At 49.7% G+C, this 70,827-nt stretch overlaps 1 protein-coding gene across 1 annotated transcript; it reads left to right on the forward strand.

Annotated features, from left to right (window-relative positions):
* The first annotated feature begins 23,570 nt into the window (after positions 1–23,570).
* On the forward strand, positions 23,571–48,508 carry ADAMTS15 (ADAM metallopeptidase with thrombospondin type 1 motif 15). The gene is made up of 8 exons (XM_019955058.2): positions 23,571–24,957; positions 36,987–37,119; positions 37,325–37,492; positions 37,690–37,973; positions 41,253–41,430; positions 42,907–43,088; positions 43,195–43,370; positions 45,167–48,508. The coding sequence occupies exons 1-8, from the start codon at positions 24,001–24,003 to the stop codon at positions 45,906–45,908; spliced, it is 2,820 nt and encodes a 939-aa protein (XP_019810617.2). The 5' UTR covers positions 23,571–24,000; the 3' UTR covers positions 45,909–48,508.
* The last annotated feature ends 22,319 nt before the right edge of the window (positions 48,509–70,827 follow it).

The following is a 70,827-nucleotide window of genomic DNA, read 5'->3' on the forward strand; positions in this document are numbered from 1 at the left end:
TGCAATGGGTACAACGTTCGCCCCAAACCTACAGCATTTAGCAAGCCCAGGAGTCCAGCATAATCAAATGAAAATGTTGTATTTAGGACCAAGCCAAACCTGGACCACATGGGGTCGCTGTCTTACATGAAAGGATTTCTATGGAGGGCCTGGAGCAAGAGGATATAATTAAGCACGAGCTAGTTATCTGAATTACCTATAAAATGGGGAAAGTCATTTGACTCTTTTAACTGTGCAAGAAAAACAGCACGCAGTAAATATATAGGATGCACTTGCTATTGAAAAGTGGTTGCAAACAATTCTGTCACAACTAAATTGCTGCCAAGTACTGGGGAAGGTAAAAGTAACCTTTCTGCCAAATTATATGCTATTCACCATATATTAAAGCAAGAGAGTTTAACTGAATGCCTCATATACAGATTCTTGGTTGGTAGCCAGTGGATTGGCCACTTGGCTTCCCCTGTGGATAAAGAATAACTGGCAAATTCTCTCCAGAGAACTATGTGGAAAGGAATTATGGTCTGACATTTGGGAATTGTTTGAGCTACTAATCTTTTAGTAGATTCTCTCAGTCTTCCAAATTCTATGAACAATGCTCTATCTCAATTACAGATGAACAAACCTAAATCCAAGCAGTAGAAGCTGATCCAGACTCCAGTAACTTAAAAGGTTTGACTTGTGGGCACACCAAAACTGTGGCCAGCTGGGAGCAAGAGCAACATACAGGTGGGCTCAGCATCGAGGTGTTTCCTTGCCTATGGGTCTCACTGAATCTGTTATTTTACAATGTCCGGTTTGTCAACATATTAAGCACAGAAGCTTGGCATATTAGTTGAAGGACAATTGGCACGTGGCAGGCTGCCTGCGAAGATATGACAAGTTGATTATATCGGTCCATTAATTCAAGATAAAGGATGCCAATATGTGTGTACTGCTATGGACTCCTATTCTGGATATTCAATGGTAATTCATTTTGGGAAAGGCAAGCAGACTAATACTATTAAAACATTGGAAATAATTAATTTATATTGTGTTTTATTTTATATTCAGGGTGATTAGGGGTCACATTTTAAAGGTAGGTTTATACACGCATTTGCCCATTAACATAATACACAATGGATCTTTCATATTATTATTCTCAAGCTGCTGGTTTGATTGAAAGAATGAATGGTTTGCTTAAACAATTAATTAAACTTGAAGAGGACTCTTATGAAAACTGGAGGACTAACTTGAATACTGCCTTCAACATTTTATATAATAGACCTACAGGAGAATCAGAAACTCATTTGATGAGAATGACTATTCCCAACTGACAGATTCATAAAATAGACTTCTATCCTGAGACAACTGAGTATTGTGAAATTAGCCTGGGGCACTCTCTCTTTTCTGGGCTACTCCTGAGGTCGCAGGACTGGATTTGTATCTGTATCTGAACACAGACCTATTAAAAGATTGATGTGTGCTGTTTCAATTGGTATCAGAATTAAAATGCCTCCCAGACACTTTGGATTAATCAAAGAACGCTCCAGTTCGGTTTTCAAAGGGATCTGTGTCCACGGCAGAGTTATAGACCCAGACTACCACGGAGAAATTTGAGTAATTTAACAGAATGAAGGAAAAGATGATCTATTTATTACTAAACATGATCTAATTGCCCAATTTCTGGTTCTTCCATGTGTAACTGGCAAAGTAGAAAAAGGAGAACTTCCAACCTATCTAGCAGTTAGAGGTGATGTAGGGTTTGGATCTGCAAATGCAATACATGCAGTTGGAGCTAAAGTCTGGGTGAAGCAGCTTCACACAGACTTAGTGGTCCTCCTGTACCCACTGGTGTCACTGTGCAGGGGAAGGATAAGACCGTATTAATGATGATTCCTGGACCGGAAGCATGGAAATATGTGCCATCAGCCACTATTACTCTCGTGAATGGACTATTCTTGGAATTCTGACTGTAATGTGGATTGTCATTCATGCCTCAACCTTCAAGGATATGCTAAAATTAAAAGAAAATTATGAAGAAAGCTATTGAGGAATCTCCAGCTGGAGAAACACAATTTGGACATAAACTCAGGATTAAGTTCACCTGCCCAGCAAACAAGGCCTGTTTTTCTTAACCTTGACGCTCTGTGGACAAAATTTATCTGTTTGCTAGATTAGACAGCACTGGTAAACATATAGCTCAAGTTTTAACTATCAATGCTAAATGGATGCCTATAATGCTAAAGCCCCATGACCTCAACTTGATTTATAACAAAGACTTTTGTACAGTTGTTCAATGACTCAGTAATATTCCAGCTTCACAAAACTAAGTCATTAATTGACATATTTGATTGGACTGTTTGTTCTAAGCATCTATTATATTACCTTGCTCAAAAGGATAATCCCAAGGAATTGTCATGTCTACTAATGTGTGTGCATAGCAAAACTTATTTAGAGAACGGATTGCTAACAATCGTTGAGTGCTTATCCTCGATGGCATTACAAAGTGCACTAAGATGTGCTGCCCAGTAGCACTCTGTCATAACGGTGCAGTTAACACGGTACCGTGTGCCAGTGTCATGTCTTACCTAGTGTATTTGGAGAAGAACATTTGTTGCCTCGTTTCACTGGGAGTTATTTGGGCTTTGATAGCCACAGTCATTGACTGATAGATTGTGACAAGGTTTACCAAGGGACTGCTATGTGGACCAATGTCTCGCATTTGGGAATCCTGCTCATTGGAGAACTCCATCAACTCTTTTGAATGGACTATCTTCCCTAAATCCTATACTACATTGTTTTTTGAAAATGACCCCTCAATTTTTATGTATTTTAAACAATAATGTAGAAACGATTTCTTTGTATCAGATATAAACCTGTTTTTCTGATGCCTGACACATGTTGATCCTTTATATTGGAAAGGGACCACCTATTACTTTCTTTCCGTGAGAACTCAGGTGTTGTGAACTCAAATGTTATTCTTTACTCTTTCTGTTCCCAATATTAGTTTTCTCTTAGAAACCTTATGTAATATTTGTAAGGAACCAAAGAGTTACAAAGTTTCATAGATAAACCTAATTGTAACTTGATAGAACATGCTGTTGTTACTACTATTGCTGCCCATAAGTTGATGCATGTAGGAGCTGATATACAAGAGCATACTTCTCATTCGTGGTGGCACTTTTTTGTTACGAAATCCCCTACTGCTCAAAAATTGTTTTCTGCATTGTTTATCCCATTACTTGTTTCTTTGATCACTTTATTTCTATGGACTATCTGGAATCGTCATTTGAGTTAGAGAATTAAGAAGACAGCTCGGGTTATTTTGCCTTATTCCTATGCTCTTCAGCCTAAACAATGCTGAGGCCAACTGTTACGGAAATTAAAATGGAGGGTGTTTTCAGTTTTTAGAAGCAGGAGAGCAGACCTCTCCTTGTTTCTGAGCTGCTTGGACACTAGTGGGATGCTCTGCCCTCCTGCAAGCGCAGCAAGTCAGGCAGCACTTTAGATCGGAAAAGGAGTGGGTCTTTGAATCGCTTAAACCCGTAAGGGCCTGGCCTATCCCCAAGGTCTTAAGAAATCCTCTGACTCACAAGGTGAATCAAACACCATTATAAAAGTTAAAGTAAGACCAGGGCTGTATTTTGGGGGCTGTATTTTGATGTAATCATCAGTTTGTGGTCTGGGATTATAAGCAGGAGCCTCTAAAACTACAATTTGAAGTCTCACCCATGGAGTGAACATAGAGCCTGGGACTCTTTCCCAACTGGGACTGCAGATCACTCATAACCAGGGACTTGCCATCACTGTTCAAGCCTGGATGTAGGTTGTCAGCTCAGTTTGATGATATTTGTGCTGTTACTTTTCTCTATTGTTTCTATTTCTCTTCTTCTGATGACTGTATATTGACATTAAGTCAAATAATCTATAAAAGGCAGAGACATCCCTTTGCTAACAAAGGTCCGAATAGTCAAAGCTATGGTTTCCAGTAGTCATTTGGACCACAAAGAAAGCTGAGCACTGAAGAACTGATGCTTTTGAAGACTCCTGAGAGTTCTTTGAAATGCAGGAAGATTAAGTCAGTCAATCCTAAAGGAAATCAACCCTGAATAGTCATTGGAAGGACTGATGCTGAAGGTGAAACTCCCAATACTTTGGGCCCCTTGATGGGAAGAGCTAACTCATTGGAAGAGACTTTGATGCTGGGAAAGTCTGTAGGCAAGAAGAGAAGGGGGAAACAGAGGATGGGATGGTTAAATAGCATCACTGACTCAATGGACATGAATTTGAGAAAACTCCGAGAGACAGTGGAGGACAAAGGAGCCTGGCTTGCTGCAGTCCATGGGGGTGCAAAGAGTCAGATATGATTGAGTGACCGAACAAAAATAACAATAATCTTCTATCAGTGCAGTTCAGTTCAGTTGCTCAGTCATGTCTGACTCTTTGCAACTCCATGGACTGCAGCACACCAGGCCTCCCTGTCCATCACCAACTCCTGGAGCTTGTTCAAACTCATGTCCATCACGTCGGTGATACCATCCAACAATCTCATCCTCTGTCATCCCCTTCTCCTCCTGCTTTCACTCTTTCCCAGCATCAGGGTCTTCTCAAATGAGTCAGTTCTTCCCATCATGTGGCCAAAGTATTGGAATTTCCACTTTAGCATCAGTCTTTCCAACGAATAGTCAGGACTGATTTCCTTTAGGATTGACTGGTTTGATCTCCTTGCAGTCCAAGGGACTCTCAAGAGTCTTCTCCAACACCACAGTTCAAAAGCATCAATTCTTTGGTACTCAGCTTTCTTTATGGTCCAACTCTCACTTCCATACATGACCACTGGAAAAACCATAGCTCTGACCTTTGCCAGAGCTCCTTTGCCGGCAAGTAATGTCTCTACTTTTTTAATATTCTATGAAGATTTGTCATAACTTTCCTTCCAAGGAGTAAGGGTCTTTTAATTTCATGGCTGCAGTCACCATCCGCAGTGATTTTGGAGCCCCCCAAAATAAAGTCTGTCACTGTTTCCATTGTTTCCCCATCTATTTGCCATGAAGTGATGGAACTGGATGCCATGATCTTCATTTTTTGAATGTTGAGTTTTAAGCAAACTTTTTCACTCTCCTCTTTCACTTTCAATGAGAGGCTCTTTAGTTCCTTTTCACTTTCTGCCATAAGGGTGATGTCATCTGCATGTCTGAGGTTATTGGTTTTTCTCCCTGCAATCTTGATTCCAGCTTGTACTTCATCCAGCCTGGCATTTTGCATGATGTACTCTGCATCTTAGTTAAATAAGCAAGGTGACAATATACAGCCTTGATGTACTCCTTTCCCAATTTTGAACCAGTCTGTTGTTCCATGTCCAATTCTAACTGTTGTTTCTTGACCTGCATACAGATTTCTCAGGAGGTAGGTAAGGTGGTCTGGTATTCACATCTCTTGAAGAATTTTCCAGTGTTTGTTGTGATCCACACAGTCAAAGGCTTTGGCGTAGTCAATAAAGCAGAAGTAGTTATTTTTCTGGAATTCTCTTGTTTTTTTTTTCTGTGACCCAATGGATGCTGGCAATTTGATCTCTGGTTCCTCCTTTTCTAAATCCAGCTTGAACATATGGGAGTTCTTGGTTCATGTACTGTTGAAGCCTAGCACGGAGAATTTTGAGCATTATTTTGCTAGTGTGTGAAATGAGTGCAATTGTGCGGTAGTTTGAACATTCTTTGGCATTGCCCTTCTTTGGGATTGGAATGAAAACTAACTTTTGGCCATTGGTGAGTTTTCCAAATTTCCTGGCATATTGAGTGCATCACTTTCACAGCATCATCTTTTAGGATTTGAAATAGCTCAGCTGGAATTCCATCACCTCCACTAGCTTTGTTCATAGTGATGCTTCCTAAGACCTACTTGACTTTGGACTCCAGGATGTCTGGCTCTAGGTGAGTGATCACACCATCATGGTTTTCTGGGTCATTAAAATCTTTTTTGTATAGTTCATCTGTGTAATGTTGCCACCTCTTTTTATTATCTTCTGCTTCTGTTAGGTCCATACCATTTGTGTCCTTTATTGAGCCCATCTTTGCATGAAATGTTCCCTTGGATCTCTAATTTTCTTGAAGAGATCTCTAGTCTTTCCCATTCTATTGTTTTCCTTTATTTCTTTGCATTGTTCACTTAGGAAGGCTTTCTTATGTCTCCTTGCTATTCTTTGGAACTCTGTATTCAGATGGATATATCTTTCCTTTTCTTGTTTGCCTTTGACTTCTTTTCTCAGCTCTTTGTAAGGCCTCGTCAACCATTTTGTAAGGTTTCCTCAGACAATCAACCTTCTATAAGAAACTGAAATTGTTTTATTTGTATGTAATGAGTGGTTTCTTTTGTTAACAAATCCTTTAAACCTATAATGAAAGTAAAACTTTCAGCAAATCCAAAGGCTGCAGGTGGGAGTCTTAACCAGATCAGGGAAATTCTTAGACATCCTTGCGCCCCCAGGTTTCAATTGGGAAGTCTCTGGAAATTATTGTTTTTAAACAGAATGAGATGTCCCCAAAGACAGTTCTTTGGAGAGAGGTCAGGTTGAGGACGTGGGTCTGAACCCGATGGCTGGCCTCTCTTTGCCCTCTAGGATTCATCCTTCCCACAGCCATATGGGCCTTGCTAGTAACTCCAGCCTGTGCCTGCCCCTGGCACGGTGTCCTCAAGGTGTCAGGCTTCCATCTAGTGCCTTGGATACTGGGACTGAGAAGGGGGTTCCCTGGTTTGTGGTGAAAGCCCCAGGAGAGTGGTAGGTGGACACAGTACAAGAAAATGAATGCAACAAGCAGCCAGTGAAATTCCCAGGTGGGTATCTGCCAGTTGCAGATTTCCTACCTTACCATGTTCTTTCCCCACATATATAATTACAGCAGAGGAGGCATGCTGCGGCCCACGAATTGAGTCCTGCACACTGCCTGTTTTTGTATCGTCTGCAAACTAAAGATGTTTCCTATTCCCATTTTGTAAATGATTAAAAACATGAAAAGGAAAAGTAAAACTTCATAATGCTGGAAGAAGGTATGAAATTCACATATCAGTGTCCATACATAATGTTTTATTGAAAGACGACTGCATTGTGCATGGTCTGCCCATTGGCTGTTCTTATGCTATGAGAGCAGGGTTAAGCACACCTAAAATATATGTGCAATCCGACCTTTTACAGAAATAGTTTCCTGACCTCTGAATTACAGTAAGGCAGCATTAATTTGGAGTGCTTAAATTTGGAATGTGGGATTGTTTAGACTCAGTGTCTGTGATTAATATGGAATAGGAAGTTTTTACATGATTTCTTACTTTGAATATGAAGGGTAACATTAAAAATGAAAATTAAAATATCTGTGTCTGTCTTGAATCCTGTATCTAGCAGTTATTTGTTATTTAATTAGTCCTTAAGTAACTAAAGAATTTTTATGTTTATGGTATTTTCGTTGGCTCCAAAATCACTGTGTATGCTGACTGCAGTCATAAAAGACATTTGCTCCTTGAAAACTATGACAAACGTAGACAGTATAGTAAAAAGCAGAGGCATCACTTTGCTGACAAATTCCATATAATCAAAGCTTCAGTTTTTCTGGTAGTCATGTACAGATGTGAAAACTGGACCATAAAGAAGGCTGAATGCCAAAAAACTGATGCTTTCATATTATGGTGCTGGAGAAGATTTTCAAGAGTCTTGGTCTCTTGAACAGCAAGGAGATCAAACCAGTCAATCCTAAAGGAAATCAACCCTGAATATTCATTGGAGGGACTGTTGCTAAAGCTGAAACTCCAATACTTTGGCCGCCTGATGTGAGGAGCTGACTCATTGGGAAAGACCCTGATGCTGGGAAAGACTGAAGGCAAAAGGAGAAGGGGGAGGCAGAAGAAGAGATGGTTAGAGAGCATCAGCAACTCAATGGACACGAATTTGAGCAAACTCCAGGAGATAGTGGAGGACAGAGGATCCTGGCTTGCTGTGGTCTATGGAGTCACAAAGAATCAGACACAACTTAGCAACTGAACACAGCAATACTACAGATCTGTCGTGCATATTGACGTTTTAGTTAACTCATAACTATTAGTAACTGGTTATTTCTCAGTTTATCACCAGGGTTTTATAGAGTATATATTATACATTTTTAATATGTCCTAAGCTCTAGTATTCTCTAGAATCTGCTTTCAACTGGAAGATCCATTAGTGGCTATCTAATCCGCTTCCACAGAAATGTAGAAGTTTCAGTGTAAAAGCAGAAATGTAGAGTTTTCAGTGACTTATCCAAAGGCACATAATTAGTGGTAACAAATTTTCTTAAAATACTATGGTACCCCTCGCATGACGATTAAGGAAAGAAAAAGCCTGTTTATTGCTTTCAAATTTCATTTGTAATCCATACCTTTTTGTTAAAAGTGAGTGCTTACTCTGGGCCAGGCATTGTTCTAAAGGCTTATTTAGATTTAATTTTCCTTAAGTCTTGGGTAAATATAGCATCCACCTTTTGACTGCTTGCTATGGCTCAGCACTGTGCTGAACAGCCCCCAAACATGATTTCACTTTATCATCATGACAATCCTCTGAAAAGATGTCCCATAGATAAAGAAATAGGTTTAGGGAGGTTAGATAAGTTGCTTACGGTCACTCAGTTAATAAGCGGTGGAAACAGCATTCTTAACTAAAGGTCGCATTCATAAACTACCAATTAAATATAATGTTTTTCTAGTGACATCATCCTACACTGATTTAGTGTTTCTTTGTTTAGAACCAATGATTAAATCATGGTATTACTGAGCTGGAAGGACCTCTAGGTTTTCATTTTTAAAGATTTCAAAGAAGGGAATAAACAGCTTTTCTCAAAAGCCTGTGAAGGCATTTAAATATAAACAGAGTTCTTTTTTCTAAACAAAGTAATATCTTTTTTTTTTTTTTGCTGCAATTCATGCTCATTTTTATAACTTTGGCTGACTGCTGTGGCCCCCACGTTGCCTATAACAGAGGGAGGATTTCCTGGTTCTGTCTCTCACTAGTGAGCTCAGAATCCCAGCTGTCAAGGTTTGGTTTTGATATCACTTGTGTGCTGATGTGCCTTTGTACTCCCTTTGGTGTGCAGAATTTTGTGATCACCACTTGTACACAAGCATTCCTCTGTATTTTTATCTGTTTAATTCTCCCTTAGTCCTAAATATTCCATCTTTTGGAACCTTTGGAACTTCACACAGTATATGGAAAATCATTAATTCATGTTCTTGAGGCTGTTTTAAGTTCAATGTCCCAGTTCCCGTGGATCACTAGCTACTCTGATTATTTTCCCTATCTTCATCTGGCTGTCTGGTGTTTACAGTCTCAGTGGGCACACTCCCAATTCTGTTATTTATATCACTGAGAACCAGCTCTAGCACAAACTTAAGTCTAATATTGACGTAGCCTTTCTTGCTGGCCAGATGTTGATTGATTTTAGTACCCGGAGCTGCAGCAAACAAAATTTTTTGTTCCTACTTTGTATTTTCAATGACTAACTGCCAAGTCTTGGGCTCACTGTTGGGCACCCCCATATAAGGTTGATCCCAACTGGGATATATCTGTGATGAACATCTGTGGTCAGTACTGTAACTGGCCATTCAGTCTCTTGCGCATTTTGAGTCTTAACAGTCCACAAAAAGGAATGGCTGACTTGGGTCATGCTTGCTGTACCATCAAATGGCCAGCAGGTGGCAATGTTCAGCTTGGTATGTATCTGCTTAGTTTTTTTCTCTAACAGAGCAACTTCTTCAAAAGTTAGACATTTCTATCACAGCATGCAAGTCTGAGACAGCAATCTTTCAAAATTATACATATAAATCTGAGTTTTCATTCTGTTTCTTACACCCAGTCCCTGGAGAATGTTGAAGGAGGTGTCCTTTGGTCATTGTGCTTGACATGACCCGTGTTTTCCCCTTTTCCACTGTCCAGTTTTTACTGGGGCTTCCCTGGTGACTCAAAGAATCTGTCTGCAATGCGGGAGACCCAGGTTCGATCCCTGGGGGGTCTCAGGGATCACTACTCCACTCCAGTATTCTTGCCTGGAGAATCCCATGGACAGAGGAGCCTGGTGAGCTACAGTCTATGAGGTCACAAAGAGTCGGACACGACTGAGTAACATTTTTACTTTTCTTTACTGTAATTAGTAAAGAATTAGATGAGTGTCTTCATCAGATGAGTGTCTCTCTACTCAAATTATCTGTCAGTCTTGGAGAGTTGGCCAAGCCGAGGTGTCTTCAGGCCTGGGACCACCTTAATCGTGAGAATGATTTGGCTCCAGTGCATCCTTTAATTTTTAGTGAAAACTGTACATTTCCTTCATATCTTCATGGTTGACTCGAACCACCAGGTGGGAGTCTTGTCACATTTACTTTTTACAGCTGATGATGTGGGATCTGAAATCGCTCTAAAGGATGCTCCTAATTAACCACTTCTAATTATACACTCACAGGCACACACATATGTATAAGTATATACTTTAATGTACCAACTTGCAGAGCTGTATACCATTTCTCCTTGTGTCAGGGGAAGAAAAGAGGGATGCAGGAGATTTCAGGATGGAGGGTGATTTCAGAGCATGTGAAGTGCTTGTTCTAGGTCATGAAGGGACTTCATATAGAAATGATCCACCTTTTATAAATATCTTCCCAGTGAGTTAGGATGGGAAGTGCCAAGAAGAGTGTTTGACTCACGGTAGGCATGCGTAAGTGGTCACCGTTTTCCCTCACAACGGCATCGTAGGCATGCGTAAGTGGCCACCGTTTTCCCTCACAACGGCATCGTAGGCATGCGTAAGTGGCCACCGTTTTCCCTCACAGCGGCATCGTAGGCATGCGTAAGTGGCCACCGTTTTCCCTCAGAGCGGCATCGTAGGCATGCGTAAGTGGCCACCGTTTTCCCTCACAGCGGCATCATAGTCGTCTACCCCGCAGCCGGCACCCTGGTGGACTAGTCATAAAGTCTCTGGAGTTCACCTCGCCTCGTTCCCCTCATCCTCAGTGTCTCTTCTTTAGAGTCATCGGGATGCTTCCCTGACCTGCTGTCATTCACGGAAGGGAATCCAAGTCGTTAACACTTTGGTTTGATAGCAAGTACTCCTGGGAGTGTTTGACTTTTAAGAGTCTTGACTAAGGGAAACAAAAAGAAATAAACAACCAGTGGTGGAATTTCAGACGTGGTTGCCTTAGACTGAGCGAGAAATCTGGGGGCCAAGGACACACGTCAGGGCTCCTAAGTGACAGATGGAGGCACCTGCAAGGGTGTTAAAAGCAGATTTTTAAAACTTTTATATTAGAGCGTAGTTGGTTAACATGATGCTCGTTTCAGGTGTACAGCAAACTGATTCAGTTATACATACACACGTTCCATTCTTTTTCAAGGTAAAAGAGGACTTTTGAATTGGCTGAGAGATGATGCTATGAGAATGTTAGAGCCCCATTTGTTCTACTTTCTGGGTGTCCTCAGATAAGTGGAAGAAACAAGCATTCTCTTGATTCTGGATTAAAGAATCCAGATTCTTCTCTCTTAGACATCTGGGCCTAGTGCAAACTGTCCACCGATCCCATTTCATCAGGCTACAGGACTTATTTCTCTTTTTCAGAATATTCTTCCATGCAGTCCTCTCTGTTCGCCATCTCATCGAGCTCACTGCCTTGGAGAATTTAAAGAGGCATGTAGACATTGGACGAGGATGGCAGGAGGTCTTTCCTCCATCCTCCCACTTGACAGATGGGGAGGTTGAGACCTGCAAGGCCATCCTTCTCCTCAAGTCACACTGCTGGTTGACAGAGAGGCAATTCAGGGTGTGAAGGTGCATTCTCAGCCCAGTGTTCTGTGTCCATCTGAGGCCGTGTGTCCATCAGGTCTTGCAGAGCCAGACCTGAACTTGGACGGTTCCCGTGACTCCAGCCAGGCCCAGCCCCTCTGGAAGATGGATGTGGCCCCAGAGCCCTGGTCCCTGGGCTGCAGCAGGGCCAGCCGGAGTGTTTCAGTGTGCTGCATCCCCCGACGTGCCACCTTCCACGTGGAATCTTCCACGGGTGTTTGCTTTTTCTTCAGTGAAAGAGCCTTCCATTGAGGAAGAATTCCAAGTATTTAGACTTTAGCCATATTTAATGATTTACAAAGGAGGGCTTCACCCTGAGTGATACTAAGAATGTGGAGGTGTCTTCCGAATGCCTCAAAAGGAGATGGGGAAATAGGAAAGGCCTGGGGACTTAGGAAGAAAGTGGGACTTAGAGCAGCTGCATGGCCAGGGAGGAAGGGGAAGAGGACAGGGACAAAGAGCTGGTGCCCTGGCGAGGAAAAACTTTCTGATTAGCTTTGAAGCTTGGAAATGTCAAAGGCTTTTTTCCACATCTAGTGTGTGTGTGTGTGTGTGTGTGTGTGTGTGTGTGTGTGTGCGTGTGCACACCCACTCATACCCATATACCCACTCTCTCTCTCTAGCATATATATACACACACACACACACGCACAAGGACATTAAAGAAGCTTTTGCACTTGAGAAGAAATGGAGTTGGGTGTGCCTTGCAGGTGGGTGTGCCGGAGAGTGGGCAGTGAAGCAGGTGCTGGGCACAGGTGTGAGGCTGTATTTGTGACCTGGGCACTTGACTTTTCTTCCAGCAGGCTGTGCAGACTCACTAAAGACTTGTATGCAGGGAAGCGACATGGCTGCATTTTTCTTTTAGAAGGATGACTTTTTCAGCTGTTACTTGGAACCGGGGTGGCGTTAAGGGAGGGATTGGAGTGACGGGGACCTGTTAGCGCACGCTTTCCAGAGGCGGCATGAGCCTGAGGGAAGGGGCGGTGGAGACGGGCAGGAATGCACTGGGGCCTCTGGGGCCGTGGGGAAAGAGGAGATGGGGCTGAGGTGCCTGCGGAGAGGGGAGGTGGATGGAGGTGCCGTGTACAAGGACGAAGGTGTACATGTACAAGCAGGATGCTTTGGGCACATGCATGGAGGGAGAAGCACGTTTGTGTCCAGGCTTGTGGAGCACCTTCTGGGATGGCTGGTGTGGATGGATGCACACCCTCGCGGCTCAGGCAGGGATGGCACCAGTATGTAGCTGCGGAGCCGGCTGCGGGGACAGTGGCTGAAACGGTGTGCATGCCCTGCTCTACAAGTACATGTGCAGTCCAGGATTCTCTTCGCTTCCTCCTGAGTTTCTACTCATCTTCTCAGCATCTCCCATTCTTTCACTGTCCTCTCTTCTCAACCCCTACCTCCCCCAGAGCACAGGCAAGGCCAGCCTGCCGGTCTGGGGTCTTTCCCCAAAAGCCAGAACCCTCTGTCTTCTTTTATGAAATGCGGTGATTTGCACCCACCTGGGCTCTGTAGTCTGCAGGTGTCTCCTGGTTGGTCCTTTCCTGATTCAGACATCAGGGTGGGATGTCCTGGTGAGGGAAGGGATTCCTGGCTGGCCTGGAGAGAGCAGGAAAGGAAGGCGGATGTCTACTTGGAGTGACTCGATTTCTGGAGTCTCACCAACCCCAGCTGGAAAATACTGGATGCATTGCTGGATTGCTCCTGCCAGGTTGGCTAAGCAGTGACATTGCTGTATCCCATCACCTCTTGGCTCTCAGTGGTGACAAGGGAGGCCATGCAAAGGTGCAGGGAGGAGGCAAGGGCAGGCAGAGTATGCAGGGCTCTGATGAAGGAGAGAACACCTGGCTCCGGAAGAGCTTTGGGGCACTCAGAGTGGGAGCAAGCAGGCTCTGCTCTGGGACCCTCATTCTGGTGGGACGGGGCCTGGACCAGCCAGAGTAACTTTTCTTCTCCTGATGGCCTGGTCAGGGGTTCATTCTATATTCTTCTCTGGTTAAACACCAGGGTTTTCTGCCTTTTAATTTCTTTCTTTCTGCCAAGCTTCACAACACCGTGGATCTTAGTTCCAAGCAACGACTGGAGCCCTGGAAGCACAGAGTCCTAACCACTGGACTGCCAGGAAATTCCCAGTCAGCCCTTCAATTTCTGATGTCCTGTAAGCATGGCTGTGGCTGCGGGGTCACGGAGGCTCAGGTGGGCATTGTTTCTGCTGCTCTGGCTTCTGCTCTGCACTTGGCCATCCACAGACCTGGCCCCTTTCCCCTCACTTCTCCACTTCCAGGGTAAGGCAGAGAGTTCCTGAAGCCTGGGTTGAGGCAGAGGGCATGGACTCGGTTACTCAGCGATCCGGACAGACCAGAGAAGCAGTTCACAAAGCATTTCCATATGAGGTGCCAGAGAAAAAAACTCGAGGCAGGTAGCTTTCCAGTGCTGGGCCTGGAGAGCAGTGAGATGAGTGACAGCAGGGTGGGGACGCGGGTTCAGATGCTGCACAGGCGGTTTATTTCTGGTTCATGAGGACCGTGCCCTCAGAGCGGGTCTGTGGCCCTGCCTGGGAAGGTCTTTGTGCCACCCCTTCACCTTCCTGCCCTCTTTTAAAAATATTTTTGTTAGAGTATAGCTGCTTTACAATGTTGTGTTAGTTTCTGCCCTACAGCAAAATGAATGTCATGTGCTGTGCTGGGCTTCGTCACTCAGTCGTGTCCGACTCCGTGTGACCTCATGGACTGTCGTCCCCCAGGCTCCCCTGTCCATGGGATTCCTCAGGCAAGAGTACTGGAGTGTGTTGCCATGCCCTCCTCCGGGGATCTTCCCCACCCAGGGACTGAACCCAGGTCTCCCACATTGCAGGCAGATGCTGTATCAGCTGAGCTATGAGGGAAGCCCAAATCAGCCATCCTCATACACATATCCCCTCTTTTTTGGATTTCCTCATTGAGTGGAGATCCCTGAGCTAAGCAGTAGGTTCCCACTAGTTATCTATTTTATACTTAGTGTATATATGTGTCAGACCCAATCTCCCAGTTCATCCCACATCGCTCCCGCCTTGATATCCATGCATTTGTTTTCTATGTCTGTGTCTCTACTTCTGCTTTACAAGTAAGATCATCTAGACCATTTTTCTAGATTCCACGTATATGTGTTAATGTACGATATTTGTTTTTCTCTTTCTGATTACTTCACTCTGCCTGACACTCTTCAGGTCCATTCACATCTCTGCAAATGGCACAATTCCATTCTTTTTTCTGGCTAAGTAATATTCCATTGTATATATGTACCATAGCTTCTTTATCCATTTCTCTGTTGATGGACATCTAGGTTGCTTCTATGTCCTGGCTACTGTAAATAGTGCTGCAGTGAGCACTGGGGTGTGTGTGTCTTTCTGAACGATGGTTTTCTCCTGGTATAAGCACCTCCCTTAGTAGCTGCTGTCTGAGAGTCTACTGTCTACTTTGTTTTGGAAAAGGCTTGGATTCTTTTAAGGTGTAAATATACGTGAATGGAAACATTATAATGCGGTTATGAGTTGTTTTGGCCTTAGTGAAAATGAAACCGCTGGCAGCAGCAAACTTTGAGAATGGGGAGAGAGGGTGCAGGAGAAGAACTGGAGAGAGGGTGAGGCGAATGGGGAAGCAGAGGGAAGAGGGAGGGGCCCGGCACCAAGATGAGGTGCTGACGCCCTGGCTTCCACAGGCCGCATGTCCCACCTCGGTTCATCCACAGGAAGGCAGCCAGAGCCTGCAGTTCACCTCAGTTTTTCTTGTAAACTCCTCAAGTGAGAACTATATTGTATTTTCTAACTGCAAGAATTCTAAATGATGCTCTTCACTCGTAGGTTCTGCGTGTCCTTACTAATGACAGTACAAATATTCCTCCTCTTTCATACAGAAGGAATTCTAAGCTGTAGGAGATGGGGCCACTTAGCTGGCACCCTGAACAACCCACCGCCAAGCACGGCTGGGGCTGGGCTCCAGCTTGCAGATCTGCAGTTTGGAGCAGCGAGCTACTCTCAGTCGCATAAGGGCTGCTGTTTTCTGCCCAGGTCCCATGTTTGATATTCAAGTATTTAAAACAGTTATTTATTTGGTTGACCAGGTCTTAGTTGCAGCATGCAGGATCTTCGATCTTCTCTGAGGCATGTGGGATCTTTAGCTGTGGCATGCAAGCTTTTAGTTGTGGCATGTGGGATCTAGTTCCCTGACCAGGGATCAAACCCAGGCTTCTGCACTGGGAGTGCAGAGACTTAGCCACCTGACCACCAGGGAGGTTCCCTGCTGTTCAGCATTTTTAACAACAGGTGTGAGAGGAGGCTTTTCCTTCTGCTTGGGCACAGGCAGGACTCGCTTGGGGGGTCTATAAATCTCCCAAAGTTACAGGCAAAGCTCTGAGTGTGTGTCTGTGTCTGGGTGTTTCCAAGGATCGGGTTTCTCAGTGTTTACAGCATCCTCTGTGGGCCCGAAGTGGCTCAGGATCGCTGCATCAGAGCAAACTTCGATCTAACCAAGTTCCACTGAGCTGAGTTCCCTTAGTGCCGTAGCTTAGAAGGAAGGAAGGAAGGAAGTGAAAATATTTAAATACAACAGAAAAAATGCCCTTTGAATACAAATCAAATAACACACCTCTACTATGTTAGGAAGTTCTCTGTGACTTTCTGTAAAAACTCCAAATACATTAGGGCCATCAGGTTAATTGTTTTTCTTACCCAAAGTGGAGATGTTAATAATTCCTGTCCGACCACTGCCCCCAGGGTTTTGTGAGGATGAAGTCAGATAATATATATGAACTCATTTACAAACCATATGCTGTTTTTGTGTATGTAAAGTATTTTTATTAAGAAGGAGAACGGGTTGATGAAAGAAAACATGGCGCTTGGGAGAAAGGATGAATTTTATTTGGGGCCTCACCTGACATCCTGACATCCTGTGTAAAGGTGGTGCTTCCCACTGCACAGGGGGCCCGAGGCTCCGGCCCAGGCTCGATATTGAAGCTACTATTCTGGATGCTGATGATGGTGGGAAAGAGAACACTGTACACTGAGAGGAGCAGAGCAGAGAGAAGCTTGCTTGGCAGAAAGAACAAGTTGCTTTCTAAATCCACAAGCAGGAGTTGAGGATTTAGCACACGTTTTGTCTCCGTCCTAGGTATTCCTCCTGTACCAGTTCGAACACCAATGAGATCCTAAACAGCTAAGAGTCCCAGTCATTCACACTGATGTGTATATGTGTGTGTGTGTAAATCTATGGAATACGTCACTAAATTGGTGGGCCTGAGATATGAGGGTGGTGGCTGCTATTCAAGATGGTATGAGAGGTATTCAGGGTACAAGAAGGAGGCAGCCTGGAACTGCCCAGTGAGTGTCCCCAGGCCAAGTCAGGACCCTTTATTCTAGCCCCCTAGCATCCAAGAGAACAGATACAGCACTTAAGTACCAAAGGGACATCTGTTAAATACTGAGCCCCAGAGAGAAAACAGAGTGGGTGGCAGAGAGGGAAAAAGTAGAGTTAAATATTTCCTCTGAGCAGAGAAGAATGGACCCAGGCCCAGGGCTATAATTCATGGAGCCTTAGATGAATCTCCAGCTGCTTCAGCTGTCTCCACATCTGGGGGAAGACAGGCCAAGAGCTCCGGCACTGCTGGGAGCCCGTGGCCGATGTCTCCACAGTTTAACACTTCCCGAGCCTTCCAAGAAGTTCCCAAATACCTCAGTGGATGTTGTCTGCTTTGCCTGACTCTGGGGCATGGTGTCCATGAAAGGCAGATTAAACATACTTGGGACTTTCAGGGATCTTTGCCAGAGAATGCTACAGATATACAGCACAACAATGGTACATTCTTAAATGTATTTTCTGATCTAAATGTGAACGTGGTAAGTATTATTTGCTCAGTCATGTCCTAATCTTTGCGATACCATGGACTGTAGCCTGCCAGGCTCCTCTGTCCATGGGATTCTCCAGGCAAGAATACTGGAGTGGGTAGCCATTTCCTTCTCCAGGGACTCTTCCTGACCCAGGAATGGGACCCAGGTCTCCTGCACTGCAGCAGATTCTTTACCATCTGAGCCACAATGAATTAATAATACCTGATCTGAGGAGTTGAGAGACATCCCTGCCCACTGAAATCTTGCCTGGACCATAGAACTTCTTCCTCCTTTCTCCTCCACTCTTTTCTCCTTAATTCTTATTTCCTGTTTGAGAAGATATGCCAGGATGCTTGATTTTTTCAAGAGGCAGAAGTCACCCTTGGTCCTGATGTTGGTGAATAGAACCTGAAAGGGGTGAATTCTGAATCTCCTAAGAGAACCCCTCTCCAGCCTCAGAGCATCACCCTCTGGGGCTGATCTCCTACCTGAAACCTTCTGCACCCAGCTGGCTCAGCCATACCATCCACACCTGCTTGAGGGACTGTCATGGAGACTCATGTTAAAGGAAAGGAAGCCCCGGTTTTGATGAGTTTCCAGTCAAGCGTGCCTGTAGCCCAGTCCCAGGAAAAGGCGTAGCATTTAATTAGCAAAAGGCAAGCAGTTCAGTTCAGTTCAGTTACTCAGTCGTGTCTGACTCTTTGTGACCCCATGGACTGCAGCACGCCAGGCTTCCCTGTCCACCACCAACTCTCTCGGAGTTTGCTTAAACTCATGTCCATTGAGTTGGATGAAAGATAAGCAAGTTCAAATCAAACACTCATTTGCTAGAAATGGAATACACAAATGCTGAAGGAGCTAAGACAAAAGGAGCCATCAAAGCTTTCTGAGTTAAATGAAGTGGTTTCCTACAGGAGGCCAGAGGTAGAGCAGAAGTGAGGTTGAGAGGGCACCCCCACGCTGGGGAGGGGGCAAGCTGAAGCAACAGCTTTGGAGCAGAAGAAGCCAAATCGATTAATTTAGCCAGAGCCAGGTTCTCATGAAAAGGGTAAAGATAATGAGTTATGAGATGAGCAAAGCATCTCTCTAGGCAGCCTTAGACAAGGAATTTTCTCTGGACCTCAGTGGCCTCCACTATGATATGAGGGTCCTGGGCTGGGAGACTAGGGTGCTGGGCTGATGTCCCCTCACAGAGGGGACACAGATAATTATGGGAGGAGTATTTCAGGCAATCCCAATTTCCCAATCCTCCAAGGAGCTAGCCTGACCCCCATTGTATTTTTGTAATTTTTATTTTTCTTACTACTTTTTATTTTGGCTACACTGCACAGCATGTGGGATCTTAATTCCCCAACCAGAGATCAAACCCATGCTCCCTCCATTGGAAGTGCAGAGACTTAACCACTGGACTGCCAGGGAAGTCCCTTACTCCCATTTTAGATCTGGAGCTCCTTGTCTGCTGTGAGAGGCTGAGCTGAGGTTAGATTTGGGCGCATTCATTCATTCACTCTGTATTTGTGTATGTGTGTGTGTTAGTCCCTCAGTCATGTCCGACTCTTTGTGACCTCATGGACTCTAGCCCACCAGGCTCCTCTGTCCACGAAATTCTCCAGGCAAGAATACTGGAGGTGGGCAGCCATTCCCTTCTCCAGGGGATCTTCCTGACTGACCAGGGATCGAACCCAGGTCTCCCTCATTGCAAGCAGATTCTTTACCGTCTGAGCCACTATGGAGAGTTCCTACTGCCAAGCAGTGGACGAGGCCCTGCATGGGTAACAGTGCATGAGACAGAGGAAGTCTGACTGTTTTTCTAGTTGAGGGATTGGGGGGCACATAGTCAATTAAAGAGTAAAGATCCAAGTGAACAAAATAGGTTTAGATAGAAGACATGCTATGGAGAAAAATAAAATACAGGCTCATAATCATGATTTGGGCTTGCTAGGTTGGGTGGTTTAGGAAGACTTCTCTGAAAGAGTGGCACTTGGGCTGAGGCCAGAAGGCCAGGAATAGGTCAGCTCAACAGGTGAAGGGCATGATGGCCAAGCTGAGGTCTTCAGATCTGGCAGCAGGGCAGGCCCCTGTCTTTCTCTGGGGAAGAGGTGTTTTTTATTTCCCAAAGATCTTAAGATCTCAGAGGGTGACACTTGCCCTGTCCTAGTGTGAAGGCAGGGCCGCCACCAGCGTGACACTGAGGGCCCCTGGCGGGGGGGGCTAGGACAAGGTGGTCCCGCTAGGTTTCCTCTTTTCCACTGGAAATACCAGAAGCTCCAGAAGGTGATGATGGAAGCATCTTGGAGGACCAAGTAAGGCTTGGTAGTAATAATAATAATAAAGAATCCGCCTGAAATTCACAAGATCTGGCTTTGATCCCTGGGTCAGGAGGATCCCCTGGAGAAGGGAATGGCTACCCATTAGTATTCTCGCCTGGAGAAGCCCATGGACAGAGGACCTTGGCAGGCTATAGTCCACGGGGCCACAAAGAGTCAGAAAGACTGAGCAACTAACACAGCAACAATAAAAATACAAACAACACTGCTAGATGACTTTAAGAATGCTTTTTTTTATGACGCATCAAGCACTTCTGAGCTTTTTAAAAATACTTTTTAAAAATTCACTTATTTAATCTTCAAAATGCGGAGAAGGCAATGGCAACCCACTCCAGTACTTTTGCCTGGAACATGCCATGGATGGAGGAGCCTGGTAGGCTGCAGTCCATGGGGTTGCTAAGAGTCAGGCACGACTGAGCGACTTCACTTTCACTTTTTACTTTCATGCATTGGAGAAGAAAATGGCAACCCACTCCAGTATTCTCACCTGGAGAATCCCAGGGACAGAGGAGCCTGGTGGGCTGCCATCTATGGGGTCGCACAGAGTCGGACACGACTGAAGCGACTTAGCAGCAGTAGCGGCAGCAATCCTCAAAATGAGTATAGGACATGGTTTGTATCAGTATGCTAATTGTAATAATGAAGAAACTGAGGCTTCAGGAGGTACAGTAACTTATCCAAGCAGGCACAGCTAAGATGGGGTGCAGCCAGGACGCACACGGGGTCCTCTGAGCTTTGGCTCTCAGTCATCGCGCTCTGTTGCCTTCCACAGGCCTCCAGTGGTCATTCAGTATTTGATCCGGAAGTGATCTTAGATGTTATCTAGACCTGAGATTTCCAATGCAGTCTTCTGACTGAAGACCTCTGATGGTGGGTGGTCCCTCTTCTTTTGACAGAGTCAGAGAATCAGATAAGTGATGGAAACGGAGGGTCCATGTGGAGTTCTGACTTCGACTCGAGTGTTCTGTGTGCTCAACCTGCATTCTCCTAGAGCCTCAACCCTGTTTAGGAACCCCTGGAAAGAGCAACTGGACAGAAGGGCAGCTTCCCAAGAGCAGAGAGACCAGGGTCACGGAAAACGATGCACATGGAAATCAGTGTAGTGCTGAGTGCAGAGTAAGGGCTCAGTGTACGCAAACGCCTTTGGCGATGTCCACATGGCCCACTTCTGTGCTCGAGGTGTGACTGGGGAAGGGGAAGTGAGGCCAACAGGTGGGGAAGGGTTTCTTCTCCTGTGCCCATCATCACTAGCGACACATCACAGTCCCTACCAAAACCCATGGATCACAGTGAACGTAAAATGTCATTGGAAGCCTTGTAACTCACCATTAAAACTGCTGCGTGTAGGAAAACAATTGCCTGCCCTAAAGAAGTGACTTATGATTGCCCTTGTTTGTCTGTGTTTCTCTTTAATTACAGCCCCTCTTTAAACACTTGGACACAGAAGGCCTTTGTCAATGTGAACTCTCTCTCACAGATCTCCACATGCACACTCTCCCTTTCATTTGCAGAGCGTAAACACCATCTCTTACTCATTCACATAATGAATTTCAGCCCCACACATCTCAGCTGAAGTGGGGCCCCAGGAGAATAGTGGGCACCGGAGCACTCTTCCTGTTCCAAAGCCCCAGGGGGCTCTTGCGTCCGGATCCTTTATGGGTAGAGAATAATGGGCAGAAAGTGCTCTTTCTGGGACCAGTCCCAGCATTCTCTTCCCTTCCACAGCAGAGTTGTTGACTCCAGCAGCCACTCTCCTAAGAAAATTCCAAACTTCTTCCGCACATCCCCTTCTCATGCTTCAGATCGTCACGCACTGTCCCACTCTTACATGCTCCTCCTCTTACAAGCTCAACCCAGAGCCCTTTGGTTCTGGAAAGATTTTCTAGGTCTCAGGAGAGACAGGAGAGCCTTCCTTGCTCTACTTGCCCTCCTTTCTTCTCAGAAGAAAGACGTGCATTTTACTGAGAGCTAGGAAGGACCTTGGGGCCCAGAGCCTGAAACAGGGCTCCCAGACTCCCCTCAGAGTCAGTGGGATCTCGTGACTTGATGGTATCACCACTGCGCACCCTCAGCTTCTCACTCCGGAGTCCTTCCTGTACTTGGTCAAGGATCACAGGAGAGAAAGGAAGGGAGGAAGTACTCTTTCTTTCTTTTCTAAGAAATACTTTGAGGATGCTCCCTTAAAAAATGTTTATTTTCATTTATTTATTTGGCTGCTCTGGGTCTTCACTGTGGCATGTGGAATCTCATTCCCTGACCAGGGATTGAACCCAGGCCCCCTGCATTGGGAGCCTGGAGTCTTAGCCACTGGACCACCGGTGAAGTCCCAGAAAGTACCTTTTCTTGATGTTTTTTCCACTGTCCACCAGTGCCTCAGCCCCTCTTTGGCAGGAAGACCACCCTTTTCTCCACATCCCTGGGCACTGGTGTGCTGGTCAGTGCTAAATATGGCTCTCCATCACCCAACCCCTCTCCAGTCCTGAGCATTTACCTCCTTGAGTGGTGTGAACACTCCCACAGGACCTGGTCTGAGCTTCTGTCATGATGCCCCTGCATCATGTGGGATGTGGGATGGGCACCACTCAGTCCTGCCCTCCTACCCTCACCATCTGCTCTCCTCCCTGCACGTCCCCGCCCCAGTGGGCTGGGGTCTGTCCTGAAGGACTGTTGATCTCCCAGGCTCCAGAGCACAGATAATTGTGCTCAAACCATTAGGATGTGGTGGGGCTTGTTATTACACATGATTTATAAGTTCACATAACCAAAATGTTAGTGATGACTGTGTAATAGCAAAGTTCTTGAAAACTAACCATCGGTACCAGCTCATTCTGCCCACCGTCTGCCCTCGTGGCAGATGGTGGGCCTGGGCAGCCATAGGTTCCAAACAAGCTCTCCATGGGCCCCAGAATGTGCCCTTCTGGCAGCAGTAGCACATGTACAGGGGCAATTCTTTGTTCTGGATTTTTTAGGGGACACTGTGATGAGGAAGGGAGTAGGCAATGGCACCCAACTCCAGTACTCTTGCCTGGAAAATCCCATGGACGGAGGAGCCTGGTAGGCCGCAGTCCATGGGGTCCCTAAGAGTCGGATACAACTGAGCAATTTCACTTTCACTTTTCACTTTCATGCATTGGAGGAGGAAATGGCAACCCACTCCAGTGTTCTTGCCTGGAGAATCCCAGGGACGGAGGAGCCTGGTGGGCTGCTGTCTATGGGGTCGTACAGAGTCGGACACGACTGAAGCGACTTAGCAGCAGCACCATCGGTGATGAGGAAATTGCAACGGGAGGGCTGAGGTGGGTCTGGGAGAGGGGGTTAGCCTCCAGTCTTCATATTGCATTCCTGACCCCAACTGCCTTGAGATAAAGGCTAAGACCCAGGGCGCAGCCAGCCGCAGGTCCGGACTGATGCTCTGGGCACTGGGGCCGGACGCAGATGCAGACTCCGCCGCGGGTTGCTCTGGCCAGCCCACGCCTCCTGCTTCAGCGCAACGCCACTCCCTCCCCGCCAAGTGGCTCTGCGCTCGGGAGGCGGGATCGAGTTCTTCGGTGGCCCCAGGAGGCTGCAAGCTTTGGGAGGCTGGGAGAGGAGGGAGGGAGAGCGCTGACTGGGCAGTCCAAAGAGGAGGGGGCCTTTAATAGGCTCGCCCAGCGCCTGGTTTGCTGCGCTGCGAACCGCTGGGGTTCGGAGAAGCGGCCGGCACCTCCCTCTAGCTCTCCGCTGCAAATCTTCGTCCTTGCACTTGACAGCGATTGCACTTAAGCTCCCAGGGCGCGCTCTGCTTGGAAAGGCACAGGTAGGAGGCGCGAGCTGCTCGGTGCACGCTCACAGCTCTGGGAGGAGTCTCCCTCCCTGGGGTTCTCCTTTCTGGGAGCTGCGGGCGGCCCGGGGCGTCGGTGGTTCCGGTGTGCGGGCTGCAAGGAGACCGTGCCGGCGGTCGGGGAGCCGGGCCGGGCCCTTCCGAGAGCGCGGCTGTGCGCTGCCCGGCGCCATGCTTCTGCTGGGCATCTTAATGCTGGTTCTCGCCGGGGCACCCGCTGGCGGCTCAGAGCCAGAGCGGGAGGTGGTGGTCCCCATCCGACTAGACCCGGACATCAACGGCCGCCACTACTATTGGCAGGGTCCCGAGGACTCCGGGGATCAGGGACTCATTTTTCAGATCACAGCGTTTCAGGAGGACTTTTACCTACACCTGACGCCAGATGCTCAGTTCTTGGCACCCGCCTTCGCCACTGAGCACCTGGGCGTCCCCCTCCAGGGACTCATCCGCAGCTCTCCGGACTTGAGACGTTGCTTCTATTCTGGGGACGTGAATGCCGAGCCAGACTCGTTCGCCGCCCTGAGCTTGTGCGGGGGGCTACGCGGAGCCTTCGGCTACCGGGGCGCCGAGTATGTCATTAGCCCGCTGCCCAACACCAGCGCGCCGGCGACGCAGCGCAACAGCCAGGGCGCACACCTCCTCCAGCGCCGGGGCGCCCCCGGGGAGCCTCCCGGAGATTCCACGTCTCGCTGCGGGGTGGGCTCAGGCTGGAACCCCGCCATCCTGCGGGCCCTGGACCCTTATATTCCTCGGCGGATCGGCTTAGGGGAGGCTCGCAGCCGACGCAGGTCCGGGCGCGCCAAGCGCTTCGTGTCTATCCCGCGATACGTGGAGACGCTGGTGGTGGCGGACGAGTCGATGGTCAAGTTCCACGGCGCGGACCTGGAGCACTATCTGCTGACGCTGCTGGCCACGGCGGCGCGGCTCTACCGCCACCCCAGCATCCTCAACCCCATCAACATCGTCGTGGTCAAGGTGCTGCTTCTCGGAGACCGCGACACGGGGCCCAAGGTCACGGGCAATGCGGCCTTGACGCTGCGCAACTTCTGCGCGTGGCAGAAGAAACTGAACAAAGTGAGTGACAAGCACCCGGAGTACTGGGACACGGCCATCCTCTTCACTCGGCAGGTGAGTCGACCCGTCATCTCTTTGGACCCAGGTGGCCCCCATTTTTTTGGGGGGGGCGGGAGTCTCCGCCCTTAACTCTCCGAATGTCCTTTGTGCCGCGCAGTCACCGACTCACCCCCGAGTTTGAATTTCGTTGATCTCTTCCGACTGCCACTTGGGCTCTTCGGGGGAAAGACTGCCGCTAGGCACGGCGGAGCTCTGACTCGCGTGCATGCCGACGCACGTGGGCGGTGGGAGGAACGCCCGCTCCTTCGGAAGGTGTTGGCCCGGCGCGGCCAATGACGCCGAGGGGCCGGGACCCAGGAAGTTGCCGCCCCGGAGCCGCGGTTGGTCTGCACGGCCGATAGGGGGCGCCCCGAGGATGGTGTTGGAGAGTCCAGCCCTTCTTCAAGGGGGCGTCCGAGTCCTTCCGGACCCTCCTTCCTAGGCTTCCTTCTTCAGCTCCGGGACCTGGGAGCTGAGCGCCTGCTGTTCTTCTCGAGGGCAGCACGTTGCAGTCCTCTATCCGTCTTGGGCCTGGGAAGTCTGGATTAGGGTGGAGGGCTCGTTTGGATTTTTTCGTGGGTTGCAGGGAAAGGACAGACTCAAGTACAGGGAGCATTCCCTTCTTCCTTGCTGCTTCTCCCTCCCCCGGGCAGCGCGGGGTCTGGCTCTTCTCTGAGGGGGCTTCTGGCCCATTCAGAGCAGGTGGAGTAGTCAGAGAGTTCAGAGCCTGGAGCTCTGAGTGGAGCTTTGCTCGGAGCTGAGCTGAATTGTCCCGTATCCCTGTTGGCAGGTCAGGGGATGGGGGACCTGGGAGCCCTGAGGTAGCTCCGCCGAGCAGGCTCACTGACATGTCCTGTGAGGGCTCCAGCTCCCGCCCCCGGCCGCGCGGAAAGAGTCAGCTCAGTGACAGAGCGCAGATCCCAGCTGCAGGGCTGGAAAGACACTGAGTCTTGGGATTAGAAAGGTCAGAATAGCAGATCAGAGAAGCCTTTGGTGCTATGGATCTATTGACATTTTAGATTCATAGATTGGGTGCTGTGTTGTCGGAGTCTTGAAATTTCTCAGGTGTGAGAGACTGAGAGAGAAGAGGGCGTCCCTGTGACCTGCTTCCTCTGACTCTGGGAGCTGGGGCTTGAATCAGTGCCAGGCTCTCGCTTTGTTCATGTCATAACCACAGCCTTCTGGGGATGGCACGGAGCCCTCGGGTACCTGTGGGGTCCTGAGTCTCTGCTGTATGCAGGTGGACTGGTGCGCACAGGGCCGGGGCAGGAGCCTTCCACACTGACCCAGCTGGCACAGTTGGGCCCTTCCTGGGGCTGAACTTCCTCCTTTCCCAGCCTTCTCCTCCCACCACCTGGTTCCTCTAGGGAGGTCTTTGGCCTGAGTCTGTTTCCTTGTGCTCATTCTTCCAACTGAGGTCTGTGGAGCTGTCACTGCCCCACTCCTCCAAGTTCTGCCTGAGTTACAGGGAAGCTGCAAGGAAGGGGGCCTCGACCTCTGCACACAGCTCGGCAGTCAGATGGGTGGGGAGAGAGCAGAGGCTGTGAACAGATCTCTTAATGGGCAAAGCAGCTGTTGGCCTACCTGCTACCCGGGATGCCCTGTGAAGGTTGCTCACTAGTCTAATGTAACAGACCTGTGTCTCTGCCGCCTCGTGGGGTGGCTCACTTTCGGAACAGGACTCCTGCAGGAGTATAGGTCCTGCTGTTGGAAGGATCGGCCTTGTGAAGCAGCAGCAATCAAACAGTGTGATAGCTTCTGTCTGTTGCTGGTGTGGGCTAGATTCCCCACTCCCAGGGGGCCTTGTTGGCCATGCATATTAGGCACAAGATGTGTGGCCACTTGGGTCAGAAGCAGGGGTGTGTGCGGTGTGATCCCTTAGAAGCTGTCTTTTGCTCAGGCGTCGCGAGGGCAAAGCCAGAGAGTGGGGAGGGAGGCTGTGTTGGCAGGCCCGTCAAGCAGATATGTGCTTTATAGCAAACGTCTCTCCCCCACCTCCTCATCAGCACAGACTCCGGGGCCTGCCGAGTTCTCAGAGTCTTAGGAATGGCTCATTCCTGAGCTCCCGGGGGAAGAAACAGTATGAGATGAGAACGCCAGCGTACAGCTGCGCTTTCTAGACAGAGGCCGGCATGGGCTCCAGGAGTCTGGAGCCACCTCTCTGCGCCAACACAAGAGGGACTTTTGTCTTACTTTGTAAGTTATTGTGTTATTTGCTCAGTCGTGTCTGACTCTTTGCAACCCCATGGACTGCTGCTCACCAGGTTCCTCTGTCCCTGGGATTCTCCAGGCAAGAATACTGTAATGGGTTGCCATTTCCTTCTCCAGGGGTTCTTCCCAACGCAGGGATTGAACACAGGTCTCCTGCATTGCAGGGAGATTCTTTACCTTTGTAAGGGTCAGGAGTAATCCTTTAAATCAGATGTGTGAGCTTCTCTGCTTATATTTATCAGAATATTGGTGTAATTAATGCTTTTTCAAACTAAAATTTGAAAAGAATTATATATGCATGCTAAGTTGCTTTAGTCATGTCTGACTCTTTGCGACCCCATGGACTGTAGCCCGCCAGGCTCCTCTGTCTATGGGATTCTCCAGGCAAGAATACTAGAGTGGATTGCCATGCTCTCCTCCAGGAGATCTTCCCAATCCAGGGTCAAAGCTGAGTCTCTTAAATTTCCTGCACTGGCAGGCAGGTTCGTTATCACTAATGCCATCTGGTAAGCCATATATAATTTGTTTGGATTAAACGTTTTTAGAAATGTACTTATTTTGTAAATTACCTTTGTCTCTAAAGGACCTTGAACTGACAGGTACATTTAGAGTTACCTATTTCTTGGGTCTCCTGGAGATATTGGAAAAATGGTGTGATTGTCTCTGATCACACAATTGTGTTTTTCATGGGATGGAAGCAGTTAGGAAGAGGTCGGGCTTGGCCGGGTCATATTTCCTCCTGTGATGACAAGGGGCAAGCAGCTCTGGGGAGCTCCAGGTGCTCTGGGGTGCCCGGCAAAGAGCAGGAGAAGGGCTGGACGGGTGGACGTGGAGCTCCCTTCCAATCCCTCAGTGCTGTGGCAGTGGCAACGAGCCTGGGCCAGGCTGTGGGAGCCTGCTGTCCTCTTGGCAGGCAGAGGAGGGGATGTGAGGTGTTGAAATTAAAACACTGGGAAGACGAGACCCAGGGACGATCCTTTACTGTCCACAAAGGAGGAACCATGGATCACACAGCAAGGATTTTGACAATATGAGGAGTTTCCTTAAAGATTCAGAATGAGTCTAAGTTCCTGGAAGAAGAGTGCATGTTGGATTGTGGAAAGCGATCAGCTTCCAGCTCATAACAGCCGGGTGAGGTCACACGGAATTGGAACCAGGATCTGTGGAGAATGAGAGCCAGTTGTTCTGCGTGGACTTTTATTTCTATGAGGAGAAGTTTCTATGGCTTCCGCTCTGCTGGGCAGAGGCCCAGTGGGACCACACTTCCCTGGGTCTTCTCTCTTCTTTAGGTTGGATGCCTCTGCAGTTTGGGTAGCTCTGTAGTTGGGTGACTTCCATTCATTTATCCATACATTCTCTTAACGCATGCTGAGCATCTGTTACTTGCAGTGCTTTCCCGGGCGTGGAGATACAGATACTCGTAAGATGTGGCCTCTGGCCCCTAGGAATTCACCGTGTGTCAGGGACCTCCAACAAGGAAACAACCAGTGCAATGTGGTGTGACTGCCTTGAGGAAGACCAGGATCCCTCTTTGCTGGAGGCCAAATCATTCTCTTTAACACTGGTGTGCAGAAGCCGAGGATAAGGGACAAACAGATGCTGGATGGAAGGACTGGCGAGAAGGAAGCAGGTAGTGTTGATGGGACAGGAAGCTTGCTTCTTTCTTGTGGGAGGCCCGCTCCTCCAGTCCCTGCTCTGGTTTGCTCCCTGTGATGTCTCCTCCATGGGACTGACAGGTTTTAGGGTGTGTAGTTTGTGGGGTTTGCCCGCTTACTTCTTCATGTACCTGTTTTTCCTGAGTGTGCTGAGTACCGCGCATGCTGCTCCCTTAGCCCCTCCCTTCCCCGATTTCCTCCAAGCTCTCTTCTTCCTCTTGTAGGGTCTTCGAGGCAGGGTCTCTGTCATCCTCTTCTTCTCCTCACTCCTGCTCTTACCTTTCTTCCTTTCACATCTCAAGCTTGGTGCTTGTCTTCCCATTCTGGCCTTGGGTTTTGTGGGGATGTGTATGTATACCATGTGTATGTGTACAGCATAGATTTGTATATATAGCATCACTGACTCAATGGACATCAGTTTGAGCAAACTCCGGGAGTTAGGGAAGGACAGGGGAGCCTGGCGGGCTGCATTCCCTGGGGAATGTCAGACATGACTTAGCGACTGAACAACAAATCCGTATCCTGCACCGAATAGGATCCATCAGCATTCCGGAGTCTCATTTGGAATAGAGGCCAGTTCTTTCCGTAATGAACTAGATGCAACATGACAGTAAAATTTAGTGTTCAGACAAAAAATGCTAATAGTAAAATGATAAATGTCTTTTATATATATCTATCAATATAATAAAAAGAATCATAATTTTGTCAAGATCTTTTTTTGCTTGTTTGTCTTTGTTTTTGATTTACCTTGTGTTAGTTTCAGCTGTACAGCAAAGTGAATCAGTTATATATGTACGTATATTGTTATTGTCATTGTTTAGTTGCTAAGTCAATTCCAACTCTTTTGCGACCTCATGGACTGACTGTAGCCTGCCAGGCTCCTCTGTCCATGGCATTTCTCAGACAAGAATACTGGAGTGGGCTGCCATTTCCTTCTCCAGAGGATGGATCTTCCTGACCCAGGAAGAACTTGTGGCTCCTGAATTGGCAAGTGGATTCTTTATTGCCAAGCCACCAGGGAAGCCATACATATATGTGTGTGTGTGTGTGTGTGTGTGTGTGTATACTTTTCCAGATTCTTTTCCCTTATGCTGCTGCTGCTGCTAAGTCGCTTCAGTCATGTCTGACTCTGTGCGACCCCATAGACGGCAGCCCACAAGGCTCCCCCACCCCTGGGATTCTCCAGGCAAGAACACTGGAGTGGGTTGCCATTTCCTTCTCCAATGCATGAAAGTGAAAAGTGAAAGTGAAGTCGTGTCCGACTCTTAGCAACCCCATGGATTGCAGCCCACCAGGCTCCTCCATCCATGGGATTTTCCAGCAAGAGTACTGGAGTGGGGTGCCATTGCCTTCTCCTCTTTTCCCTTATAGATTATTACAAAATATTGAGTATCGTTCCCTATGCTATACAGTAAAACCTTAGTGTAAAATTATCTGTTTTATATATCTTAACGTATATATGTTAATACCAAACTTCTAATTTATCCCTTTCTTAACCCTGTCCCCCTTTGGTTACCGTAAGTTTTTTTCTATGTCTCTTGCTCTATTTCTGTTTTGTAAATAAGTTTATTTGTATCATATTTTAGATTCCACATGTAAGTGATATCATATATTTGTCTTTCTCTGTTTGGCTTACTTCTCTCAGTATGGCAGTCTCTAGATTCATCCATGTTGCTGCAACTGGCATTATTTCATTCTTTTTTTATAGCTGAGTAATATTCCATTGTATATAGAGACTGTGTCTTCTTTGTCCAGTCATCTGACAGTGGAATTTTAGGTTGCATTCATGTCTTGGCTGTTGTAAATAGTGCTGCTGTGAGCACTGGGGAGCGTGTAGCTTTTGGAATTAGAATTTTTGTCTTTTGTTAGGATCTTTTTTGAAGTCAGCCTTGGAGGAAGATGTTAGCAGAGAAAGAGAGAGAGAGAGAGAGAGAGAGAGAGAGAGCTGTAGATTTGGTATTTAACAGTTTGTAAATCTTGATCACTAAATGGAAATTCAACTGTACTCCTTCTGGGAGGGAGGAGGCAGACAGCACGGAGGGGAGACGGTTCTCCCTGTCTGTAGGGAAATGGTTCTTCTGCCCCGTTTCTTACTTACAGCACATAAGGAAGCCAAGAGTGATGGGCCAGGGTGCGGAGGAAGTTTGGAGGGAGGCATGTGCACTGGAAACTATTCTTTGCATTTTTAGACACTGGCGAGTCAGGAGAGCCAGCGAGGTCTGTCCCCTGTGGGTCCTGCCCCTCCCCTGCCTCTGAACGTCTCATAGCTGTTTGCTGTGACACTTGCCTGGGTCGAGTGGAATGATGGAAAGAACACAGGCATGGAGGCAGGCGGAGCTGACTTGGGATCTTGGTGCTTGCATATTTAGTCATGACACTGAATGTATCAGCTGTTTGAAGTTCTCTATCCTCATCCATAAAACACGGATAATGATGCTGTGCAGGGCTGCTGAGGGGATGAGTTACTGGGCGTTCCAGAATCGGTGCCCTGTTACCATCACTGCCTTAGTCTGACTGTGTGTTTGCCGTTGTCCAGTTATTGCGGGTGGGCCCCTGGCTGGAGCTTAGGTTTAAGATGGCTCTGCTGCGAAGCCTTCTGCCCCATCCCCCTGCAGGTATGCCCTGACGCTTCCTCTATGTGTGGAGACTCTGGACTCTGAAGTGGCCAGTCCCGGTGATGTGTAAAATGCCTTCAGGCAGGGCCTCCCTGCATCTGTGTAGCCCCTCTGATGGGGCCTTGCACGTTGCTGTCATTCTTCGGGTGGGAGGACCACAGAACCCTGAGTGCTCAGGTGGTTTCACCTTCCTTCCAGGGGATCGTTCCTCCATTGCTTGAGGTTGTTGCCTGCAGAGTTGGGAGAGGGAGCCTTGGGTTCTTTGGCGTCGCATCGAGGCTCCTTGGTCTGGCTTTGCCCTGGTGCACCACAGGGACGGGCTCGGCGTGTCAGTATGGGGTCGGGAGCCAGGCACAGACCCCTCTCCCAGAGCACTCTTGGCTCCTGAGCCTGCCTTCCCCTCTGCCTGTGTCTCTCCCGGCCTCTCCCTACTGGTGACCAGCCTGAGCTCTGGGGTCAGGGGCCCAGAGTGGACGACCTTGTCCTCTTGAGCCCCTCCCCAGCCCCTTCATTCTTGGAGTGCTCATGCCCCGGAGGCAGCACACAGGCCTGGGGAGGATCAGGCTCCATGGCTTCACGGCTTGGGTTCAGCCCTCACTCAGCCCCTCCTTCCCCGTCTCGCCTCGAGCTCACTGCTGACCCCGGGCTGGTTGCGCATGGTCTCCCGGGGCTCATCTGTAGATGGGGCCTGGTTGTGGCACCTACTTCACAAAGGTGCAGTGAGGAGTCTGACAACAAGCAGGTGAGGCACTTGGAACAGCATCTGCCACGTGAATGCCAGTGACCATTGGACATGGTGCTCCTTGAAGTGATGGTTTCTGGAGAGAGTCTGGTCCCCTGCAAACTTTGGGTTCCTCTGCTTCCTCGCTGAGGGCATTCCTGTCTGATTCCCTCCATCTCTTGCTGTGACACCGTTCTGTGCATCTCGAGGGATTTGTATTCTGGTGGAACAGAATTAGGCTTCCCTGGTGGCTCAGGTGGTAAATAATCCATCTGCCTTGCAGTAGACCTGGGGGAACAGAACCTGCAGATACACACTGTTAGGATATGCCAGCCTCTTCTCACTAGGCTTCCTGAGTCACGCTGCCCAGACCCTGAGCTGATAGATTCTTTTCCTTCTAGCAAAGCAAGGCCCTCTCGTCCTTGGGGATTGCAAACAGAAGTGGATTTTGAGTTTGACGAGGAACTCCAGTGACGCATGAGAGAGATTCAGGTGGGCAACCGACTTCAGGGGCCATGTTAATACCAGTGCAGGTGGTCTCACCAGTGGTGAACTGAGCCCTCGCTCATGTGATACTCTTCAGACTAAAGGCCATGCTGCCCTGGGTGTCCAATGGATTCTGACTCCATTCTTTACTTCAAAGTGGCCTGGCTGGCGGGGAGTCATCATAGCCCTCAGAGCCCCAGTTTCCTCACCTGTAGAATGAGAGAGAGGCTATGAAGAACTGTGAGTAGAATTCTTGAAAGCTGTGATGTGACTTGTGACCATGAGCATGGCCTCTCATGCCCAGAAATTCAATGTGAGTAGAAAGCTGTCTCCATCAGAACATGTGTCTTCTGCCACATAAAAAAATTTACTGTGCTTGATGTTTTAAATTAACTTTGACTGAAGGATAGTTGCTTTAGAAAGTTGTGTTAGTTTCTGCTGTACAGCAAAGTGAATCAGCCGCAGGTATACATGTACCCTGTTACCTTTGGGTTTCCTTCTCATGTAAGTCACCACCAGTCACTGAGTAGAGTTCCTGAGCTATGCATTTCAGTTTCAGTTCAGTTGCTCAGTCGTGTCCGACTCTTTGTGACCCCATGAACCGCAGCACGCCAGGCCTCCCTGTCTATCACCAACTCCCAGAGTCCACCCAAACCCATGTCCATTGAGTCGGTGATGCCATCCAACCATCTCATCCTCCGTCGTCCCCTTTCTTCATACTCCTGGGAAACATCAAGCACCTCAGTAGATGGTGGGAAAAGTGAGACGAGGTGGAAGGAGGACTGTAGGAGGACAGCTGGTTGGGAGGGGTGGTGTGTGTGTAGCTCACAGTCTTGATAAACATGGTGAACCCTGTGGGGTGGCAGTGGTGGTCGTGGTTCAGCCACTAAGTCACGTCCAACTCTTTGCAACCCCATGGACTCAGCCTGCCGAGCTCCTCTGTCCATGGGACTTCCCAGGCAAGAATACTGCAGTGGGTAGTCATTTGTTTTTCTAGGTGATCTTCCCAACCTAGGGATCAAACCTGGGTCTCTTGCATTGTAGACAGTCTCCCGCATGACAGGTGGATTCTTTACCTAACTGAGTGAGGTTGCTATCCTTATTTGTTTCCCAATTATGGCTCCAATCCTAAATTATTGTTATAAAAAGAGAAAAGAATGATCCAGGAGGATTAGGTTCTTGGCCAAGAGGATTCTTGGGTCCTTTGGAAAAGTGGCTGTGGCTACAAGAAGAATCAGCAAGTCCCCAGAAATAGTGAAGCAGGTGGCAGCTGGACTGGGCGGTGCCTGCACCCTGTAGGTGGAAGGACCCAGAAGCGGCTCTGGTTCTGGAGACAAGCACCTTGTGTAAAGCGGTTAAGGCAGCTGGAGTACGTGTGAGATCCCTCCAGAAGGGTGGAGACTCAGTGCCACAAGGGAGGCACGGCAGGCCCTACACAGTCACCTGTGGGAGTTGAAAGCAGGAGGCCCAGTGAGAGTTCCCCTGACATGGGGCTGAGGGCCAGGCAGAGCCCCAGACACCCAGCAGCTGGTCTTCCTCCAGCGACAGGCTGGCTCTTGAGGCATGGCTGCTCTTGCCTGCACCCTGACCCTCAGGAAGGTTGCCGGCTCTTGCCTTGTTCCTCTCGTTTGATCCAGAGAAACTGGGGTTTCTTAATGGCAAGAACAGGTTGCTCCTGGCCAGGAGGGGCCTTCAGTGGCACATCTGCTGCAGAGAAAACCTGCCTTCCCGAGAGAAAGGAGGACAAGAGAGAAGAGAGGGCAAGGAGAAAGCTCTCGGCTTCCAGGGCCTCTGGGCTGCAGAGGTGGGTTTTACAGCAGCCGCCGGACCCTGGCCTGAGCTCTCGCTCCATTCAGCCTCTTCGGCTGAGCAAGGCAGGGGCTGGTCCTCTGAGCCTCCTTGTGGGTAACTTCACGCTTCTGTGAGTTGCTTTCATCAGTTGCACAGGGTGTGTCGGCAGACAAGATCGGCCTTAGGTTTCCTTCCCCTGAGCTGCCAAGGGGCAGAGGCTCACGGCACTTGGACTGTCTTGGTTCTCAGTGGGAGCTGGCCCTTCCAGGAGGGGAACAAGGCCCAGGGAATAGGCTGACTTGCCTGAAGGGACACGTCTGTGTCGTGATGGGTCAGGGCCAGCCTCTAGGCTTCTTGGTCTTGCCCTCTCCCACATGAGGCCAGTGCTGGGTGCCCATGGTGACCTGGGGACGGTGTGACATGTCTGTGTTGTGATGGGCTAGGGCCAGCCTCTAGGCTTCTTGGTCCTGCCCTCTCCCACTCAAGGCCAGTGCAGGGCACCCATGGCGGCCTGGGGACAGTGTGACACGCTTGTCTGGCAGAGGCTGTCCCTGCAGGCTGTGATTGCCAGGCTGGAACTTCCAGGGGTGACCACCTCTGTGGGGTCCTGTGCTCCCCTATCCCCCTCACTCTGCCCCTGCAGGAGCCTTCCTGCCTCCCTTCCGTCCTCTGTCCCCAGGTCACTCTGTCCACCCAGCCTGCTCCTCAGTGGCCACGGTTCTTGAACCACTGATGAGCTGCTTCTTCCCTACTTCCTGCTGTGTCCTGACAGCAGGTGTTTTCTGGGTTTCAGAACTCAGGGGCCGGGGGTGGGGCAGAAAGGAGAGCTTTCTGAGCCTTAGATGAGGAAAGGGTACTTGAAAGAGATGGAATTTGAGGTGTGCCTGGGGGGCTTGAAGAAGGGGCAGAGGTGCCGTGAGCAAGGGTGAGACGGCATTTCACCCACCGGTGACTCGGGTGTCCTCCAGTTTGGTCTGATCCCCTGGGGGTTCTCTGGCCAGAAGCCCTGTGAACTTGTGAGGAGCTGTGACTGTCACCTGACCGTGGGAAGCCAAGCCTGACTGCTCAGGTGGTAAACCTGTGAGTGCTTGAGATTAAATTTTGCTGATTTTCTGTACTATGACCGCATTTCCTCCCATGCCCCCTGGCCCCACTTATGCCTCCCGGCTGCCTACATTTTCCCCACGTCGGCATGTGTGTGCACGCTCACACATGCGCACACACCCCTAGAGACATACAGCTGAGCACAGCTGTGTGTGTGTGCTGTGTGAGCCGCTGGGCTCCCCAGGGAAACACCAGCCGTGCTTTCTCCCCAGGGGGGGGGCTCCAGAGGCACAGGGTGAACAGCAGTGACGAGGCCGAGAGAGCCTGAGTGTCCAGACCCCAGATCCTGGCTGGGGCTTGAGCATCTTCGAGCTTCAGGGTAGTCTAAAGGGGGCGTCTGTGGGGCGGGTGGTGCTGAAAGCCCTACTCCAGGCTGGGTTGGGGGATTCCCAGGACTCTGCGTGTCAGCTGCAGACCCAAGGTCACCCCCATGATGAGATGTGATCACGAGTCGCAGGCTCCACCCTCAACAGATGTGTGTGATAACACCTCTGCTTCCTCAGCCTGTGCTGGGGCACATGAGATGCTGCCCGTATACTTCTTGTAAACAGCCCAATGGCCTTCCACAGGCGGGGGTAGGATGCAGACAGCATCAGTGTCACCTGTTCAAAGTGACTTTTCAGGAGGAGCAGAATGTGCACAGGGGTCCCGTTCTCGTCCTGCTCAGGGCGCCAAGGTCCCTGGCGTGTTGCTGGCCCACGGTGCTCCCAAGCCCTGTGGGATGTGCTCCCCGAGGGCTGCTGGAGACCCTGGCCCACAGCAGCTTGTTTCAGGACAAAAAGAGGGATGGCCCTTTCTGCTCAGGTCCTGTTCCCTGTTATGTATAGTCTTCGTAGCAGCTGTCAGGCCTGTGGTCCCCAGAGCTCTGTGGCCAGTGGAGTGGGGTTTGGATCTGGGCCTGCATCTGCCTCGCTCTGCCCCTCCCAGCCGTAGCAGCTGGGCCTCGGGCAGGGCGGGCCCTTGGCCAGTGACCCGCTGGCTGAGAGTTTGAGCTTAATTCATGGTTGTCTGAAGGCCATCCCCCATTGAGGACCCAGGCTCCCAGAGCCGACTCTGCTGGGAGAGCGCTGGCTTTCCACCCCCTCCCACCCAGTTAGCCATGACCAGAACCTCACCCAGCTAGGGAGTCCCCACTTCCTGGGCTGGAAGGCGGTCTCTCTAGGAAGCAGTGGTCCTTCTCATGTAATTATGGCCTCCTGATTTCCTCCTTGGGGCTTTCCTGGGTAGGATTTGGGCAGCATCTTCTCAGCTTGCAAGCCAGCAAGCTTTCCTCCCGAGGCCTCCTCCCGAGGCCTGGGCTCATTCCAGAAGTAGCAGCCCGTAACCCCCTGGGCAAAGGGCCTGGCTGGGAGGTGATGGGTCCCCATGGTCTGGGAGTGGGTTGAGTGTCCTTCCTTCTCAACGGGTCCCCACATTACATCTCTAACTCCTGCCGGCCTCTGCTTCTCCCCTCCCGGGCAGGACCTGTGTGGAGCCACCACCTGTGACACCCTGGGCATGGCCGACGTGGGCACCATGTGTGACCCCAAGAGGAGCTGCTCGGTGATCGAGGACGATGGGCTGCCCTCGGCCTTCACCACTGCCCACGAGCTGGGTATGCAGGGCTCTCGGGGTGGGGGTCGAGAGGGCAGGGCTCCCTTCTGCTCCCTCTGGGTGTGAGCTGGCTGCTCTGAGCAGGGGTGGACATTTGTCTTTTTTCCCTCAAGGCCCTGTAGCAGTGGCTCCCTCTTCTGGGTGGGCCTGCCCCATGGGTCCCCCATGCCACGGTCCCCCTCTGAGGCCCCTCGTCTCCCCTGCAGGCCACGTGTTCAACATGCCCCACGACAACGTGAAGGTGTGCGAGGAGGTGTTCGGGAAGCTCCGGGGCAATCATATGATGTCCCCAACGCTCATCCAAATTGACCGTGCCAACCCCTGGTCGGCCTGCAGCGCGGCCATCGTCACCGACTTCCTGGACAGTGGGCACGGTGAGCGGGGCCTGGGGAGGCGGGCCGCCCGGCCCATCTGTCTTCTGTTACCCATCTCACTCGCGACTCGAGGAGCTGGGCTCTGGTGGGGCCCGTTCCGTGTCCCTGGCTTCGTCCTCTCCCTGCCTTCGAGACCCCGCGCTGGCCATGGCCACCTCTCTGGGCCCGTCCCTGATGAACATCCTCGGCTCCCGCAGGAGACTGCCTCCTGGACCAGCCCAGCAAGCCCGTCTCCCTGCCCGAGGACCTGCCGGGCGCCAGCTACCCGCTGAGCCAGCAGTGTGAGCTGGCCTTCGGTGTGGGCTCCAAGCCCTGCCCCTACATGCAGTCCTGCACCAAGCTGTGGTGCACGGGCAAGGCCAGGGGCCAGATGGTGTGCCAGACGCGCCACTTCCCCTGGGCAGACGGCACGGGCTGCGGCGAGGGCCGCTTCTGCCTCAAGGGGGCCTGCGTGGAGAGACACAACCCCAACAAGTACCGGGTGAGTGGGGGCGGTGGCGCGGAGGGGCGGGCGCGGGGGTGCTCAGGAGCCTCCCCAGGGGGCCAGCCCGGCGCAGATTGCTGCGTGGCTGTAGCTGTGTCAGTGCTGCGGGTGTCTCCACGACTGGCGGTGGTCCTGTCCCCTTCTTGATTATGAGACTGGAGAAAAATGATGTGGCCAGTCAGGGAAGCTGGCAAGCCTCCCACCTCCCAGTCCTGAGCTGCACCCCATCTCCTTGGGAGGGGCTCAGGACCCGGCCTCCAGCCCCTGAAGCTCCGACTGGCTCGTGACCTGCTCTTCATTTCTACCTTCTTTGGGTAGTTCATGGCCAGGGAGCCTGAGGTGCACCAGGCTCATCCGTTACATCCTGAACTTAGCTTCAGTTTCTGTTGTGATTTGTTGTTTTTGAAGTTGAAACATAAATGAATGAAAGTTATTTTTTTCCTGATAAATAGGAATACCAACCAAACCAGAACAAATTCAAAACCCAGATATTCTCTGAATATAGTAAGAGTTTTATATTCTTCCCATCTTGGGTTGGGATAGCAAAGGGATGGGCACTTTTCCAGGTAGGAGGTCCACCCTCTCCCTGGATCCTGGTGGGGACTGTCTGTCCATCTTCTGCCTCGGCCCTGTCCACAGGAGAGCTTGCCGTGGGGTTTTTATGTACTCAGAGGCAACATGATAAAAAAGCATTCATCAAATACTTAATCAATTTCTCTGAGATGGGTGTGGTACAGAATTCTGTAAAATCTTCTGTTTTGGGAATATACATTTAATTAAAACTTCATTCATTAGGCAACAACCCACTGTATTCAGGATTCTGGGTGGTCAGAAAAGCAAAGAAAACATGGGCCATGTCAGAAAGCACACAGTCTAGTGGGGAAATCAGAAATGTAACTGTCATCCATGGGGTGGGGGAGTGTATGCTGTGCGTTGAGACAGAGCAGGACACGTGTTGTGGAGAACAAGGATGAGAGCCCACTGATGATTGGAGGGGCCTGAAAAAGCACTGATGAGGAAGGTGGACTGGAAGAGAGTCGTGAGGGATAAGTGGGGTCTCAACGGGCAGAGATGGGGCAGAGTCTGGGAGGTGGGCTGAGCTGGAGGCTTGTGGGGATCAGTGCTCCACTGGGGACATCTTTGAGAGGGTGGTTTGGAACCAGCCAGAGGCTGCCTGGACCCCTAGTCTGCTGCACAGAGGCCAGGAGCTCTTGAGGACAGGCCAGTCATGGCCACCTCCTTCTCTTGGGAAGAAGAATCTGGAGGGTAAAGAAATAGGTTAAGAGGACGTTGGGTATAGGAAACGTGATGTGAGAGGCACTCTGGACCTCTCAGTCCCTCGGCAGCCAAATCCACTCTGTCCTCAACCTCATTTCTGAGCAGACTGTCGCTTCTTTACCTTGGCCCTTCAGGGAGTTATTGCCCTCAGCAGTCAAGACCAAAGCACAAAGCTTATTAATCACCCCAGTGACCTCAGTTCAGGAATCCCACTCTGTCCACTGAAGCCCCATTTTCCCCAGTTTAAATGCCTCTAGTTTCTGAACTCCAGCAATTCTTCAAGTCTATTTTATGTACAGTCCATCCATTGATCTGACCAGCTTTCCATCGCCCCTCACGCAACTCAGATCCTCACCAGCCTGATACTGAGTGGAGACTTGGTGGTCCAGCGTTGGAATCACTCCTTCACAGATGCTCCCCTGCCCCATCCCTATTCAATGTATTCACTGGGCCAAGCCATCCCCCAATGGCATCTGACTCTCTCCCATCCCCAGTGGTGCCAGCCCACCTTGCCAGGACCAGCCCCACCTCCCTCTCCCCCACCTGCTTTAATCCCATCTGACAGCAGGTGCACAGGCTTCTTTTTATTGTTTGTCTTCCCTGCTGGGATGCGTTTGCTTTGAAGGCAGAGATTTGCTTGTAGTAACAATTCAACAAATACTGGGCAAATGAGTGATTGGATGGCGCATGGCAGAAGTGTTTCCTGTAGGAGCATGCAGGAAGAAGTGATGCCAGGTAAAACAATGTAGCATCATCTCAGAAGCCACAGGAGCAGAGTTAAATATTGAAGACTGGGGACCACAGGCCTGGGCACGGACTCTTTCAATCTTTAGGGGGTCACTGCTGCCTTGGCCAGGGGGCTTCTGTGGTGCAAGGCACAGCAGAGGCAGCAGGTAGAAAGAGCAGGTATAGCTGACTCGCTGAGGAAGGGAAGGGCTGAGTTGGGGTGGGCTCTGATTTGAGGAGAAAGCCGGGTTAAGGGAAAGTGGTCTTCTGCAGGATGAAACAGACACGCTGGCAACAATGAAACAGAAACTTTCTGACAGAGAACAGATGGGAGAAATGCTCTGAGTACCTACATCAGTCACAGTTAGTCTCCTCGTGGGTTGGTGGCTTTGGATGATCTGTGACCATGTTTCCACCCCAGCCTGTACAGCGGGGCCTCATCCCCTGTCGCCCACCCCATGTGTTTTCAATGCCGAGAACTTAACTTTACTGTCATCCCAAGAAAAACATAATGAAGACTATAAATTCTCTATCCTCTCTCCACCCTCTTGAAAAGTAAAACAACACTGCATAATTCACCCCAAAGCCAAATAGACTTTGAAGATTGCTTAATAGTCTCCTCTCTTTATCTCCTCTGAACACAAACATTACATCTGCTTGTAGCAAAACTTTCACAAATGCAACCTCAGACTGAGGTGACAGCCAATCTGGTTTGGTGTCTGAATTGTAGAAACCTCACAGATGAGACTATTTGGGTATCTATCATGACATGGTTTACTGGCCACTTTAGACCCAGAGACTCTTGTAAGGACACTAACAATATGTAAAGAGGAACCTTGAGCTCCTGGGAGGTGGCCAGCATTGACCTGGGAAATATCACACACGTTGCATCATTTCAATCTTCCAACTGACCTCATGCCTGAGGTCAGATGTGCTGGCTCCATTTTTGCATGTGAAACACCTGAAACTTGAGGCAGCTTTTCTGCTTTGCTCAAGACCACCCATGCAGTGAGGGCACAGGTGGAGCGTCCCTGACCGACTCCACAGCCAGGAGCCCCGTCCTCCCGTGCGGCCTGGCTTCTAACTCGGAGCAGTGGCCATTTGCTCATCTCCAGGCTACAGTGTGGTGTGCGTCCCGGGCCCGGAAACAGAGTGGGTTTTGTCCTGGTGGGGTGGGAGGGTGGAGGCTGCCCCCGGGTAGCTCTCCTGTAGGATCCGGGTGCGCGTGTGGCGCCTGGACCCTGCAGGAGTGTAACAGTCCCTTCCTCGCAGGTGGACGGCTCCTGGGCCAAGTGGGAGCCCTATGGCCCCTGCTCGCGCACCTGTGGAGGGGGCGTGCAGCTGGCCCGGAGGCAGTGCAGCAACCCCACCCCTGCCAATGGCGGCAAGTACTGTGAGGGCGTGAGGGTGAAATATCGCTCTTGCAACCTGGAGTCCTGCCCCAGCTCGGGTGAGGAGGGGGTGCCCGTGGCACGGTTGGGGAGGTGGGCTGGAGGCCACAGAGCTACTTCAACTGAGGTCCTCGCCCCTGGGGCAGAGTCTGCAGCTGCAGAGGTATCTCGTGGTATCATTTCTCTGCCCACTCACCTCTGCCAGGGCTGTTATCCTCTGAGGCTGAGGCTGGAAGGCTAAGTGGCCCAAGGGGGACAGGACACTAGAACCCTCTTAGTTAAGCGCTGACAAGCCCGTCTTCATAGGCAGGAATCCTTTTAAACAGGTTAGCTTTTAATTTATGTGTTTTCTAAGAATAATCCTTTGCAATAACAATAGCAGAATGAAAATAAAATGGTTTAGGAAAAAAAAAAAAAAAACTGTTACATATCCCTTGTTTGACTTTCCTATAGACCTTGATCAGCTCTCTGTAATTTGTTGGGATAAAAGTAAATTAGATCTTTTCCACATTCTCAGTTTCTTGCTATTTTTATGAGACTGGAATAGATACAGCCCAGCTTAGAACTCAGAGGTGGTTCTTACTTACATATGAGCAGGAATTCTTCCTCCAAGCCTCTTGAACTTGGGTGGGGGGAAGATGACATCTCTATATTTACTAACTTTTTAATCTAAAATTTAATAGTTTTTTAAGTTAGGAATTTAGTGTTTTTTTGGTTTGTTTTTTGCTAACCTTTCCACCTAAAATTTAGTATTTCTCTTAGTTAGGCAATAAACTGTAATGCTGGTCTGTGGCTCTGCCCCTGCTAGAAATCCCAGGTATTTTCATATATTACGCATTTTCAGTTGTGGCAGATTCCTCAAAATGCCATTTGTGCTTATCACCACTTTACACTTAGTTTTTTTTGAAGCTTTTAAAAAATATTTTACTTAATCTTATTTTTTGGCTGTGTGGCACGGCATGTAGGACCTTTAGCTGCCCGATCAGGCAAATAACCCTCGCCCCTCGCAGTGGAAGCTGGAGTCTTAACCCCTGCACCTCCAGGGAAGACCTTCTGGTTGTTTTTTAGACTCATCATTGAATTTTGTTATATAATGAGTTAACAAGGAAGCACATGCATCACAAATATGTTTCAAAATATATTGATTGTTGTGTGTTAATATAATTGGTATTCTTTGTAATCTATGTATGTATTTTATGCATTTAAGAACATTCTGTAAACAGTCTCAATAGGTCACTGAAGGCTTCTATTTAGGATTCCTGTTGTAGAGGGAATTTAAGGCTGGACCACTGGGGAAGGTGGTACATTGTCTGGGGGATGCATTATCATCTGTATCCTGCATCCTTTGGTTCCAGCCTGCATTGGTCCTTTGAGATGGGGTGGCTTTGGTGATGAGGACCACTCAGCCAAGGGTGGAGAGGAGCTGTTTAGAGCTGAGGGAGGCTGAGCAAGCACACGGGGCGGGGTCCTATTCTTTGCCCTCTCCCCCACTGCCCCTCCCTTTAGCTTCCTACATGTGCTTCCTCCCTCCCCAGCCTCTGGCAAGAGTTTCCGGGAGGAGCAGTGCGAGGCCTTCAACGGCTACAACCACAGCACCAACCGGCTCACCCTGGCCGTGGCCTGGGTGCCCAAGTACTCGGGTGTCTCCCCACGGGACAAGTGCAAGCTCATCTGCCGAGCCAACGGCACTGGCTACTTCTACGTGCTGGCTCCCAAGGTGGGTGAGCCCGGGCAGGAGGCCGGGGGACAGGGGGACACAGTCTTAGGGAGCGTCGGGCTGAGCTGCCCCTGTTCCTCTTCTCCCTGTCTGGGGGGCCCTGCAGGTGGTGGACGGCACGCCTTGTACCCCAGACTCCACCTCAGTCTGCGTCCAGGGCAAGTGCATCAAGGCAGGCTGCGATGGGAACCTGGGCTCCAAAAAGAAGTTCGACAAGTGTGGGGTGTGTGGAGGAGACAATAAGAGCTGCAAGAAGGTGTCAGGACTCTTCACCAAGCCCATGTGAGTTCTGGGCCCTGGGGGTGTGTCCAGGACAGGGAGAGGAGGGATGGGGGCGGGAGGGGAGGAGTTACCCCCCAGGCCCTAACCTTAAGTTCAGTGCAGTTCAGTTCAGTTGCTCAGTTGTGTCCGACTCCTTGTGACCCCATGAACTGCAGCATGCCAGGCCTCCCTGTCCATCACCAGCTCCCAGGTTAGATGGGGTAAATGTCAGATCCTGGCCAGCACCCTTGCTGTGGAGGCTACTCATGCTCGCCCATGAGAGTGATGTTCATTCATGCATTCATCCAACAAAGATGGAGTCTTGAGTAGGACCCTGCTTAGCGGGAGATGATATTTAGAGAGACAGTAAAGTCATTAGGGCCCGTCTCGGGTCCTAGAGTGAGACTGACCTATGTTCAGATCCCATTTCCCACTTTCTTGATGACCCTAGTCCAGTGACACAATCTCTAGGCTTTCAGATTTCCCCACTTGTAAAGTGAGTACGGTGCTAGTGTATTTCCAGTCCTACTGTTGTGAAGGTTAAGGGAATTAATTCGAGTAACATGCTTAGCATAGTACCTGGTGCATAATAAATGCTCACTAAATGTTCTTGATGTTGATAAAAAACAAAACTTACCTGGGGATAGATGTGACAGTTTCCCTGATTCCTGAGCATGAGGCCCTGGCCTTGGGAGTGGGATGAAGGCAAGAACAGCAATAAACTTCAGGGAGACAGGGGAGTGAGCAGCTGGTGTGAGGGAGCCCCCTCCCTGATCATCTGGAGAATTGTCCCAGCAGAGCCTGGGCTCCTGGCTTTCCAAGGTCCAGCACAGCCCCTCTTTTTCAGGGGATTGCGCTCCTTGCAAAGTCCAGATCCACTCTCTGGAAAAGGAGGCAAGCAGAGCCCCTGCTGTCCCAGTTGAGGGGTATGATTGGCTCTGAGAACTTGGGAGTCCACATGCTGCCGGTGGGAAGGCCTTGATGGCTGTCCAGGAGCCTCCACTGTCCCCCCAGACACAGTGCCCTCTATCGAGCCCTGGGTGCAACCTGGGTGCTCAGACACTGAGAGCCAATGGCGTTGCAGTCTCAGAGACCTGCAGGGGAGACCTGGGCGGGGGGGATTAAAGGTAGATCCCCTGACTTGCTTCACTAGCTAAATGGCAGGTGTCCCTTTCATAGACTAGTGGAGCCAGAAGGAGCCTAAGACATCAGCTCTTTTAACCTGCTCATTGCGTAGATGAGCTGTGGAGCCCAGAGAGTCTGATTCACTTGAACTCATCAGAGAGCTGACACCCCAGCCAAGGCTTGGTCTGGGTCCCTGACTCTGGGGCCACATACCTCCCTGTACTCAGGTGGTGCTAGTGGTAAAGAAACGGCCTGTCAGTGCAGGAGACGTAGGAGACCTGGGTTCAGTCCCTGGGTTGAAGATCCTCTGGAGGAGGGCATGGCTACCCACTCCATTATTCTTGCCTGGAGAATCCCATGGACAGAGGAGCCTGGCAGGCTGCAGTCCATGGACTTGCACAGAGTCGGGACACAACTGAAGTAACTGAGCACGCACACACACCTCCTCGCACAGAGCCCCAGCCTCCCCCCAACCTGCTCCTCCTCCTTCCTCTCCACTGCCTCTGGAGGATCTGGTTGTGGGTGAGGCAGCCTCACCACCACTTGGTTTGTATGACCCTGGACGGGGCCAGGCTATGGACTCTGCCGCCTGCGTGAGCCGCTGGGGGGTTTGGGGAAGAGGAACCGATCTGGGGGCGGAGGGCAGCGGGGTAGAGGCCTGCAGCCCTCTAACACACATCCTTCCACCGCAGGCACGGCTACAATTTCGTGGTGGCCATCCCAGCGGGTGCCTCCAGCATCGACATCCGCCAGCGCGGCTACAAGGGGCTGATCGGAGATGACAACTACCTGGCCCTGAAGAACAGCCAAGGCAAATACCTGCTCAATGGGCACTTCGTGGTGTCGGCCGTGGAGCGGGACCTGGTGGTGAAGGGCAGCTTGCTACGCTACAGCGGCACGGGGACCGCGGTGGAGAGTCTGCAGGCTTCGCGACCCATCCTGGAGCCCCTGACGGTGGAGGTGCTCTCCGTGGGCAAGATGACGCCTCCGCGGGTCCGCTACTCCTTCTACCTGCCCAAGGAGCCCCGGGCGCCCTCGGTGCACCACAACAGCGTCCTCAGCTTCTCCAACCAGGTGGAGCAGCCGGATGCCCGGGCCCCTGCGCGCTGGGTGGCGGGCAGCTGGGGGCCGTGCTCGGCCAGCTGCGGGGGCGGCCTGCAGCGGCGGCCGGTGGACTGTCGCGGGTCCCCAGGGCAGCGCGGGGCATCCACTTGTGATGCTGCACACCGCCCGGCGGAGACGCGCAGCTGCGGGGAGCCCTGTCCGACTTGGGAGCTGGGCGCCTGGTCGCCCTGCTCCAAGAGCTGTGGCCGGGGGTTTAAGAGGCGTCCGCTCAAGTGCTTGGGCCACGGAGGGCGGCTGCTGGCACGCGACCAGTGCGACCTGCGCCGGAAGCCCCAGGAGCTGGACTTCTGCATCCTGAGGCCGTGCTGAGCCGGTGACCCTCCTGCCCACTGTCGGGCCCATCATGCTGCCGCCTCCCTGCCAGCTGCCCACACAGGCAGTGGCCCGCGGCCCAGGTCATGAGGTCACCCACATCCAGGGACAAGGACCTGGGCGGGGAAGCGAAGTCACGAAGGCACAGTCTACCTCATGCCCGGCTCCTCCGGGGCCAGCCTCACGGTGAAGCTCAGAAGGGTGCAGAGCTGGGCAGGAGGCACGGGCCCAGCCTCCCAGGGACAGGAGGATGGACAGGCGCCTCCCAGCAGAACTTCAGGGACCACGCCCCCCCGCAGGGAGGTCACAGGCTGCTGGAAGAGCCATGGCCCGGCAGCTTGGCACCCTCAGGGGCCCCCAGGGCTCTGAGCCATCTCTGAACAAGGCAGGTCTTTTTGGTGCTTTCAGCCACTTTCTTTCCTGCCCGACGTGGACTCAACAGTGAAAACTGGCTGGGGGTGGGCAGAGTTGAGGGGCAGGGCCAGGACAGGTGTAACTGGACCCTGGGCCACTCCATGTGGAATGAGGTGTGTGCAGGGGTGGGGAGTGGCCTGGCTGCATCTTCCTTCCTCTCTCGGCCGTCCCTCCTCCCGGCGTCGTCTGGCCACCACACTAGTGGGAGGAATTGTGTGCTGGTGTCCTCTGAGGCTTTGCAGGTGGAGGCAGGCGGTCAGCATGGAGATTGTTGTCTTCTTCACGAGGGATCCGACCATCCAAAAGAGATGCTGAAACTTTCGAGGGGTGACAGGTTCTGTTGCTGAAGCAGTGACTTTGAAGGGTGATCTGGAAGGGTCTGCTGTCTCGGGGGCTAAGCTTTGAGGGCATGTCACCCTAGGGAGGGAGGAGAAGGCCCCAGTTCTGATGGCTTCTTCCTCCAGGGAGGCAGGTATAAATGAGGCTGTTATCTTAAACCAGCATTGCCATGGTGCTGACCCCACTGGGGGGATGTGGGACACGCCCAGAAGGGCCAGGTGCCAAATGTCCAGGTGGACATCGTCTGAAGAGCCGCACGTGGTCTGGCCTGAGAACCGTCCCACTGCATCACAGGCCACAGTTTCTGTAGTTGGATAACGGGGCTCACTGTTTGCTACCTCAGGTCTGCTCTCTGGGTACACACCCTTCCCTCCCCAGGGCAGTGGTGACCCTGGTGCTTCCAGCAGCCCCGGCTGTCGTCCTCCATAGACTGAGCTGCCCAGATGCAGAGATGAACTAGGGTGCCTGTTTCCTGCCTCCCACAGCCCAGCCATCCCCCAGGCCCCCAAATGTGACAGGGTCTCTCTCTTCAGGTGCCTTGGGGACAGGTTTCAGGAGGCAGCAGCAATCAGTTAGTTGACCCAGGGGCCCTTGGTGCTGCTGGAGACTTGTCTGTCTCAGAGATATGGTAGGGGAATGGAAACCGGGATATTTCCTGCAGCTCCGAGTGGGAAGATGCTTTGGGCTTAGAGCTTCTTTGGCTGAGCAGGGTATTTCTTGAGGGTGCGGCTGCGCTAGCACGGACACCAGAGATTCTGGTTCTGAGTACAGGTGGCGAGTCCTGGACCCCAGTGAGGTGACAGGCAGGCAGCACTTTTATCGGGTTTCCCTGCAAGACAGAGTCTGCAGACCAGCGGGCCAGCCAGTGAGCCTGGGACCGTGTTCTAATCCTGGTCTAACCCTGGCTGAGCCCTTGAACCAGCTCCTGCTGGGGGCAGAGGGCAGGCGGGTGTCTTAGGCTGGGCTGCTGTCACCCTTGAAGAAGGCAGAGAGGATGAACCCCCTTCCTGCCTGAGTGAACGCTGGGGGGCTGCCGGGCAGAGGTGGACCCCCGCCGGCTGACGATAGCACTGCCCCCCGCTCGGTGCACGCCTGCCTGGTGAGGAGAGGCGAGGTGGCGTGGGGGCGTGCAGAAGGGTGGGTGGGAAGGGAGAGGCCGTCCGTGGGGGCGTCTGGCCCCTAGCAGAGCGGCCTGATGAATCATTTTAAGGAGGGACAACCAATCTTGTTCCTGACACAAGCTGGGTCTCAATGCTCTTTTCTGTCGTGATGTTTTTCTTTACCTTTTTTTTTTTTTTATTTCCTTTTGAAAAGAAGCACGAGTGAGACAAGTTGGGAGGTATGTCTTGTCTGGGACCACATCACTAATCCAACCGTACTCTCCAAGAACATATTCTTCTCTTTGAGCAGAGAGAAGCCTCAAGGCACAGGTTTCTGGTGACGGAGCAAAAAGTTACAGTGATCTCTTGTGTCTGTGGAAGAAGAGGAACGTGCTGGGGGCTGCAGCCACCTCTTGGGTGGGGCGCGCACCAGTAAGGATCTGCCCGTCACGTGCACTGACTGGAGGAGCCCAGCCTCGCGGGTCTTGCCATGTTGGGGCAGGGGTGGGGAGCTGAGGACCGGAGGAAGGTCCTGAATGTCCTCGGCCTGGGTGCTGGCTCTCAAAGGCGCTAGACACTGTCACTGACAGAGCCCCTCTTGTGTTTGGTTCTTTTGCATTCCGGGTGCTGTAGAAGGATGGAAGGACCTGGGTGCTGGCGGGGCTGTGTATACTGTGTATACGTGGGAGCTGGCCGCCGCGGGGACGACGGCCTGCTCCCAATAAAGTTGTATTTAAGACCCGTGTCCTGCCTCCATGCCTTTATCTTCTCTCTACATACCTTCTCTCAGCATCCGCTAAGGGCCAGACCTTGGGTCCCTGCCCCGTGCAGTGAGCGCCCAGGCTGGAAAAGATCCAGGTGGTGACAGGTGCAGTGAGTGCAAAGGGGGGTCGGCCTGGGCTGAGCAGGAGCACTGGGTCTGGGGGAGTGGGGCGTGGGGGAGGAATCAAGGGAGGAGAGCTGATGGGGAGGGGCATACCCTGCTGAGAGGGGGCTGGGGGTGGGCACCAGAAGGAATAGCTATGCAGGCAGCCTGAGGGGCGGCCTCTGGGGCTAGACCGAGGTTAGGGGTCCCAGTACGCTACCTTCCTTAGGAGGGATCCCAGATTTCCAGAGAGAACGCTTCATTCCGTCTGGAGAATATTTCCTTCTTCCTAGTCCCGGTTTGGTTGGACGATGCTAGATTTCCATATGGGGCAGAAGCATGGCATATTTTAAAGAACATCCAACTAAGAGTTGAGAAACTTGCAGTGATCTCAGATCCGAGACGGTCTCTGGAGCCCCATTTCCTAATCTGCCCAGTGAGGGAGGGGGTCCATGAGATTTAGGAGGAAGGTAGATTTCCTGTTTCTTCAGGGTGTGTTCAAGTTTATAGTCTGGGTTTCCAGGCACAGTTAAGCAGTCAACTTTGGTGGGTGATTATTTGGTTTTAATTTGGGATTCAGAGATGGGTGGGCTGCTTCTGGAGAGGGGTCCAGGGTGAGGGGCCAGGAAGGGGGCTTGGACAAAGCTTCAGCACTTGACAGAAATTTCTGGTGGAAGGAGCAGGGGGCAGAAGAGCCTGCCTGGCTCTCCAAGCTACTGGGAGCCTGGACAGCATCCGGAAGGGGTTGTTGGGGTTGATGTCTCAGCTGGCAGTCAGCAACTATAAGATCTTTATAAAATTACCCAAAATGTTGTCACATTTTTGGGGTTGTTATTTTTGTTGTCCCTCCTGTTTTCCATTGCAGCAATTGCCAGTAAAAGCTCTGAGAGGAAAAGTTCCCAAGGGTTGGAGGGTAAAGGAAAAGCTGTTTCTCTACCTGCAACACTTTTGACACCAAATTTATGTTTGTCCCCCCGCCCCCCACTTTCCAACCAATTTCCAGCTCTCTGGACACCAACAGGGTGTCCTCTAGTTAAAGTCATTTTGGGAATTAGCATCAGTTTCCACAGGTTAAGAGCTCTGTCTCACAAGACTGCCCACACTACAGAACCAGTCACAAGTAATGGGTTCCCAGGGCCCCCATACTTCTGACTTACTTGGCTACAAAGCTGAGGGTTCCCATGATTCCCTCTCAGTTCTGAGCTGGAATGGCTCATGGAATTGAGAGAAACGTTAGCTTGTGTTTCCTGGTTTATCATAGAGGACATGATGAAGGACACAGGCAAACAGGCGAGGGGGTACCCGGGGCAAGGTCCAGGAGGATCCCCACGCATGTGGGCTTGGGGCATGTCATTCTCAGCATGTGGGTGTGTTGACTAATCCAGAATAGTTTCCCAACCATATAGTGTGTTCCCATCTGCATAGCTGAGGGATTTTTAATGGAGGTTTCCTCACGTGGGAAACTCCAAGAATTTAGGAGCTCTGTACAGAAACCAGCATCAAAGACCAAATGATAGAACAGAAGGAAGCCTCTAGCATCTCTGTCAGCCAGGAAATCACAAGTGTTTCAGGAATTCTGTATCAGGAACCAGGCCACAAGGACCAGCACATGTATTTCTTATTGTATTGCAGCAAATAAAGGAGGAAGCGGAGGGACTTCCCCGGTGGTCCAGTGGTTAAGACTTTGCCTTCCAATGCAGGGGCTGTGGGCTTGATCCTTGATTCGGGAACTAAGATCCCAGGTGCCTTGGAGGCCAAAAAACCAAAAACATAAAAGACAACAGAAGCAATATTGCAACAAACTCAGTAAAGTCATTAAAAATGGTCCACAGGGGAAAAAAAGTCTCAGAAAAGAGGGAGAGGAGAAGTGTGCGTCCCACCGGCAGCCAGACTGGGGGCTCGGAGCGCCTCTGTCAAGGTACCAGAGGCAGCGACTTACACTGAAGCGTGGAGTAGACAAACCTGCCTGTGTTCTTAGGCTTCCTGGAGAAGGAAGGAGTGTCCTAACCTCCCTGGCCTTTGAAGAGAGTCAGGAACAATTTGCTTCGTAATTCCTCCTCGGGAGAGGAATGTCTTCTTGCCAAACTGGAGAAAAAGCCTTTATAATTGCATAAAGGTCTTGACTCCCTGGGCCGCACTCCCCTGCCCAGTGAGCCCTGGCTGCCCCAGCGGTTGAGCTAGCTCAGCCCGTGGCCGCGTGTGTGACCCCAAGTCTTTCCATGGCCCTTGGCCTGCACCCAGTCCTGCCGGCTGAGTCAGGCCTGAAGCCTGCAGTCCCAGCAGCAAGTCCCAGCAAACCTAGTTTCTCCTCCAAGCTCCCCAGACAGACCCTCACCCGCCAGCCCTTTGGGCTGGGAGGGCATTGCAGTGGTATCCACACTGGACCATCGTGGGAAGAGACCCCCCCCCGCCACCGCCACACTGTGGGGCCCTAGAGGCAGAGACCCCTCACTGCTCCCCGGAAGGGGGCCCTCCCTGCCTGCAGGGGACCTGGAACCACCCAGCCCTGCGCTCTGCTGGGAGGGCCTGGCCTTGCCTTCTCTTGCACTTGCAGTCAGTAACGTAAATCACATTCCAAACACGGGCCAGAAAGTTGCTGAGGGAGGTAACAGTTCCTGGCTTCCAGAGGCATTCCGAGGAAGAGGCAGAGCTAATTCCTTCCAAGGAAGAGTGATCTTGGCAGAAAGGGCAAGACAGAGCGAGAGGCAGGGAGTCTGCCCAAGGACAGTGGGGTTTGGGGCAACGGTGCAGATGCTGTGACGGTGAAGGCTTGGAGGCTGATGAGGCCGCTGCTGCATCCCTGAATTGTGTTGACTTAAAAAAGAAAAGCACAACCTGAGAGTTGCGAGTCAAGTTTTATTGGGGCAGGATGAGAACTGCAGCCCAGGACACAGCACCTCAGATAGCTCTGAGAAACTGCTCTGAAGAGGTCCTGGGGAAGGACAGTGTATATGTGATTCTGGTGAAGCGGGAGTACATGCAATCGAGCACATATGTTTTTCCAGAAGGTTTCTGCTGGTCTCATGGAGCTTTCTGCTAGTCATGAGAAATAGCAGTCACCACGAAGAGTTTTAGTGCTTTTCTTGATTTGAGGAGATAGAAGAATTGGGCTCATAAAATCGGCACATGAAAATATTTAACTATCTGAAGACCTGTTCTGCCAGTTTCTCCCAAGCACAGAGCGTCTCATTTCTGCTCTCAACCCTGAACTCCTTCAGCAGGTGCCAACGGTCAGCAGCTGCAGCAGCACGTGATCTAATCCTTGCAGAGGTAGATGGCAAGTGCCCATATGTAGCTGACAATTGTTACACACAGTCCCCTTTGCCCATGCCCTCCCCTGCTCCACAGGCCACAGTCCTAGCTGGTATATGCAGGGGTTTAGACCCCTGCTGTCTGGGATTTCTGACCCCATGGGCTGGACTTCTAGACTCGGCAGAGAGGACCTGTCCCTTTCACCATGACTCATCTGGCAGAGACTTCTGGTGTTGCAGGAAGGGACACACTTCCTAACAAGGGGGCTCTTGTCCAACATTTGGAAATGAATTGTCCGAGGAGACAGAAGTGCTGACAAGGCAAAAGACTTTATTGGGAAGGGGCATCCGGGTGCAGAGCAGAAGGGTGAGGGAACCCAGGAGGACTGCTCTGGCATGAAGCTCGCAGTCTTGGGTTTTATGGTGATGGGATTAGTTTCCCGCTTGTATCTGGCCAATCACGCCGACTCAGGGTCCTTCCTGGTAGTGTGTATATTGCTCAGCCAAGACAGATTCCAGAGAGGAGGACTCTGGGAGGACACATGGACTGGAGTCTCCTCTTTCCTCATGACCTTTACCAAATTTGTCCAGTTGGTGGTGGCTTATAAATTCTGAGGAAACTTATCTCCTTAATCTTCTGGGGAAAAGTAACTCATACAAATGGTTACTGTGGTGCCAGGCCAGGTTTCAGTCAGAGGTTCCCCCCAACAGATGTGGTGGTGTTGGGGGATGTTGAGGAAAGAGACTTTGGGAGGCCTAAGGAAGTGTATTCAGGGAGACAATGACCTTTCTTCAATGACCAATGCTCCTTTCTTCTGCCATGACTCTGTCACACACCTTCGTGGGCCTGGGTCTGCAGAGCAAGGGAATATGGCCCAGCCAGCCTGTACACACACACACACACACACACACACACACGGAGCGCAGGGCCTGGGGCCATGTGACCATCAGAGAGTGACTCCAGGCAGAGGCTTCCCTGGGAACAAGCGTCAGACCAAGAGGGTGAGGGAGCTGATCCCCTCTGGGTCTATGAAGACCCTGCTCTGTGCAGGCGCTGATTAACCTACAAACATGATCCCAGTTGACCTTCACAGCCTTCCAGATGCTGAAACCGAGCTTTCAGAATGTGAAGTGAATTGTGTGGTCACCCTGGCAAGTGGTGGAGCCAAGATTTAAGCCCAAGTTTGCTCCGTTCCAGAACTAGGCTCCTCCCTGCTCTGCTGGGCTCTAGGAGGCCTCGTCAGCCTCTTGCTATGGCAGGGAAGAAAATGTCCTTTCTTCAGTGACCAATGTTTCTTTCTTCCCTGAAAGATTTCTTGGAATGACTCAGAGCATTTCTTGAGGCAGTGTTATGTGGTTTCTAAAGGACTTCTTAACACAACCCAGACATGCCCTGAGCCCTATACAGCAGGCCTGGAGGATCCTGCAGACTCTGTTCCAGATCACTGCAATAAAGTGAAAATTGTAATACGTCGAGTTGCATGAGTTCTTCAGTCTCAGTGCCTGCTGCTGCTGCTGCTAAGTCGCGTCAGTCGTGTCCGACTCTGTGCGACCCCATAGACGGCAGCCCACCAGGCTCCGCCGTCTGTGGGATTCTCCAAACAAGAACCCTGGAGTGGGTTGCCGTTGCCTTCTCCATCTCAGTGCCTATAAAACTTATATTTACACGATTCCGTAGTCTATTAAAGGTACGACAGTAATATGTCTAAAAAATATGCATACCTTGATTCAAAAATACTTTACTGCTAAAAAATGCTAACCATTATTTGATCCTCCAGTGAATCATAATCTCTTTGTAGTACTAACATCAAAGAGCACTGATCACAGATGACTGCAGCAAATATTGTCATCATAGTAAAACAATCTGGAGCACTGAGAGAGTTCCTGAAATGGGACACAGAGACATGAATGAGCAAATGCCATTGGAAAAGTTATGCCCATAGACTTGCTCAACACAGGGTCACTGCAAACCATCACTCTGCAAAAAACGCAGTATCTGTGAAGCAATGTACATTGAAGTACAATGAAAAGAAATCCTCCTATAACCTCTCCTGATAGGAAGCTGATGCACTTGAGTGCTCTCTTGGTATGTTTCCCAGGGAAGCTTCTTCTGAGGTTTTTAGGGCTGGCATTTGGCTCTCGGAACCACTCTGCAGCCAAATGAACCTCGAGTTCAGAGACGCCCCAGAAACCTTAGACGGTTTGCGCTGCTTTGAGTCAAAGAAGCAGAAAAGGATGAGGAGATGTGAGCAAACCATCCTCATGTGCCAAGGGAGTCCAGCAACCCCCCATGACTCTTCCTTTTCCCTGGAAACTTCCATAAGTTGTTTTGTTGTTTCCTTAAAATATTTATTAAATATTTGCCACATATAAGGAACAAGGATTAATAAAATAAAGCCTAGATGCTAATCACCCAGTGTAAGAAATAACACATCACCAGCAGAGTTGAGGCCCCCTGTGGGTGCTTCCTCCTTGGTGCCCCTCCTCCTCCACTCGGGGTTGGGGAGGGGTAACCATGACCTTGAATTTGGTGTTTAGCATCCCCAGCCATTCCTTCCTCTCTCACTACATATGTCTGTATTCCTAAACGATGCCTAGTTTGCTTGGCCTGCTTTTCAATCACACATGCAGGGTAGCACCTGCATTTGCCAGCAGGTGTTCTTTGACTTCTTACCTTCCTTGCTGAACGTTCCGTCGGTAGGAGTCATTCACGTGGGTACGCGTAACTCTAGTTCGCTCACTTTCCAGTCTGGTGTATTATTTCATTACTTAGATAGGAATGATGGACATTTATATTGTTTCCAGAATTTTCCTGATACAAACAGTTCTGCTGGGAAGATTCCTGTACATACTCTCCAGAGCGTGAGAGATGTTACGGGTGGAATTTCTGGACATAGAGAATTTGCACATTCAACTTCATGATGAGCTATTTCCAAATTGTTCTCCAGAGTGATTCTACCATGCCTAGAGTTTTCCCAATCTGTTTTACTTTCTTTAAGGGGCTACCTTATCCACCACCCGGGGTTGTTTTCTGACTGCTTACCCGCTGGGTAGGGTTCACCTGTCTCCAGCTTCTTTCTCTTATTCTCACCCTCTCGCTCCCAGGATTCCAGCAGGAAATGGGCACACTCAACTTAGAATGGTTTGAGCAGAGTTAAATAAAGAACATATTACAAAAGAGTGGGCTGGAGAAGGAAGCCCCAAGGGCTGGTGCAGCACCCCAGGAGGTAACCATGGGGTTTAGTTTCCACACCCCCTAAAAGGTGAGCTGAGAAAGGTGGTGAAGGCCTGAGTTAGGAAGGTCTAGGTGGCCAGGGAGCCAGACAGGCGTTGAGACTTTTGATGGGGGACACAGCTTCCACTGCTTTAACTCTGAAAGAGGAAATAACAGCATTCACCTCCTACAGCTTCTGCGTGACTCAGTGGACTGATGTGTGCAGTGCTGGAGATGTGCAAACACTCCACAAATGCCAGTTAATTATTACCCCAAACTGGGAGTAAGTTACACAGCCTGAAGAATTCTCAAAGAATTTTCATAGTTGTTATTTCCCAATCTGTGTTGAAAGAGAAGTGGGTTAAGGTTACTCCTTTCATAGTTGTGCCTCTGACCTTTTTTAAAAAATAGGAAATATGCTATCCCCATTTTCTGCACTTTGCTGGGACTCTGCCTACTCTCTTTTCTTTAACTGTTCCGGAGTCAGTGTGGTTCCTGCCCCCTGTATATAGCAGAATTGTTTTTGCAAGATGAATCTCCAAGGTTCTGAAGAATAAGTTTCTTAATCTTTCCCCCAATTTTTTATTCTGAAATATATCAGACATACAGAATCGGAAAGAATAGAGTAATCCTCTGCTTTTTCTTGTTGCTGTTTAGTTACTAAGTTATATCCAACTGTTTGAAACCCCAAGGACTGCAGCCCCCAGGCTCCTCTGTCCATGGGATTTCCCAGGCAAAAATACTGGAGTGGGTCACCATTTCCTTCTCCAGGGAATCTTCCTGCCCCAGGGATCAAACTTGCATCTCCTACATTGGCAGGTAGATTCTTTACCACTGAGCCACCAGGGAAGCCAATCCGCTTAGAAAGTGTAATTACTATTTCACTGTATTTTCTTTGTCTCTTTCACAGAGAGACCATTTTTGTCAACGCATTTGGGAGTTGCACCCTGGCACTTCACTCCTAAGTACTTTGGCTGCATTTCCTAAGAATAAAGACCGTCTTCTACATAAACATGGTACCATGCTCATACCTAAGAAAATGGACAGTTCTGTGACAGCATCAGATATCCAGTCCATATTCATAATTCCTCAATTGTCCCAAGATTGTAATTTATAGGATTCAGTCAAGCCTCTTGCCTTAAATTCCTTTCTCTGGTTGTTTCCTCATGGTTCCCTTGACTTTTCCCTTCTCCTCCTGTATTTTCCGTGTGGCTCTCACGTTGTCTCACATCTGGAGGTTCATAGTACTGGGTGTTCCACTATTGGTGAAACTGTGGGGTTACTTCTTCTCCCTGACTCTGTTGTAAATACCTTGAGGACATGCACGCTCTTTCATCCTTGAGTGGACTTCAGCCCGCCGTCACTCCTTGGGTTCCCTGCTCTTCCTCTGAAGTCCAAGGTCCCTCTCTCCTTGATCGTCAACACCCGAAGATTCTATTAGGGTAAAAGAATAGGTGTGCTCCTACTTCTATGAAAGAACTTCCAGCTTTAAGTGGGTCATTTAAAATCAATGATTCACTAATTTATTCTACAAATAAATCTATCCATCTGCCAGGTATCAGGCACTAAGAATATCCACATGCTCCTTTCACTGCTTCCTTGCAGCTTCTGTGCTGGGCTCCTCGGCTCTGCCTGGCTGTTACCGCTCAGTTGCCCTCATGAGCTCCCCTTCCTCCTCCAGCCTTTCCATGCTGCTCCATGCAGCTCTCTGCGCAGCTCATTTCTCACGGCTCCTTCCCCCGGCGCCCCATCACGTGCTCTCCTGTTACTTCAGTTAAAACCAGCACGGGGATGGCTCCTGCGTCTGCATTCTCAACTTCCCCCAGGTCTGAGCAGGCCAGACTCTCCCTGGCAGAGACCCCACATCCCATCATTCACTAGTCACACGACTTCATTCCACCTCCCAAATGTCTTTAAAGTTGTCCCCTCTGTTCCTGCGCACGGCTGCTGCCTCGGTGCAGCCTGGTGTCATGTGGGGAATGTCAGTAGCCCACTCCTGTTCTCTCTGGTTTCAGATTCATCCCCTTTCAGTCCTTCCTCCAGGAATGACTCCCAGCCCATTTCGTGTGCAGCCTCCATGTCCTTCTGACATTGCACTAATGGTTTGTCTGTCTCTTTGGTTGTACTCTGAGGACCAAGAGAGTAGGCAGAAATGAGATTGGTTTGATCTTCTTGCTGTCCAAAGTACTCTTAAGAGTCTTCTCTAGCACCACAGTGTGAAAGCATCAGTTCTTTGGCACTCAACCTTCCTTATGGTCCAACTCTATGGACATACACATCCCAACATTATGGATGGTATTATTGCCTCTTCTTGGGTGTCAAGAAGCCGGGGGCCAGAGATGTAAAGGGCCTGTTTTACAGTATGTGTTCTCCCAGCTACTAAGTTGCAGAGTGTGGTCTCCAAACTCCATAGTTATTAAATGAGTTATAAACTGAAACCTCTTGTCCAGGTTCGCAGGAGGCTCACCTTCTACTCGGGGGACAGGCAGATGGCTGTGATGTGGTGGGGGAAGTGCTGGGCTCCAGGCATGTGTTATGGCTATGGGATGATAGCATTAGCAGCTGTGGTGATAACCTTCAGAGGATGTGGGATGACCTCACAGAGGAAATGTTGCGGAAGCTGGGTCTTGAAGAATGACTAGAATTTGTCAGTAGATAAGGAGGGAAGGCACTCTTCACTGTGGGGCCAGTGTGGACAATGGCACAAGAGAATTAGAAATGAAATACTTGCTGCTGCTGAATTACAAGTGTGCTGGGTCAGGAAGATCCCCTGGAGGAGGAAATGGCATCCCCACTCCAGTACCCTTGCCTGGGAAATCCTACAGACAGAGGAGCCTGGCAGGATACAGTCCACAGGGTTGTGAGGAGTCAACAAGACTGAGTGACTTTCACTTTCAGTTTTGGGTGGGAGATGAGGCTGGAAGGTTGGGTGGGGGGGTCTTATCGTGAAGGGCCTTCCATGTACGTTAAGGACTTTGTGTTTTGTCTGGTAAGTAATAGGCAGCCATGGAAGGATTTAAAATCAGATATTTAACTCAGATTCGATTTTAATCAGTTCACAAGTGTGGTGAGCTTGAGCAAGCCTAGATTGACTGGGACAAGACTGTTGGCAGGAAGACAGTTCTGTAAGTAAGAGGTTCCTGCAATAATCTAGATTCAAGGCCATGAAACATAGACAAGGGCAGTGGTAATGAGATGACAAATTCTAGAAATGTGTAGAGTTAAGGGTTTATAGAGCCAGTCTTGATAACCGTGTACAGAACATTGCAATGAAAGAAGTGTCAGAGGAAAGTGTAGACGAAGGTTTTTCCCCATCAGTGATGTCTGTGCTTTGCAAAGGAAGGGTAGGATTAGGTCATTCTTAGACACATGGATATGACCATGGAACAAAGGGAGAGGAAAGTGGATATTCTTCTTTATTTTTTTATCTTTTAAAAAACCGAAGTATAGTTGATTTACAATGTTGTATCAAAACTCTGCTGTATAGCAAAGTGACTCAGTTATACACTGATACACATTCTTATATTCATTCTTTTCCATTCTGGTTTATCACAGGATATTGAGTGTACTTCCCTGTGCTCTACAGTAAGACCTTGTTGTTCATTGATTCTTAATGTGATAGTTCGCATCTACCAGCCTCAGACTCCCAGTCCAGCCCTCTCTTTCCCCCTTCCCCACTGGCAACCGCCAGTTTGCGCTCTGTGTCTGTGAAAGCGGACATGCTTGATCGCCTCTCTGGATTAAGTTTCTGAAATATAGGCCTGCCAGAATTCAGAGGGATGGAATGGCCGATAGCTTTCTTTCCTCCGGTCACTCCTTACTGCCTACCACACCTTCTTACTCACTGCCTTAGTTCCTGGAATCACAACCCACTCCCTCTAATCTTAAATTCTGTGGTTAGCTTGGCACCAGCAAAACATATAAGGAGACATGGGAGGTTGAAAGGAAAAGGACAGAGCAATTAGAGGAAAAGACAGTGAAATTGTTCACTATCTTTTCCTCTATATGCAGTTGAAAACAACTGTATGGTATTTCAGATGTATTCCAGCATAGGTCATATAAACAGGTTTATTTTTTAATATACCCCCTGTATCTTTCAATTAACCATACATTGTGCATAGCATATTTCAATACACATCTCTCAGGATGGGAATAGCAGAAACATATGTTAACAGAGTTATATTAGCTCTAGGGACAATACTACTGGGTTACAAGATATTATGGCTCCATATGTTACCCATAAAGACTCCTGTGGCTTTAATGTGTAACACACTCTGTTTTGGATTGGCAAATGGATTGGAGTCAGGCTGAGAAAAAATGAGGATCTTCCGGACAAGAAGGTTTATGTACTGTTCTGGGCAAGAAAACCTTCTTAAAAGCACACTGGGTAAATTTCCTTGTTGCCCAATCTCTATCTAAATGAAGATTCCAATGGTTGGGCTATATTCTGTCCCCATCATCCTGGGAGAGGCTGACGCATATTGCCTTTGAGACAATTAGATAAATGCCTAACTGCATAATGGGTAAGTCTCTCCTAGTTCTTATGAGTCCAGGGCACTATGTCTGAGTCACTTTGCTCTTGTTCCTTCAAATGTCACCTATTTACACATGCATGGGTGGTGGCTCAAATGGTAAAGAATCTGGCTGTAATGCAGGAGACCCGGGTTCTGTCCTCAGGTTGGGAAGATCCCCTGGAGAAGGGAATGGCAACCCACTCCAGTATTCTTGCCTGGAGAATCCCATGGACAGAGGAGCCTGGTGGGCTATGGTCCAGAGGTTACAAAGAGTTGGACATGACTGAGCAACTCAGACACACCAGTGGCCTGGACAGTCACGGCCTGGGGGTCAGAAGAGCTAAACTTTTTAGGCTCTGCTACCGCCAGGTGACCTTCTGCAGGGGACTCGTTTTTTCTCAGAGTCCATTTCCTTTTTAGATGATGCATTAGACTTGACCATTTGTTTCATGGTCCCTTTTAAACTTTAAAGTGAAGTGAAGTCACTCAGTCATGTCCGACTCTTTGCCACCCAATGGACTGTAGCCTACCAAGCTCCTCCCTCCATGGGATTCTCCAGGCAAGAGTACTGGAGTGGTTTGCCATTTCCTTCTTCAGGGGATCTTCCCGACCCAGGGATTGAACCCAGGTCTCCTGCATTCCAGGCAGACGCTTTATCCTCTGAGCCACGAAGGAAGCCCTTAGACTCACCAATTCCATAAATTGGAAATTACAACTCCAAGTGGATTTTCAAAAGATTTTGCCTGTTATTTTTTCTGAAACAAAAGATGTATCTTTTGGGCTTTATACATTGGAAATGCCCTTACTTTTCTATTTTGGGGGGAGGTCTCCTACCCAAAGCATGCCCATCCCTTCTTCTATCCGCAGGTAGCCCTGGAAGGAGAATAGCTAAAAAATCTCACTGCAAACATAGGTTTGCTACTGCCTCTGGGAAGTAGCCCTTCTTGACTGTTAAAGTAGTTTTGGATGTCATGGACCAGAAAAGTGATATTAAATATTTCCATTTCTTCCCTCTGCTTACCAAGCCCGTACTTAGACACCAAAATCTGTTTTGAACTCTGCGCTGCCGCCCAGTGGGTAGCTCTCATCACTGCATTCTCTTTACACTGGGCCTTGGGGAGAGAAACCTGGACACATTTTGGAAGGTGTTATAATAATACAACGGCTGCTGCTAATAATGGGAGATTTTCTACATCCCATCTGGGCACTGTTAAGTCTCTGTATGTTGTATGTATTTATAGGTTATAATTATTTATATGTTACATGTCATCTGTCCTCACAGAAGCTTGATGGGTAATAATAGAACAATAGAGTTCTATTATTAATCCCATTTTGCAGATTAGAAAACTGACATTGACTAAGTGACAACCAGCTTGATAGAATTTAGGGCTAGAAACGGTGAGAATGGTTTGAATGGTTCCTCCTGGGCCTCTGATCTCACATAAATTCTCAACAGCTGAGTTTCTGTCTCAATGACATCAAAAGAGAATGTATTTATTTGTGGACAGTATCTTTGGTTCAGTCCGATAACTTTGATTGCAGCATGTGCTTAGAGCTTTCTAAGAAGGAAGCCTAAGAAATGGTCCTTGCCCTCAAGAGACTGAAGAGTGTAGTTCGGAGGGCTTTTTGTGCATATTCTTAGGAAATAAATGAATAGAGCAGAGCAGTCCAGAAAGTTTCTGGAGGAGGAGGAGTTGAGGTAGGCGTGGATGGCACAGCTGAATCTGAAAGCTGGAGAGGATGGATAGGCGAGGGCAGAGTGTGGATGGAGGGGAAGTTTGTCTCTGGAGGCAGGGACTGCGTCCTTCCTTGTGATTGTTCTCCCTTTCCCCCCTTTTCCATAGTTATCATTTTCTCACTAGAATCCAGGAATGTGGACTAGGAGACATGGTTTCTGCACCCAGGGGGCTCACTGTCAAAGGGAGAGACTGTGTAATCAGCCTGAGCAGGGGCAGCGGGAGGGGTAGTGAGGCTTCTGTGCGACGTGACAAGGGAGCTGGCCTGGTGCAGAGGAGCGCTGGGGAGAGGGCTGGTGGGTGCGGGTGAATGCGACCCAGGCCATGAGCCCCAGCCCAGAAAGCTGGGGCTTCATGCTGAGTGACGTGGCACGTTGGTTTCTAAACAGGGACTGGCATTCTGAAATCACATGGTATTGTCTTTTTTTTAAGAAAGAAAAATGAGGAGAGGAGAGGAGAATATGGACTCATATGCTTTGTGCCAGAAGTGAGTCTCTGTGTTAATGTGCTGAACTTTTTGAAACCAACTACAGGGAATTCTGGGCTTCCCCTGTGGCTCAGTGGTAAAGAATCTTCCTGCAATGCAGGAGACACTGGTTCGATCCCTGGGTCTGGAAGATCACCCGGAGGAGAAAGTGTCAACCCACTCCAGTACTCTTGGCTGGAGAAGCCCATGGACAGAGGAGCCTGGTGGCCTACAGTCCGTGGGGTTGCAGAGTCGGACACGACTGAAGCAGCTAAGCACAGCACAGTACATATGTATATCAAAAAGCATTTGGAAGGCTGTGTGTCAAACCTTTAGCAGTGGAAATTTGTGGGAAAGAGAGGGGCTCGTGGTGAAGGGGATATGGCTGTGTAACAGTGGATTATAGGGACTTCCCCCCCACTTATTTATTGTATGAGTTTCATTTTTAATATGTTTGATTTTGGAGATTAGGTTAGTGATAAAGAACCCAAATCCCTAGAGCCGGGGTTGTTTGCCTCATGGTTTGAGTACAGGCTCAGATCCTGGCTTTGCCTCTTTGTCACTGCTTGTCTAAACCTCTGGGGCTCTCTTTGTAATGGGGAAAATAATAACAGGTTTTTTCAGACAGTCACATTAGATGATGAATATGACACATGAGGCAGAGTGCTTGGCACCTACTAGGAGCAAGGAACGTTAGCTATCTTTATTACTGTGTTAATAAGAAAAGCTCTCAGTTGCAACTTGGGATAAAGAGGCGTGTCCTCCCCCTAGAGGGTTGCTCATTGAATCTGGTTCAGTGGAACACATAACTGAAAACGAGGCACTGGGATAAAACATGCAGAGCAGCAGCGTTGGTCAGGTCACTGCCTGCTGGTGAGTGGTTCACGACAGGCAGAAGGGCCTTGTCGACAAAACAACCCCAAGGCATGCGAGTTTTGTGACTGTGTAAGGGGGATACACCTATGAACTGTTTGGTCAGAATTCAGTATAAGGTAGCCATCCTTATTGTTATTATCATCCTCTCTTGTAGTAAAGTCTACTTGAAAAATTAAATTTAGGAGTCAGCCCATGAAGGACAGACTCAGGGAAATTACTCAAGAGAGGTAACACTGAGCCATGGACATTCCAGCCCATCCCAGGCACGTTTAGAAGCAGACAGAAACACCTGCGATGGCTGGTCAGCCTGCGGTCTCCCCCACGTGGGGGCAGGGCTTGGGGTGCTGACCAATTTCCTTTTCAATATTTCTTTTTTTCTCTTTATTCTTTAAACTTTATTTTTGTACACTTAATTTTTTTTTTTTTTAAACAGTAGGTCCTTGTTGGTTAACTATTTTAAACCTAGCACTGTGTGCATGTCAGTCCCAAACTCCTAAGGCTCCTTTCAGGTCACCAAGAGTATCTTTCTATAGCGGCATGGCAGAGACAAAATAGAGCCTGGCCTTTTCCTGGCACTTCCTCCACGAGGCATGGAGGCATTCTGAGAGCTTCCTGCAGACTCTTGTTCCTTGCTCACCCTGAACCTTGGAGTTAGTGAAGGTTCACCCTGAACCTTCTGTTAGTGGTCTCCTGTCCGCTGGCCCTTGGTCAGTTGCACTGCCTGATCTGATCACTGCTCAGAAGTGACATCTGGCACCGGGGCTTCGCCCTCTTGGGCTCATTAACAGGCCCGGGCTCTTCATCTCTGAGTAAGCGGGGGTCGGCATCCATCCCGCCCCTGGGCTCCCCGTGTGCCCACCCACATCGGCTCCTTTCGAATCCTCCGTGTAACCCTAAGGGACCGGCTTATCAAGGCCCATATGACTGAAAAATAAAAAGAATTTTTATTTGCCTAGAAAAGGGGAGCAGTTCATGTCTTCCTTTCTTTTGAGAGAAGTTGTGTGGAATTGGCCTTTCAGTGGGACAGACAGTATGTATCTGTGTGTGTAGGTACGATTGTGTATATGCATACACATGCATAGGCTTTGGGGCCCTGAGTATTTGGGCATACATGCATACAGGGAGCTGGGAGAGGCTGGACAAGGGGCTGCAGGAAGAAGCCCAGGGAGCCAGTGGAGGAAGAAGGGCTGAAGGCAGTGCCAAGTGCTGGTGGAACCCCAGTCTCTGGGCAACAGGGAAGCTCAGCTGAGCCACCCTGGAGTGCGGGACCTTAGGGAAACCAGCTTTCCCTTGGGTCCCAGAGCCAAGGGTCAGGTTCAAGGTGGGTCGTCCCTGAACTACGGGTGACCTTGGCTCCTTATCTGTACCCGGAGGTGACAGCAGTACCTGCCTGGGAGGTTCGCAGAGGGGACCAGGTGAGACGGCCTGTGAGAAGCACTTGGAACCCTGAGTGCCTGGCTGGAGGACTTCTTGCTGCCCTGAGCTCAAGGGGTGCAGATGGGGGCTCGAGGCCTGTGGGGAGGGGAGGCTGAGTCGGGTCCCTGCCTCTCACAGGAGGTGTGACTCAGGCAGATTCCTAGGGAAACGTCCCCGTCCCAACAAGGTCACTTTTCCAAACCCCCAGGGTTGGGAGGGGGCAGGCACCAAGGTCCCTCTGTCCTTGTTGGATCCCTTGGGTCCAGCTGGCAGTGAAATATGCCTCAGCCGACACTGTCCCTGGATCACAGCAGAGCCTCCCTCCCACCCTTCATAAAGGAGAAGGGATGGGTAGGGGGCTCCCCGGGGCCTGCGTGGTGGAAATATGAAGTGTGACTTCCCGCACACCCGGGAGCCCGAGCCAGCCTGGGCGCAGCTTATCTCCTTCCTCAGCCCAATGTTTGTTTTAGGAAAAATCAAAGCACGGTCCCCTTCTGCTCTCTTCAAACAGAGCAGGAGCGAGCTGGCTGCTGCCGGAGCAGGGGGGCTGCTAGGGGGTACAGAGGGGTCAGCCTGGAGCTCCTCTCTTCTCTGTCCCCCGCTGCTTGCCCATGTGCCCCTTCCCTGCACTGATGGCATCAGATTGCGTCAGAGGCCCCAGGCTCGGGCTGGCCATGCACCCCCAGTCTCTCTGCATCCGGCTCTGGGAGGCGAGGCTGCACGGAGTTCACCCACCTCTGAGGACCTCCTGGTTTCCAGGTCTCAGCCTGTCCCATCCCTCTGTGGGGACCCCTCCTCTGCTCTGGGCTCCTCTTTGCTGGATCACCCCTCTTGACTCTAGTTTCTAGGTCAGGAGCTTGCAGACAGAGAGGCCTTGGATGGACAGAAGAGTTATCTCTGCCCTCCTCTGATTCCTGCTCCTTCCCTTTCCTTCTTCCCATCCCAGGGCTGCCAGTTCTGGGGCCAAGGCCACATTTTCCCTCTCCCACTCCAGGGAGGCCCAGGGTTCCCCGTGTTCCTCCGCCTCCACTGAGGGTTAAAGTTTCTTATTGCAGCCATCGAAGGAGCAGAGACCAGCTCTTCCAGGCCACCACTGGACTGGGAACAGACAGTTCATTGTTTGAGATGCCTTTTGGAGCACTCAGAGTCCAGTGGGTCCCCGGGTGTCCTCAGCCAGGACTGGGGCCAGGCCGGCGTGTGAACTTGGGAAAGCCACCTGGGGTGTCCTGGAGCTGAGTCACAGCAGTGGCAGGGAGTGAATAGTAGATAACCCAGGGAGGGCTTTACAGGGTTCAAACCACTTTTCATGGCCAGAATCTTGCAGTATAAAGCAATGCTTTTAGGTTTAAAGTTGTTTTCTTTTTAAATGTGGGTATTTTCAAACACACAAAAGCAGAGCGAATAGAACAATGAAAGGCCAGGTGACGTGTCACCAAGATTCAAAGAGCCCTGACTTTTGGCTGCTGTTGTTTCCTGAGCTCTGTCTGCCCCCAGCATCCCCAACCCGTAGCTGCCTCCCCAGTTCTCACCTGTCTCTTTGCAACCTCTTCTCTTTAACTTGCAAGCAATTGATGACTTTTAAAATGAACTTGGCACATGCTCTCCTGACACAGTGATTATCATAGTTTATTATCATAGCTTATTTTTTACTCTCAGGAGACACGATATATTTTAGTAGAGAACTTAATCCAATGGCAATTTATTGTCAGAGAGGACAGCCGAACCTCATGCCAAATGCGAAATAGTTGTTTCAGGCAGGCATTTTCCTACACCCCGTCAGACAGCATTAAATAATGACGTGACTAGCCAATCTTGCAGCTGCTTGGGGCTGGTGGGTTGGCTGGGGGCCTGCTCTTTACTGCGGCCCTTTCTGATGCTCACCCAGAAGCAGGGCCTCCCAGGGTGAGAGGCTGGTCCTCCGCATTGCTGACTTGGGGAGGGGGCGGTTGAGGATGTTGCCTGCAACGTTTTTCTTCAGCCTCTTAAAGGGAAGGACACCATCATTCCTGCCAAAGGCAGCTCCCGGAAAGGGTTTATCTTTCCCAATATCTGGTAGGATCCTTTTTTATGACAGTGAGAACTAAGAATACCACCACTTTGCCTTTTTGCCTTGGCTACCAGGAAGCTTAGCACTCAGTTTACAGCCCAATCTCAGTGACTTTCACCCAAGGTACCAGTCAGTTTATCTCCCTCATTTCCTCAATACATTTCCGATTTCTCAATTTTATCTTTATATACCCGGGGCTTGGGGTTTTATTGTACCCAACCTTCAATTTCATTCCTTTGAAATTAGGAGTGGTAGAAATTCAAAACAAAAGCAAATGAAGCAACCTCACCTTCCCTATGATCCCTGTCCACAGAGCCTTGTCTGTGAGATGCCAAAGAGGTGAAAATAATAGGCTTGGATCCCATGGGAAGTAGGAAGGGAGAATGACCAGACCTTAGATATATGCCATGCCTTTACACTTTATAATTTTTTTTATTTTATACTTTTAGAAGAACGTCCTCATCTGGAACAAATGATCTCAATCTGTCCTTGGTTTTTTCTTTCAGCAAATACTCATTGCCCACTTTATCTGTGTCATACTGGGCACTGTATAAATAAAGGCAAAACAAACACATGTCCTCAGGGAATTTCCACTTTAGTAGGGAATATCAGACATGTTCTTCTAACACAAGATAAGAAGCGTGCAAAAATGGTAGAGGTGATCTTATTTGCAAAGCTGGAATAGTGACACAGGGGTAGAGAACAAAAAAATGGACACCAAGTGGGGAGGGAGGGTGGGAGGAATTGGGAGATTGGGATTGACGCATATACACTATTGAGACTATGCATAAAATAGATAATCAATGGGAACATACTGTACAGCTCAGGGAACTCTGCTCAGTGCTCTGTGGTGATCTACATGGAAAGGAAATGCAAAAGGGAGTGGATGTATGGACATGCATGCCTGCTTCACTTTGCTGTACTGTAGAAATTAACACAACATTGTAAAGCAGCTGTACTCCAATAAAAATTAATTTAAAAGGGAGCATTTTAGATAAAGTTTTTAAGGGTTGGGAGGAGGGAGAAGGTATTTGAAGATGATCGAGGGGAGACTTTGTGTGGGTGGTTGGCATTTCAGTTGATTCTCGAAGGGAAGGGGAGGCATAGTCTTAGACCCTCCTATCTCTCTACGCCCTCCATGTAACAGAGGATGAAATCTGTGCAGAGAGAGGAAGGTGGGGTCCCCACGCCACCCAGGTGGAAGTCATTATTACTGTTGTAATCCACCCTTCTGTCTCTCTGTTGAAACAGGTCCTGTGGCTTTATGTCAACTGAAGGAGGGATTGAATTTGTCCTTAGGTGCCAGCTATTTAATTCATGGTATTTAAATTGCCAGACTCCAAGCCTCGGTATTTGGGGGCAGTGCTTTTTTTTTTATCTTGAGCTAACTTAGGGTAAAAAGTGGCAATGCATGGAGGCCACCAAGCATCTCAGATCATTTAAGGAGACGCTGAGGAACCAGCTGGGGCTCAGGGACAGCTGGTACAAGGCAGGACATGTCACAAGGAGCTGCTCTCTGTATCCATGGCTATCAGAGCGTCAGCCTATGTCTCCAACCTGTACACATCCTTCAGGGCTGAACTTGAATTAGGAACTTTTGACCATGGGTGTCTTTTCCCCTTGCTGTAGTCTGATATAGAACTTATTCTTTGTCTGGTTCCTTTGGAAGCAAAAATTGTATGTACACCCTTCCTTCAGCCTGACCCTCGGTGCCCCTTGCAGTCCTGAGGTAGAACGGGCTTCACTCGGTTCTTTGGACAAGGCAAGACAAGGTGGCTTGGACAGCTGGGGTTTAGCATCCCCTGCCACCAGGACTTTAGAATCCTCTAGAAGCCATTTCTGGATCTCTCCAGCTCTCCTTTCACTATATTTTTATTTTTAGATAGATGTAGATTTCAGGTAGTTATAAGAAATCATACAGAGAAAGCTCATGTGCCCTTTATCTAGTTTCCCCAACGACAACATCTCACAAAACTCTAATATCACAGCCAGAATACTGACCATGATACAGAGCGTGTCCAGCATCACTGAGTATCTTCATGCTGGCCTTTTATGTGGTTTCATCTCACTCTCACCCCCTCTTTTGTTGTTGTATAGTCAAAAAATCATGTCCAACTCTTTGCGACCCCATGAACTGTAGGCGTCTTTTTGCCTTTTCATATTGTAAATTAAAAGACTCTTACTCCTTGGAAGAAAAGTTACGACCAACCTAGACAGCATATTAAAAAGCAGAGACATTTACTTTGCCAACAAAGGTCCATCTAGTCAAGGCTATAGTTTTTCCAGGAGTCATGTATGGATGTGAGAGTTGGACTATAAAGAAAGCTGAGCGCAGAAGAATTGATGCTTTTGAACTGTGGTGTTGGAGAGGACTCTTGAGAGTTCTTTGGTCAGCAAGGAGATCCAACCAGTCCATCCTAAAGGAAATCAGTCCTGAATATTCATTGGAAGGACTGATTTGACGCTGAAGCTCCAATACTTTGGCCACCTGATGTGTAGAGCTGACTCATTTGAAAAGACCCCGAGCCTGGTCTTTTGAAGGCGGGAGGAGAAGGGATAGACAGAGGATGAGATGGTTGGGTGGCATCACCGACTCAATGGACATGAGTCTGAGTAAACTCCGGGAGTTGGTGATGGACAAGGAGGCCTGGCTTGCTGCAGTCCGTGGAGTCTCAAAGAGTCAGACACGACTGAGCGACTGAACTGAACTGAACTGAACTGTCGGCTGCCAGGCTCCTCTGTCCATGGGATTTTCCAGGAAAGAATACTGAAGGTTGCCATTTTCTTCAGTATTCAGGGGATCTTCCCAACTCAGGGCTCACACCTGCATCTCCTGTGTTGGGAAGCAGATTCTTTACTGCTGAGCCACCGGGGAAGGTCCACCCCCTCCTTAGCCGCTGGAACCGCTCATCAGTGGTTTGTTCCTCCTTGTTATGAGTTACATTCCACGGTATGGCTGTGCTGGGGTGTGTTTCAGCAACCGCACTGAAGTGGAAACCCTGCTATAAACATGTGTGTATGGGCTTTGTTTCCTCCCCTCCACTTTCTTTGGGTTTGTTTTGCTCTTTTCCCCCCTAGGTTGTTGCAGTGGGAGCCTAGATGATAGATGTGACTCACACTGGTTTCTAATGTATCATTTCATGCTCTGAATTTCTACTGAAGTACAGCTTTATTTGTGTTCTACAAATTTTTATATGTTGTATTATCATTTTCATCCAGTTCAATGTCTTTTCTGATTTCTCTTGAGACTTCTTCTTTGACCGATGGATTATTTAGAAGTCTGTTGTCTTTTTCCTTGTTATCTTTCTGTTACTGATTTCTACTTTGACTCCATTGTGGTTGGAGAACACACTATATGATTTCAGTTCTTTTAAATTTGTTGAGGCTTGTTTTATGGCCCAGGATATGGCTTATTTTGGTATATGTTCTGAGGGAACTTGAAAAGACTATGTATCCTGCTGTCATTGGGTGGAGTGTTCCGTAAATACCAAAGAGATTCTGCTGGTTGACAATGGTGATGGTTTTGAGTGTTTCTATACCTTGCAAGGTATAGGTGGCATCCCTGGTGGCTCAGACAGTTAAGCATCTGTCTACAATATGGGAGACCTGGGTTCAATCCCTGGGTCAGGAAGTTCCCTGGAGAAGGAAATGGCAATCCACTCCAGTACCATTGCCTGGAAAATCCTATGGACAGAGGAGCCTGGTAGGCTACAGTCCATGGGGTTGCAAAGAGTCAGACATGATTGAGCGATCTTCACCGTATACCTTGCAAGGAGATCCAACCAGTCCATTCTAAAGGAGATCAGTCCTGGGTGTTCTTTGGAAGGACTGATGCTAAAGCTGAAACTCCAATACTTTGGCCACTTCATGCGAAGACTTAACTCATTGGAAAAGACTCTGATGCTGGGAGGGATTGGGGGCAGGAGGAGAAGGGGACGACAGAGGATGAGATGGCTGGATGGCACCACTGACTCAATGGACATGAGTTTGGGTGAATTCCAGGAGTTGGTGATGGACAGGGTGGCCTGGTGTGCTGCGATTCATGGGGTCGCAAAGAGCTGGACACGACTGAGTGACTGAACTGAACTGAACTGATACCCTTGCTAATTTTCTGTCTAATTTTTCTTTGAATTGTTGAATGGGGGTAAACCCACTTCAGTATTCTTGCCTGGGAAATCCCATGGACAGAGGAGGCTGGCAGGCTACATTCTATGGAGTCACAAAGAGTCAGACATGACTGGGTGACTGAGCACATGGAGCGTTGACGTCCTCAACCATAGCTGTGGGTCTGTTTGTTTTTTCCTCTCAGTTCCACCAATCTTTGCTTCAATATTTTGCAGCTTTGTTGTTTGGTACATGTACATTTAGGATTGCAGGGGAAGGCCACCTGCTGCTGCCAGGTGACAGTAGAATTCTGAATCCCTCACTGGACATCCAGTGACATCTGAGGGGGCTCCTCATTACTGCTGGGCAGTGGATAGGGTGGGGGAATATGTTTCTGGCTCCTCGCTAGGCCTTCACTAAAATGTCCTGACCGGCAGGGGGAGGAGTGCCTTGTTCTGCTCCCCACGTGGCTTCACTGACGTCAGGAAAGGGGGCGTGTGTCCAGTTCATTACTGCTGAGTGACAATGAGACCTGTCTCCTGACACAGACTCTGCAAGGTGGGGGTCATCTTGT

This window comes from Bos indicus, chromosome 29, assembly GCF_029378745.1.
Source record: "Bos indicus isolate NIAB-ARS_2022 breed Sahiwal x Tharparkar chromosome 29, NIAB-ARS_B.indTharparkar_mat_pri_1.0, whole genome shotgun sequence".
Lineage (NCBI taxonomy): Eukaryota > Metazoa > Chordata > Mammalia > Artiodactyla > Bovidae > Bos > Bos indicus.

Coding starts and splice junctions, on each gene's coding strand:
- ADAMTS15 (XM_019955058.2), top strand. CDS start 24,001: ATGCTTCTGCTGGGCATCTTAATGCTGGTTCTCGCCGGGGCACCCGCT. Junction 24,958..36,986: donor CCATCCTCTTCACTCGGCAG/GTGAGTCGACCC, acceptor CCTCCCGGGCAG/GACCTGTGTGGAGCCACCAC. Junction 37,493..37,689: donor CTTCCTGGACAGTGGGCACG/GTGAGCGGGGCC, acceptor CGGCTCCCGCAG/GAGACTGCCTCCTGGACCAG.